This window comes from Triticum aestivum, chromosome 3A (assembly GCF_018294505.1).
Source record: "Triticum aestivum cultivar Chinese Spring chromosome 3A, IWGSC CS RefSeq v2.1, whole genome shotgun sequence".
Taxonomy (NCBI): Eukaryota; Viridiplantae; Streptophyta; class Magnoliopsida; order Poales; family Poaceae; genus Triticum; species Triticum aestivum.
Window position 1 is genome coordinate 372123973 of NC_057800.1, and position 72089 is coordinate 372196061.

The following is a 72089-nucleotide window of genomic DNA, read 5'->3' on the forward strand; positions in this document are numbered from 1 at the left end:
CTCTCTATCATGAAGATCATGGTGCTACTTTGAAGCACAAGTGTGGTAAAAGGATAGTAGCATTGCCCCTTCTCTCTTTTTTCTCATTTTTATTTGGGCCTTTTATCCTTTTTATGGCCTCTTTTTTTATTTATTTGGGCTTTTTCTCTTTTTTATGGCCTCTTTTTTTAGTCCGGATTCTCATCCCGACTTGTGGGGGAATCATAGTCTCCATCATCCTTTCCTCAGTGGGACAATGCTCTAATAATGATGATCATCACACTTTTATTTACTTACAACTCAAGAATTACAACTTGATACTTAGAACAAGATATGACTCTATATGAATGCCTCCGGCAGTGTACCGGGATGTGCAATGATGCATGAGTGACATGTATGAAAGAATTATGAACAGTGGCTTTGCCACAAATACAATGTCAACTACATGATCATGCAAAGCAATATAACAATGATGGAGCGTGTCATAGTAAACGGAATGGTGGAAAGTTGCATGGCAATATATCTCGGAATGGTTATGGAAATACCATAATACGTAGGTATGGTCGCTGTTTTGAGGAAGGTATATGGTGGGTTTATGGTACCGGCGAAAGTTGCGCGGTACTAGAGAGGCTAGCAATGGTGGAAAGGTGAGAGTGCGTATAATCCATGGACTCAACATTAGTCATAAAGAACTCACATACTTATTGCAAAAATCTATTAGTTATCGAAACAAAGTACTACACGCATGCTCCTAGGGGGATAGATTGGTAGGAAAAGACCATCGCTCGTTTCTGACCGCCACTCATAAGGAAGACAATCAATAAATAAATCATGCTTCGACTTCATCACATAACGGTTCACCATACGTGCATGCTACGGGAATCACAAACTTTAACACAAGTATTTATCAAATTCACAACTACTCAACTAGAATGACTCTACTATCACCATCTTCATATCTCAAAACAATCATCAAGTATCAAACTTCTCATAGTATTCAATGCACTTTATATGAAAGTTTTTATTATACCCATCTTGGATGCCTATCATATTAGGACTAGATTCATAACCAAAGCAAACTACCATGATGTTCTAAATACTCTCAAAATAATATAAGTGAAGCACAAGAGTTCATCTATTTCTTGAAAATAAAACCACCGCCGTGCTCTAAAAGGATATAAGTGAAGCATTAGAGCAACGACAAACTACCCCGAAAGATATAAGTGAAGATCAATGAGTAGTTGAATAATTATGCAACTATGTGAAGACTCTACCATTTAATAATTTCAGATCTTGATATTCTATTCAAACAGCAAGCAAAACAAAATAAAAATAAAATGACGCTCCAAGCAAAACACATATCATGTGGTGAATAAAAATATAGCTCCAAGTAAAGTTACCGATGAATGAAGACGAAAGAGGGGATGCCTTCCGAGGCATCCCCAAGCTTAGTCTCTTGGTTTCCCTTTAATATTACCTTGGGGTGCCTTGGGCATCCCCAATCTTAGGTTCTTTCCACTCCTTATTCCATAGTCCATCGAATCTTTACCCAAAACTTGAAAACTTCACAACACAAAACTTAACAGAAAACTCGTGAGCTCCGTTAGCAAAAGAAAACAAACCACCACTTCAAGGTACTATAATGAACTCATTATTTATTTATATTGGTGTTAAACCTACTGTATTACAACTTCTCTATGGTTTATAAACTATTTTACTAGCCATAGATTCATCAAAATAAGCGAACAACACACGAAAAACAGAATCTGTCAATAACAGAACAGTCTGTAGATATCTATAGCTAACCCAAACTTCTGGAACCCCAAAAATTCTATAATAACTTTCTGGACGTGAGGAATTTATCTATTAATTATCTGCAAAAATAATTAACTAAATATCACTTTCCAAATAAAAATCGAAGCAATTCTCGTGAGTGCTAAAGTTCCTGTTTTTTACAGCAAGATCGCAAAGACTTTCCCCAAGTCTTCCCAAAGGTTCTACTTGGCACAAACACTCATTAAGACATAAAACCACATCTAAACAGAGGCTAGATAAAGTATTTATTACTAAACAGGAGCAAAAATCAAGGAACAAAAATAAAATTGGGTTGCCTCCCAACAAGCGCTATCGTTTAACGCCCCTAGCTAGGCATGATGATTCCAATGATGCTCACATAAAGGATAAGAATTGAAACATAAAGAGAGCATCATGAAGAATATGACTAGCAAATTTAAGTGTAACCCACTTCCTATGCATAGGGATTTTGTGAGCAAACAACTTATGGGAACAACAATCAACTAGCATAGGAAGGCAAAACAAGCATAACTTCAGAACTTTAAGCACATAGAGAGGAAACTTGATATTATTGCAATTCCTACAAGCATATATTCCTCCCTCATAATAATTTTCAGTAGCATCATGAATGAATTCAACAATATAACCATCACATAGAGCATTCTTTTCATGATCTACAAGCATATAAATTTTATTACTCTCCACACAAGCAAAATTCTTCTCATGAATAATAGTGGGAGCAAACTCAACAAAATAATTATCATGTGAGGCATAATCCAATTGAAAACTAAAATCATGATGACAAGTTTCATGGATATCATTATTCTTTATAGCATACAAGTCATCACAATAATCATCATAGATAGCAGCTTTTTTCTCATAATCAATTGGAACCTCTTCCGAAATAGTGGATTCATCAAAAAATAAAGTTATGACCTCTCCAAATCCACTTTCATCAATATAATCATCATAAATAGGAGGCATGCTTTCATCATAATAAATTTGTTCATCAAAACTTGGGGGACAAAAGTATCATCTTCATCAAACATAGAATCCCCAAGCTTGTGGCTTTGCATATCATTAGCATCATGGATATTCAAGGAATTCATACTAACAACATTGCAATCATGCTCATCATTCAAATATTTAGTGCCAAACATTCTAATGCATTCTTCTTCTAGCACTTGAGCACAATTATCGGAATCCTTATTTTCATGGTAGATATTAAAAAGATGAAGCATATGAGGTACCCTTAATTCCATATTTGTTTTTGAAATTTTCATTTATAAACTAAACTAGTGCTAAAACAAGAAACAAAAAGATTACACTGCAAGATCTAAAGATATACCTTCAAGCGCTAACCTCCCCGGCAACGGCGCCAGAAAAGAGCTTGATATCTACTACACAACATTCTTCTTGTAGACGTTGTTGGGCCTCCAAGTGCAGAGGTTTGTAGGACAGTAGCAGATTTCCCTCAAGTGGATGACCTAAGTATTATCAATCCATGGGATGCGTAGGATGAAGATGGTCTCTCTCAAGCAACCCTGCAACCAAATAACAAAGAGTCTCTTGTGTCCCCAACACACCCAATACAATGGTAAATTGTATAGGTGCACTAGTTCGGCGAAGAGATGGTGATACAAGTGCAATATGGATGGTAGATATAGGTTTTTGTAATCTGAAAATATAAAAACAGCAAGGTAACTAATGATAAAAGTGAGCACAAACGGTATTGCAATGCTAGGAAACAAGGCCTAGGGTTCATACTTTCACTAGTGCAAGTTCCCTCAACAATAATAACATAATTGGATCATATAACTATCCCTCAACATGCAACAAAGAGTCACTCCAAAGTCACTAATAGCGGAGAACAAATGAAGAGATTATGGTAGGGTACGAAACCACCTCAAAGTTATCCTTTCTGATTGATCTATTCAAGAGTCTGTAGTAAAATAACACGAAGCTATTCTTTCCATTCAATATATCATATAGTTCGTACTAGAATAACACCTCAAGACACAAATCAACCAAAACCCTAATGTCACCTAGATACTCCAATGTCACCTCAAGTATCCGTGGGTATGATTATACGATATGCATCACACAATCTCAGATTCATCTATTCAACCAACACAAAGAACTTCAAAGAGTGCCCCAAAGTTCCTACCGCAGACTCAAGACGAAAACGTGTGCCAACACCTATGCATAGGTTCATGGGCGGAACCCGCAAGTTGATCACCAAAACATACATCAAGTGGATCAATAGAATACCCCATTGTCACCACGGGTATCCCACGCAAGACATACATCAAGTGTTCTCAAATTCTTAAAGACTCAATCCGATAAGATAACTTCAAAGGGAAAAATCAATCCATTACAAGAGAGTAGAGGTGGAGAAACATCATAAGATCCAACTATAATAGCAAGGCTCGCGATACATCAAGATCGTACCACCTCAAGAACCTGAGAGAGAGAGATCAAACACATTGCTACCGGTACATACCCTCAGCCCCGAGGGTGAACTACTCCCTCCTCGTCATGGAGAGCGCCGGGATGATGAAGATGGCCATCAGAGAGGGATTCCCCCTCCGGCAGGGTGTCGAAACGGGTCTAGATTGGTTTTCGGTGGCTACGGGGGCTTCTGGCAGCGGAACTCTCGATCTATTGTGCTCCCCGAAGTTTTTAGGGTATATGGATATATATAGGAGGAAGAAGTACGTCGGTGGATCTCGAGGCTGTCCATGAGGCAGGGGGGCGCGCCCAGGGGGTGGGTGCGCCCCCACCCTCGTGGGCAGCCCGGGACTCTCCTGGTCCATCTCCAATACTCAATGGGCTTCTTTTGGTCAAAAAATAAGTTTCGTGAAGTTTCAGGTCAATTGGACTCCGTTTGATTTTCTTTTCTGCGATACTCTAAAACAAGGAAAAAACAGAAACTGGCACTTGGCTCCGGGTTAATAGGTTAGTCCCAAAAATAATATAAAAGTGTATAATAAAGCCCATAAACATCCAAAACAGATAATATAATAGCATGGAACAATCAAAAATTATAGATACGTTGGAGACGTTTCACCAATCAAATAGTTCATTTCCACCAAATTCCTTATTCTTGAAACTGGAGCTAGATGGAATCCGAACATTCTCTTTGGTAGTGGTACAACTTCTTGATGAAACTGCTTCAAAGTGAATTTAGTGGAGTGAAACTGATTTTGATGAAGCAAAGCAGTTCCAAACAGGCCCTAAGTATTAAGTACTCTTACTGTATGAAAATTATTCGTGCGTTGCAACAAGAGATACATGTTAAAATGCTATTATGTCAGCGAAAATACTGACAAACAGACAAAGAAAGAATATGAAAGGATTATTTGTGTTTTATTGTAACATCCAAAATTTTCAATTTGGAATGTTATACATAGGTCATCATATGCATATTATTTTTTTATTTGCATTTTGGTTTTGTGATCCTAAAAATCCTAAGCAACTCAAAGACCCACGGAGAGAGTTGGGGATTATATTATTTTCATATTTGAATTTTCTCAAAAATTGAAAAGTGGATCACTTTGGTTTTAATTATTTTTCTCTCCAATTAATATTTAAAGTATTAAAAACAAATGAGAGGAGATAATATGACTTCTCTAAGATAAAAGAAATATTGGAGGAAAATTATTAAAATCAAATAAGTAATTTTATTTGGATTTTATTGCTATTTTATTTGAAGTAGAAAAAGATGCATTTTTCTAAAATTGCATTTTAGGCCAAGAAAATGTTCACTAAGTTCTAAATATTTTATATAGATGGTGAAAATTATTTTTGGCATTTTTATAAAAAAATTATATTTATTTAGGATTTTCTTTTGGTGGAATTTTATTTAAAAAAAATGTTCCGGACCGACTGGGCCGAAGCCCAGCAGGCCCACTCCCGCGTCGCCCTCGTCGTCGTGCTCGCGACGGACTCGGGGAGTCCGGCCCCGAGCCGCCGGCGTCGCCCCCTCCCGCACGCCACCGCACCCCCCGGGCCTTTAAAAGCCTAGGTCGCCGCTGCCTCGACCCCCAAACCGCCCTGCCCCACCACCCAGCGCTACCGCAGCCGCCGCCCGCTGCCGCAGTCACCGAGCCGCCGCTGCAGCTCCGCCGCAGCCGCGCTGCCACCCCGCCGCCCGAGCCGCGCCGGAGCCGCCGCCGCACGTCGCCCGCCCGACGGATCTCGCCGGATGTCGCTGGTTTCCACCACCGTTTTTTGGTTTTTAGGTAAAAGCTGCCTGTTTTCTTAAAACTCTAGGTTCGGTTTTTTTATTTTCTTAGATCGGTTTTCGCCAGTTTACTTTTTCAACGGACGTTCCTCCGTTCGTTCGTTTTAACGAACGTTGTTCGCTGGTTAGGTTCAGACAGCGAATGTTCGTTCGTTAGTCTTTTATTTTTATTTTCAGCCAGGGACCTATCCGCAATTTCTTTTATCGCAGATTAGCCCCTGATCTTCAAACCCTCGCTGTTTCTTAACCATTTGTCCAAATCCAATGAAACCAATGCCAAAATATTCGTCTCAAACCCCTCTTTCTGTTTAATCAACTTGAACAAAGTTTTGACAATTTAAAATTTGGTTTCAAGAAGATTTGTTTACAAAGTTCTTTTGACCGTAGTTTTAATTTCGTAGCTCTGATTCGATTGATTCTTTTTGCAAATCGAAGCTCTTTAGTTGAAGTTTCAGTTTGGATCTTCTTATTTAAGTTTTACCTGTGCTACTTTGCTTGAGTGCTTATGTATGCTATTGTTTGTTTGCGATAGAATTCCTGGAGTGCGCAGCATGCTACTACGAGTCACTAGGTTTTGCGGATCATCAGCAAGGCAAGTAACACTTTGATCATACTGTTTTCTTACCCAGTTTTTATGCATTAGTCATAACCCTCAAACATGGCATGAGTAGGATCTCTTAACATGTGGGTTTTGGGAAGTAGATGACGAGGTAGAACCTATAGCCCTTTTATTATCAAACCATGGGAGTTACTTCTACGTTTTGCTTATACTGCCATGCTATGCTCGTAGACGTGGATTGGGTTTGAGTGTATCCATGACAGATGTGAGATTTTTAATAATGGTTAACTTAAGGTGGCTACTTAAATACACATCTGGGTGGATTGGTTGCGGGCACCTTGAGAATCCAGTGTTGTCCTAGGATATCCCGGAGTACTTGTGTGATTATCTTATGGTTCGCCACCCAGGCTTAAAGGGATCATAAGGTTATTCATGCTAGAAACTTCCGTGTATAGCCACAAGCTATTATGGGCTCTAGCATAGTGGAGTAAGTTGCATGACCTCTTCCAGTGGTAGGCTAGCAGATGTAGGGGATGTAGGTTTGTACGGTCTACCCGGGGTTAGAGTTAATGCTTCTAAAAGACTATGTCTCGGTCATCCGTTTCTCAAACACCATGTAGTGCAAGACATCCAACGGAGGAGATCGAGTCTTGTGGGGAAAAGTGCGCAAAACTCTGCAGAGTGTACAAACTAATCATGGTTAGCCGTGTCCCCGGTTATGGACATCTTGAGTATCTGGATCTTGGATTATCATGTTGATCTCATCACTCCGTTAATTCAATTTGGTTGGGTTATTAATAATGTTTAATTGGGATTGAGTTGGAGGAACCTTCTCAATGTTTAACAACTGCCATGACAGTTAAATAAAATATATTCCTTTGTTGTAGGGAAAAATTGGCTTTTCACAAAACATTATAACCGTAGAGCCTCCACCAGCCTCATATGCATGTAGTGATAGTCTTTACTTGTTCATTGCTCTACTGTGTTATCTTGCCAGCATATTCCATGTGCTGACCCGTTTCGGGCTGCAACATATCATGTTGCAGACTTTTCAAACGAAGAGTAAGGTGCGCTAGGTCGTTGTCGTGCACTCAGCTATGCCGTTGGAGTTGATGGACTCACTTTATCTTCCAAGCCTTCCGCTGTTATCTTATTTAGATGGCCTTAAGCCATATTTATTGTAATGAGTTCTCTTTTGAGACTATCGATGTAATAAGTGTGTGATTGCTACTCTGTTATAAATCCTTCGAAGTACTGTGTGTGTCAGCATTACCGATCCAGGGATGACACTTATGCACATAGATTCGACCGTTTGAGGTTGGATCGCTACAAGATGGTATCAGAGGACACGCTGAATGTAGGACATGACCACTAAGATGAGCCGTAGGTCACTCTTCTCTACTCATTTATGACTTCTCTCCATCTTCTACTCTATAGGATGGCGGACACAAGGAACAAGTTTGCACAGGCGGATGAAGACACACCTTTTGGACGACACTTAAAGGAAGTCACTAGGTACCTGAACATTGGAATACCAAACTTCACCGGGACCTACACCGCCACTTTATCAGAAGAGGAGCATTGGATGATTCGAGTTCAAGTTCCAGGAAGGACATTCACGCCAGTAACTGAGCCCATAAAGTTTTCCTTTGATGCACCAACATGGAGTCTAGGGAAGAGCATGGCAGCCCACATCGCCATAGGACGCATCAGCAAAGTTTATCACAAGGATCTTAAGGAGACTATCTACTAGATATGTGGGCGCCGAGATGAGAAATGGGAGATGATCAGCACCAGGAAGGACAAGTCCATTGCAGCTTACATCCAGGAGTTAAACCAGCGCATTCATCACCAGGAGAACCAAATGTGCGCAAGCATGATAGATCTAAAGAAGTTGATGACTAGGAACATGGAGCTTGAAGAGGAACTCAAGTCTACACGCGATGGATACGAGGAGGAAATCACCATACTAGTGGAGATGAATGACAACCTGACAAGGAAGCTAGGAGTATTCATGGGAGACCCTGCGCCAGGAGGAGATGACGACCATCCCAAGGACTACATCATCATCGACGACACCGACTCCGACCCCGACAGTAGTGATGATGATTATGAAGACGAAGCTGGAGCAGATATCATGGAGTCTTCTACCGATCAAAATTTTTAGTAGACCACCATATTATTAGTAGTGTTTTTCCCCATGTATATACTACTAGTCCGAGCACTGTAATGATAGTTAGATCAATTGTATGCCCTTGCTTGAAACTGTTTTGGTGTGATATGTTTGTGTTTGTCTCATGTGCATATGGGTAGTGCTTTCTCATTGGACCTCATTCTATTCTAATTCTCTCCCCTCTAAACCCATCAGATGCCTCCGAGATGTGACCCCGAATTTGTCTTCCCACCGGAGCTCACTCAGTTGATCCAACAGCAGAATACACTGATGCATTTGCTAGCTCAGAATCAAGGCAACAACAACAACAACAACAACAACCCACCGCCACCACCTCCAGTTGACAACTTAGCCCATTTTCTGAGGTTACAACTGCCGGTGTTTTCCAGTAGCACCGAGCCCATAGTTGCTGATGACTGGCTACGCAGGATTGGAAGGGAGTTGACCACCACAGGTTGCACAGATGCTGAGAAGGTGCATTTTACCGCACACCAATTGGATGGACCTGCAGCCTCATGGTGGGAGAATTAGACAACCACTTCCTCTATAGCCAATGTTACTTGGGAGCAGTTTCAGCAAGCATTCCGTGAAGTAAATATGCCCTAGAGGCAATAATAAAGTTGTTATTTATATTTCCTTATATCATGATAAATGTTTATTATTCATGCTAGAATTCTATTAATAGGAAACTTAGTACATGTGTGAATACATAGACAAAAAGAGTGTCACTAGTTTGCCTCTACTTGACTAGCTCGTTGAATCAATGATGGTTATGTTTCCTAACCATAGACATGAGTTGTCATTTGATTAACGGGATCACATCATTAGAGAATGATGTGATTGACTTGACCCATCCGTTAGCTTAGCACGATGATTGTTTAGTTTGTTGCTATTGCTTTCTTCATGACTTATACATGTTCCTATGACTATGAGATTATGTAACTCCCAAGTATTGGAGGAACACTTTTTGTGCTACCAAACATCACAACGTAACTGGGTGATTATAAAGGAGCTCTATAGGTGTCTCTGATGGTGCTTGTTGAGTTGGCATAGATCGAGATTAGGATTTGTCACTCCGATTGTCGGAGAGGTATCTCTCGGCCCTCTCGGTAATGCACATCACAATAAGCCTTACAAGCAATGTGACTAATGGGTTAGTTCCGGGATGATGCATTACAGAATGAGTAAAGAGACTTGCTGGTAACAAGATTGAACTAGGTATTGAGATACCGACGATCGAATCTCGGGCAAGTAACATACCGATGATAATGGGAACAACGTATGTTGTTATGCGGTTTGACCGATAAAGATCTTCGTAGAATATGTAGGAGCCAATATGAGCATCCAGGTTCCGCTATTGGTTATCGACCGGAGACGAGTCTTGGTCATGTCTACATAGTTCTCGAACCCGTAGGGTCCGCACACTTAAAGTTCGGTGACGATTGGTAATGTGGGTTTATGTGTTTTGATGTACCGAAGGTAGTTCGGAGTCCCGGATATGATCACGGACATGACGAGGAGTCTCGAAATGGTCGAGACATAAAGATTGATATATTGGAAGCCTATATTTGGACATCGGAATAGTTCCGGGTGAAATCGGAATTTTACCGGAGTGCTGGGGGGTTACGGGAACCCCCTGGGGGTTAATAGGGCTTGTTGGGCCCTAGTGGAGAGAGAGAGGGGGCGGCCAGGGCAGGCCGCGTGCCCCCTCCCCTTGAGTCTGAATAGGACAAGGAAGGGGGGGCGCCCCCCTTGCCATTCCCCTCTCCAACTCCTTCCTTCCCCCTCCTAGTGGGACTAGGAAAGGGGAGTCCTACTGCCACTAGGAGGACTCCTCCTCCTCTTGGCGTGCCCTGCTAGGGCCGGCCGGCCTCCCCCCTTGATCCTTTATATACAGGGGCAGGGGGGCACCCCAAGATACAGAAGTTGATCAGTTGATCTTTTAGCCGTGTGCGGTGCCCCCTCCACCATAATCCACCTCGGTCATATCGTAGCAGTGCTTAGGCGAAGCCCTGCGTCGGTAGCATCATCATCACCGTCATCATGCCGTCGTGCTGGCAGAACTCTCCCTTGAAGCTCTGCTGGATCGGAGTTCGTGGGATGTCGCCGAGCTGAACGTGTGTTGAACTCGGAGGTGCCGTACGTTCGATACTTGGATCGGTCGGATCATGAAGATGTACGACTACATCAACCGCATTCTCATAACGCTTCCTCTTACGGTCTACGAGGGTACGTGGACGACACTCTCCCCTCTCGTTGCTATGCATCACCATGATCTTGCGTGTGCGTAGGATTTTTTTTGAAATTACTGCGTTCCCCAACAGTGGCATCCGAGCCAGGTTTATGCGTAGATGTTATATGCACGAGTAGAACACAAAGGAGTTGTGGGCGTGGGTATATACATATTGCTTGCCATCACTAGTTGATTCTTGATTTAGCGACATTGTTGGATGAAGTAGCCCAGACCGACATTATGCGTACGCTTACGCCAGACTGGTTCTACCGACGTGCTTCGCACACAGGTGGCTGGTGGGTGTCTGTTTCTCCAGCTTTAGTTGAATCAGATTCAATGAACAGGGTTCTTTCTGAATATCAAAAAGCAATCACTATACCGCGTTGTAGTTTTTGATGAGTAGGTAAGAACGGTTCTTGCTCAGCCCGTAGCAGCCACGTAAAACTTGCAACAACAAAGTAGAGGACGTCTAACTTGTTTTTGCAGGGCATGTTGTGATGTGATATGGTCAAGACATGATGCTAAATTTTATTGTATGAGATGATCATGTTTTGTAACATAGTTATCAGCAACTCGCGGGAGCCATATGGTTGTCGCTTTATTGTACAAAATGCAATCACCCTGTAATTGTTTTACTTTATCACTAAGCGGTAGCAATAGTTGTGGAGGCAATAGTTGGCGTGACAAAAATGATGCTTCGATGGAGATCAAGGTGTCAAGCCGGTGACGATGGTGATCATGACGGTGCTTGGAGGTGGAGATCACAGGCACAAGATGATGATGGCCATATCATATCACTTATATTGATTGCATGTGATGTTTATCTTTTATGCATCTTATTTTGCTTAGATCGATGGTAGCATTATAAGATGATCTTTCACTAAATTTCAAGGTATAATTGTTCTCGCTGAGTATGCACCATTGCGAAAGTTCATCGTGCCAAGACACCACGTGATGATTGGGTGTGATAAGCTCTACTTCTCATACAACGGGTGCAAGCTATTTTTGCACACACAGAATACTCGGATTAAACTTGACGAGCCTAGCATATGCAGATATGGCCTCGGAACACTGAGACCGAAAGGTCGAGCATGAATCATATAGTAGATATGATCAACATAGTGATGTTAACCATTGAAAACTACTCCATCTCACGTGATGATCGGACATGGTTTAGTTGATATGGATCACGTGATCACTTAGATGATTAGAGGGATGTCTGTCTAAGTGGGAGTTCTTAAGTAATATGATTAATTGAACTTTAATTTATCATGAACTTAGTACTTGATAGTATTTTGCATATCTATGTTGTTGTAGATAGATGGCCCGTGTTGTTGTTCCGTTGAATTTTAATGCGTTCCCTTAGAAAGCAAAGTTGAAAGATGATGGTAGCAATTACACAGACTGGGTCCGTAACTTGAGGATTATCCTCATTGCTGCATAGAAGAATTACGTCTTGGAAGCACTGCTAGGTGCTAAACCTGCTGCAGGAGCAACGCCAGATGTTATGAACGTCTGGCAGAGCAAAGCTGATGACTACTCGATAGTTCAGTGTGCCATGCTTTACGACTTAGAACCGGGACTTCAACGACGTTTTGAATGTCATGGAGCATATGAGATGTTCCAAGAGTTGAGGCTAATATTTCAAGCAAATGCCCGGATTGAGAGATATGAAGTCTCCAATAAGTTCTATAGCTGCAAGATGGAAGAGAATAGTTCTGTCAGTGAGCATATACTCAAAATGTCTGGGTATAACAATCACTTGATTCAACTGGGAGTTAATCTTCCGGATGATAGTGTCATTGACATAATTCTTCAATCACCGCCACCAAGCTACAAGAGCTTCGTGATGAACTATAATATGCAAGGGATGGATAAGACAATTCCCAATCTCTTCACAATGCTAAAGGCTGCAGAGGTAGAAATCAAGAAGGAGCTTCAAGTGTTGATGGTCAACAAGACCACCAATTTCAAGAAAAAGGGTAAAGGGAAGAAGGGGAACTTCAAGAAGAACGGCAAGCAAGTTGCTGCTCAAGTGAAGAAGCCCAAGTCTGGACCTAAACTTGAGACCGAGTGCTTCAACTGCAAAGGGACTGATCACTGGAAGCGGAACTGCCCCTAGTATTTGGCGGATAAGAAGGATGGCAAGGTGAACAAAGGTATATGTGATATACATGTTATTGATGTGTACCTTACTAATGCTCGTAGTAGCACCTGGGTATTTGATACTAGTTCTGTTGATAATATTTGCAACTCGAAACAGGGACTACAGATTAAGCGAAGATTGGCTAAGGACGAGGTGACGATGCGCGTGGGAAATGGTTCCAAAGTCGATGTGATCGCGGTCGACACGCTACCTCTACATCTACCTTCAGGATTAATTTTAGACCTGAATAATTGTTATTTGGTGCCAGCGTTGAGCATGAACATTATATTTGGATCTTGTTTGATGCGAGATGGTTATTCATTTAAATATGGGAATAATGCTTGTTCTATTTATATGAGTAATATCTTTTATGTTCATGCACCCTTGAAGAGTGGTCTATTTTTGATAATCTCGATAGTAGTGATACACATATTCATAATATTGAAGCTAAAAGATGCAGAGTTGATAATGATAGTGCAACTTATTTGTGGCGCTGCCGTTTAGGTCATATTGGTGTAAAGCGCATGAAGAAACTCCATTCTGATGGACTTTTGGAATCGCTTGATTACGAATCACTTGGTACTTGCGAACCATGCCTCATGGGCTAGATGACTAAAACGCCGTTCTCTGGAACTATGGAGCGAGCAACAGATTTATTGGAAATCATACATACTAATGTGTGTGGTCCGATGAATGTTGAGGCTCACGGTGGTTATCGTTATTTTCTCACCTTCACAGATGATTTGAGCAGATATGGGTATATCTACTTGATGAAACATAAGTCTTAAACATTTGAAAAGTTCAAAGAATTTCAGAGTGAAGTGGAAAATCATCGTAACAAGAAAATAAAGTTTCTACGATCTGATCGTGGAGGAGAATATTTGAGTTACGAGTTTGGTCTTCATTTGAAACAATGCGAAATAGTTTTGCAACTCACGCCACCCGGAACACCAGAGCGTAATGGTGTGTCTGAACGTCGTAATCATACTTTACTAGATATGGTGCGATCTATGATGTCTCTTACTGATTTACCACTATTGTTTTGGGGTTCTGCTTTAGAGACGGCTACATTCTCGTTAAATAGGGCACCATCTAAATCCGTTGAGACGACGCCTTATGACCTGTGGTTTGGCAAGAAACCAAAGTTGTAGTTTCTTAATGTTTGGGGCTGCGATGCTTATGTGAAAAAGCTTCAACCTTATAAGCTCGAACCCAAATAGGACAAATGTGTCTTCATAGGATACCCAAAGGAGACTGTTGGGTACACCTTCTATCATAGATCCGAAGGCAAGACATTCGTTGCTAAGAATGGATCCTTTCTAGAGAAGGAGTTTCTCTCAAAAGAAGTGAGTGTGAGGAAAGTAGAACTTGATGAGGTAACTGTACCTGCTCCCTTATTGGAAAGTAGTTCATCACAGAAATCTATTCCTGTGACTCCTACACCAATTAGTGAGGAAGCTAATGATGATGATCATGTGACTTCAGATCAAGCTACTACTGAACCTCGTAGGTCAACCAGAGTAAGATCTGCACCAGAGTGGTATGGTAATCCTGTTATGGAGGTTATGTTACTAGACCATGACGAACCTACGAACTATGAGGAAGTGATGATGAGCCTAGATTCCGCAAAATGGCTTGAGTCCATGAAATCTGAGATGGGATCCATGTATGAGAACAAAGTATGGACTTTGGTTGACTTGCCCGATGATCGGCAAGCCATCGAGAATAAATGGATTTTCAAGAAGAAGACTGACGCTGACGGTAATATTACTGTCTACAAAGCTCAACTTGTTGCGAAAGGTTTTTGACAAGTTCAAGGAGTTGACTACGTTGGGAGTTTCTCACCCGTAGCGATGCTTAAGTCCGTCCGTATCATGTTCGCAATTGCCGCATTTCATGATTATGAAATTTGGCAAATGGATGTAAAGACTGTGTTCCTGAATGGATTTCTGGAAGAAGAGTTGTATATGATGCAACCTAAAGGTTTTATCGATCCAAAGGATGCTAACAAAGTGTGACATCTCCAACGATCCATCTATGGACTGGTGCAAGCATCTCGGAGTTGGAATAAATGTTTTGATAGTGTGATCAAAGCATATGGTTTTATACAGACTTTTGGAGAAGCCTATATTTACAAGAAAGTGAGTGGGAGCTCTGTAGCATTTCTAATATTATATGTGGATGACATATTGTTGATTGGAAATGATATATAATTTCTGGATAGCGTAAAAGGATACTTGAAGAAGAGTTTTTCAATGAAAGACCTCGGTGAAGCTGCTTATATATTGGGCATCAAGATCTATAGAGATAGATTAAGACGCCTAATTGGACTTTCACAAAGCACATAACTTGATAAAGTGTTAAAGAAGTTCAAAATGCCCGACCACTGCAGAAGATAGAGAGAAAATGAAAGATGTTCCCTATGCTTCAGCCATAGGCTCTATCATGTATGTAATGCTGTGTACCAGACCTGATGTGTGCCTTGCTATTAGTTTAGCAGGGAGGTACCAAAGTATTCCAGGAGTGGCTCACTGGACAGCGGTCAAGAACATCCTGAAATACCTAAAAAGGTCTAAGGATATGTTTCTGGTTTATGGAGGTGACAAAGAGCTCGTCGTAAATGGTTACGTCGATGCAAGCTTTGACACTGATCCGGATGACTCTAAGTCACAAACCGGATACGTATTTATATTGAATGGTGGAGCTGTTAGTTGGTGCAGTTCTAAGCAAAGCGTCAAGGCGGGATCTACGTGTGAAGCGGAGTACATAGCTACTTCAGAAGCAGCAAATGAAGGAGTTCATATCCGATCTAGGTGTCATACCTAGTGCATCGGGTCCAATGAAAATCTTTTGTGACAATACTGGTGCAATTGCCTTGGCAAAGGAATCCAGATTTCACAAGAGAACCAAGCACATCAAGAGACACTTCAATTCCATCTGCGACCAAGTCAAGGAGGGAGACATAGAGATTTGCAAGATACATACGGATCTGAATGTTGTAGACCCATTGACTAAGCCTCTCTCACGAGCAAAACATGATCAACACCAATACTCCATGGGTGTTAGAATCATGTAACGCCCGGATAATTAGGCTACAGTAAAACTCTCCTAATAATGCCATGTCGTCTCTGTTACTGTTACTTATCAAGTGTTAGTTCAAAACATTTCAAATTCAAAAATGAATTAGTGACAAGCACCCAAAGTTTTCAAAAGTTGAAACAAAAATGTTCGGTCAGTGCCAAATATGGCATAGGTAATTATGGTGTAGAAGACACAATTTTATAAAATACTTAAATGCCCTAAACTAAATAAAACAAAAAGGGGAAATAAATAAAAGAAAAAAAAACACAAAAAAACAGAAAACAAAACTAACAAAAAAGGGGGAAAAGAACCACCCCGGGCTCCGGCCCAGTAGCCCCCCGCCCAACTAGGCCATGTCCCAGATAGACCGGCCCACCCCGGCGCCCTACTAGGTCGCCCCCGACCCCCTGGTCAAACCCTAACCCCCCTCACTCACCCCCTCGCTCTCCCCTCCCCCCTGATCCAGATTGGATCGGGGCACAAACCGTCCGACGCCACGCCTCCTTGGATCCACGCCGCCGCCGAACGCCGTCGCCACCTCGCCGGCCTGCACCTCGTCACCGCGTAGCCGTCGTCTCCGTTCCCCCCGCTGCGCCCAGCGCATGCATGTCCGCGCTCCTGCGCGCCCGCGGCCCGCGTTTACCTTGCCTGCCGCGCTCCCACACGCCCGCGGCCCGCGCTCACCTCGCTTGCCATGCTCCCACGCGCCCGCGGCCAACGCACACCTGCGCCTCGTGCACGCCAGTCGCCGCGTCGTCCCACTACTCCCCCGTTCGGCCCACGCCTCGTCCTCTGCGTGCTTCTGCCCTGCCTCCCTGCGTCACCGGCGCCCCGCCGCGCCTCTTCTTCCCCCCCGCGCTCTCTGTTGCGTGCTGCGGCTGCGCTGTGCCTGCTATCGCCGGTAGCTCGTCCCGGTCGTGCCGTGCCTCGCCCCTGTTTCCTCCCTCACCACACTCCGCCCGCCCCCGCAGCCGTCCTGCTCGCCGGCGCTCCCGCGCGGGCGTAGCCATGCCTGGCGCTTGCGCCCATCGGGCGCCCTGTGCCCGTTCGCCCGCAACGCCCGACCCGTTATGGCCCTAGGGCCAATGACGTGTGAGACCCCGCCCACAAAACGTTTTATAAAAATAATTTAAAAATAAACAAATAATAATTAAATTAATTAACTAAAGAATTAATTAAGTTAATTAATCATAATTAGATTAATCTAATCACTAATTAACCTAATTAACTGTTAGTTAATTAATTAGTCTATGACCAGTGGGACCCACACGTCAGTTTGACCAGTCAACACCTCTGTTGACTGCTGATGTCATGCTGACGTCATTATGACATCAGCAAACACTATTCTGGATAATGTTGTATTATAATAATTAAATAAATGCTAAAAATGACTTAAATCTTTTAAAATTAATATAAAATAAACCGTAGCTCGGATGGAAAAACTTTGTACATGAAAGTTGCTTAGAACGACGAGACGAATCCGGATACGCAGCCCGTTCGTCCGCCACACATCCCTAGCATAGCAAACACGCAACTTTCCCCCTCCGATTCATCTATCCGAAAACGCGAAACACCGAGGATACTTTCTCGGATGTTTTCCCCCGTCGCCGGTATCATCTCATACTGCGTTAGAGCACACCTAGCACCGTTACTTGTCATGTCATGCATCGATATGCATCTGTTTGCATTGTATTTATTGTTTGTTCCCCCTCTTCTCTCCGGTAGACTACGAGACCGACGCCGCTGCTGGTGCCCCGACCGACTACGTTATTGACGACCCCTACTTGTCAGAGCAACTATGCAAGCCCCCTTGATCACCAGATATCACGTATTCTTATCTCTACTGCTTGCATTAGAGTAGTGTAGCATGTTACTGCTTTCCGTTAATCCTATCCTGCTGCATAGCCTGTCATTGTTGCTACAGTTATTGATACCTTACATGCAATCCTAATTGCTTAGTATAGGATGCTAGTTTATCATCAGTGGCCCTACACTCTTGTTTGTCTGCCACACTGTACTATCGGGCCATGATCACTCGGGAGGTGATCACGGGTATATACTTATATGTCATATATGATACTTGTGGTGAATAAAGACGGGTCGGCTCGTAGAGTACCCGCGAGTGATTCACGGATTGGGTCTGAAAGGACGTTTGTCCCGACGGCCCTCTGAGTGGATCTTTGTGGCGGAGCGACATGGTAGGTTGAGACCACCTAGGAGAGAGGTGGGCCTAGCCCTGGTCGGCGTCCGCAGATATTTCAAAATAACACGCTTAATGAGATCTTGGCATTTGATCTGAGTCTGGCCACTGGCCTATACGCACTAACCAACTACGCGGGAACAATTATGGGCACTCGACATCGTGGTATCAGCCGAAGCCTTTGCGATGTCAGCGACTGAGCGGCGCGCGCCGGATTGGACCGTAAGCCTGCTCTTGTATTAAGGGGGCTAGGTCTGCTTCCGGCCGGCCACGCAACGTGCAGGTGTGCAATGGGCGATGGGCCCAGACCCCTGCGCCATAGGATTTAGACCGACGTGCTGACCTCTCTGTTGTGCCTAGGTAGGCTGCGACGTGTTGATCTTTCGAGGCAGGGCATGACCCAGGAAAGTGTGTCCGGCCAAAGGGGATCGAGCGTGTTGGGAAATGTGGTGCACCCCTGCAAGGAAGTTTATCTATTCGAATAGTCGTGTCCCTCGGGAAAAGGACGACCCAGAGTTGTACCTCGACCTTATGACAACTAGAACCGGATACTTAATAAAACACACCCTTCCAAGTGCCAGATACAACCGGTGATCGCTCTCTCACAGGGCGACGAGGGGAGGATCACCAGGTAGGATTATGCTATGCGATGATACTTGGTTAACTTACCATCTAATCTCTTCTTCTACTGCAAGATGGAGGCTGCCAGAAGCGTAGTCTTCGACAGGACTAGCTATCCCCCTCTTATTCCGGCATTCTGCAGTTCAGTCCACATATGCTACCCCTTTTCCATTTGATACCAATGCATACATATGTAGTGTAGCTCCTTGCTTGCGAGTACTTTGGATGAGTGCTCACGATTGCTTTGGTCCCCCTTTTTCACCTTTATATACCCATTTGTTGCGACCAGACGACGGAGGCCAGGAGCCAGACGCCACCGTCGACGACGACTCCTACTACACTGGAGGTGCCGCCTACTACTACGTGCAGGCCGCTAACGACGACCAGGAGTAGTTTAGGAGGATCCCAGGCAGGAGGCATGCGCCTATTTCGATATGTATCCCTAGTTTGTGCTAGCCTTCTTAAGGCAAACTTGTTTACCTATGTCTGTACTCAGATATTGTTGCTTCCGCTGACTCGTCTATGATCGAGCTCTTGTATTCGAGCCCTCGAGGCCCCTGGCTTGTAATATGATGCTTGCATGACTTTTTTTAATTGTAGAGTTGTGTTGTGATGTCTTCCCGTCAGTCCCTAATCTTGATCGTACACATTTGCGTGTATGATTAGTGTATGGTTGAATTGGGGGCGTCACAAGTTGGTATCAGAGCCGACTGCCTGTAGGAATCCCCTTCCACACTCCTTGGCCGAAGTCGAGTCTAGACATTACAAAACTTTTTACTAACATGGCTGTGTGTCTTACGGGCCCATGTCGCCATTTGGGTGGTATTAGGATCTTTTACTCCTCGATCCTTACTCTGGGACTCTGAGCTCTCTCCTACTCGGGTTAAACGAATTTACTAACTCTAACATTAGGATCCCGTGACCACATTCACCCCAAAGTTGGATAAGCCCTAGCTATTCCTTAGAGTAGTATATTGAACATTATCCACACTGTCATTTGACTCCTTTGAAAGATCTGTGTTTTCAGATGGAATCCACGAGGCAGGTCGCGCGCCACACGACGACCATTGGTGCCTCAGGATCACCTATTGTGTTGGTTGAGATGATGACCTATCTGGGTTATCGCTGGCACCCTGAGTACACCGTCTATGAGGAGTATCAGGACTTTCACCAGGAACAGTACCGTGCCATCGTCCACCTCTACTGTCGGGAGTATGACTCCACTACCATGCTGCACACTGCTCATGGTGTTGGAGTGACTATCGACATGGCAGTCCACGATGCTGCTTATGCTGCTCTGACACATCTTCGTGGAGAGCATCGGGAGTTAGACACCTCCCCTTTTAGGCACATTGCTATCACATCTGATGTTGGTGCAGAGGGGTACTACACTGATGCCTACTCCACTGTCACTCGAGAGCCCTTCTACCATCAAAACCTGGTTCTGCATGCTGATGGGCTGTGAGGGAGTCCTGGATTAGGGGGTCTCCGGACAGCCGGACTATATCCTTTGGCCGGACTGTTGGACTATGAAGATACAAGATTGAAGACTTCGTCTTGTGTCCGGATAGGACTCTACTTGGCGTGGAAGGCAAGCTAGGCAATACAGATATGTATATCTCCTCCTTTGTAACCGACCTTGTGTAACCCTAGCCCCCTCCGGTGTCTATATAAATTGGAGGGTTTTAGTCCGTAGGACAACATACAATCATACCATAGGCTAGCTTCTAGGGTTTAGCCTCTCCGATCTCGTGGTAGATCAACTCTTGTAATACTCATATCATCAAGAATAAATCAAGCAGGACGTAGGGTTTTACCTCCATCAAGAGGGCCCGAACCTAGGCAAAACATTGTGTTCCCTGCCTCCTGTTACCATCCGCCTTAGACGCATTGTTCGGGACCCCCTACTCTTGTAATACTCATATCATCAAGAATAAATCAAGCCGGATCTCGGGTAGGGGGTCCCGAACAGTGCGTCTAAGGCGGATGGTAACAGGAGGCAGGGAACACGATGTTTTACCCAGGTTCGGGCCCTCTTACCCAAGATCTGCCGGTTTTGATGCCGACATTGGTGCTTTCATTGAGAGTTCCTCTGTGTCGTCGCCGTTAGGCTTGATGGCTCTTACTATCATCGATAGCGATGCAGTCCAGGGTGAGACTTTTCTCCCCGGACAGATCTTTGTGTTTGGCGGCTTCACACTGCGGGCCAACTCGCTTGGCCATCTGGAGCAGATCGAAAGTTGTGCCCCTGGCCACCAGGTTAGGTTTGGAAGCTTAAATTACACGGCCGATATCTGCGGAGACTTGATCTTCGACGGATTCGAGCCCCTGCCATGTGCACCACGCGGTCACGATGAGTACGATTTAGCTCTACCATCGGACCGTATTCAGGAGATCGCACCGACAGCCGCTCCGAGCCTCAATTCGGAGCCAGTTGCGCCATCCATGGACGTGTGGATAGACCCCGTCACGGAGGCCGTATCCTCAGTGACAATCGAGCCAAATATCGACCTTACCCTTCACGAGAGCCGTGTTGCCAAACTGCCGGATCCTTCTCCGGCCACGGACTCCGAACCGCCTGCACCCATTCCTATCGAATCCGATTGGGCGCCGATCATGGAGTTTACCTCCACAGATATTTTTCAGCACTCACCCTTCAGCGACATACTGAACTCATTAAGGTCTCTCTCCTTGTCAGGAGGATCCTGGCCAAACTATGTTCGGCAGGATTGGGATGCGGATGACGAAGAAATTCGCCGCCCACCCACCACCCACTTAGTAGCCACTTTCGATGACTTAACCGACATGCTCGACTTCGACTCCGAAGACATCGACGGTATGGACGACGATGCGGGAGACAAAGAGGAACCACTGCCCACAGGGCACTGGACAGCCACCTCATCATACGATATATACATGGTGGACACACCCAAAGAAGGCAATGGCGACGAGACAACGGAGGATGACCCCTCGAAGAAGCAACCCAAGCGCCGGCATCAGCGGCGCCGTTCTAAGTCCTGCCAAGGCAAAAGTGGTGATACCGGCACAGGAGATAATAGCACTCCGGACAGTGCCGAAGACGGCAACAATACCCTCCAGCAAGATTTAGGGCAGGAGGATGGAGAAGCCAGCCCTCCAGAGAGAGCGGCAGATGGAGAGGCGGAGGATGATAATTATATGCCTCCCTTCGAAGACGAGGCAAGCCTCGACGATGACGAATTCGTCGTGCCTGAGGATCCCCTCGAACAAGAGCGCTTCAAGCGCCGGCTTATAGCCACGGCAAATAGCCTTAAGAAAAAGCAACAACAGCTTCAAGCTGATCAAGATCTGCTAGCCGACAGATGGTCCGAAGTCCTTGCAGCCGAGGAATATAAACTCGAACGCCCCTCCAAGAATTACCCAAAGTGCAGGTTGCTACCCCAACTGGAGGAGGAAGCACTGAAACCTAAATCCCCGACATATGACGCGGCTGACCGGCCACCTCGTGGCCGCGACAGAGAGGTATTCTAGCCAAAATCTCAGCCCGCACCCTGACGCCATTCAAATAAAAAGGCATGGGGAAATACGCCAGACCTGTGAGACGTATTGGAGGACAAAGCAAAACATGCAAGATTGATCTACGGATCATGAGGGCGCGCCACTATGCGAGACGATAATCGTCACGTCGGATACAATAAAAGTAAGTCCGGCCGGGCCGAACACAGCGGGCAAGACTCATTTGAGCTGCATCGCGATATAGCCCAGTATAGAGGCACTGCACACCCCTTATGCTTCACAGACGAAGTAATGGATCATCAAATCTCAGAGGGTTTCAAACCCGTAAATATAGAATCATACGACAGCACAACAGATCCTGCGGTATGGATTGAGGATTTCCTCTTGCACATCCACATGGCCCACGATGATGACCTACACGCCATCAAATACCTCCCACTCAAACTCAAAGGACCAGCTCGGCATTGGCTCAACAGCTTGCCAACAGAGTCCATTGGCTGTTGGGAAGATCTGGAAGCCGCATTCCTCGACAACTTTCAGGGCACTTATGTGCGACCACCAGATGCCGATGACTTGAGCCACATAATTCAGCAGCCAAAGGAATCGGCCAGGCAATTCTGGGCACGGTTCCTAACAAAGAAATATCAAATCGTCGACTGTCCAGATGCAGAGGCCCTAGCAGCTTTCAAGCACAACATCCGCGACGAATGGCTCGCCCGACACCTTGGCCAGGAAAAGTCAAAATCTATGACAGCCCTCACGACACTCATGACCCGCTTCTGTGCGGGAGAGGGCAGTTGGTTGGCTCGCAGCAATAACATATCAAAGAACCATGGTACTTCGGATACCAAGGACAGCAATGGCAGGTCATGTCACAACAAACATAAGCGCCACATTAACAGCGACAATACCGAGGATACGGCAGTCAATGCCGGATTCAAAGGCTCTAAACCCGGTCAGTGGAAAAAGCCATTCAAAAGAAGCACTCGGGGCCCGTCCAGTTTGGACTGTATACTCGATCGCTCATGCCAAATACACGGCACCCCCGACAAGCCAGCCAACCACACCAACAGGGATTGTTGGGTGTTCAAGCAGGCCGGCAAGATAAATTTCGAAAAGAAAGATAAGGGGTCACATAGCGATGACGAGGAGGAGCCCCGGTAGCCGAACACCGGAGGACAAAAGAGGTTCCCCCCACAAGTGCGAACGGTGAACATGATATACACAACCCACATCCCCAAGAGGGAGCGGAAGCGTGCGCTGAGGGACGTATATGCGTTGGAGCCAGTCGCCCCAAAGTTCAACCCATGGTCTTCCTGCCCGTTCACCTTCGACCGCAGGGACCACCCCACTAGCGGATTCGCCGCATTGGTACTAGACCCAATCATTGATGGATTTCACCTCACTCGAGTCCTTATGGATGGCGGCAGCAGCCTGAACCTGCTTTATCATGACACAGTGCGCAAAATGGGTATAGACCCCTCAAGGATCAAACCCACAAAAACGACCTTTAAAGGCGTCATACCAAGTGTAGAGGCCCATTGCACAGGCTCAGTAACACTGGAAGTGGTCTTCGGATCTCCGGATAACTTCCGAAGCGAAGAGTTAATCTTCGACATAGTCCCGTTCCGCAATGGCTACCATGCACTGCTCGGGCGAACCACATTTGCGAGATTCAATGTGGTACCGCATTACGCATATCTCAGGCTCAAGATGCCAGGACCTCGGGGGTCATCACAGTCAATGGAAACACAAAGTGCTCTCTCCGCACGAAGGAGCACACTGCGGCCCTCGCAGCAGAAGCGCAAAGCAGCCTCTTAAGGCAATCCACTAGTTCGGCGATTAAGGACCCGGACACCTTCAAGCGCGCCCGGAGTAATCGGCAACATGACCTCCTGGCACGTTCTGAGCTTGCATAGCAATGCGGCCCCCACCCCGGTCCCAGCCAAACGGCGAAATCCGTGCCACGCGTACATAATTACGCATTAAAAATACCATGGGCACTGGCGGGGAGGGGGGCACGGCTGCAGCACGCTCCAAGTCGCGGCTTAAACCGCACTAGGGGTTTCCCGCTTTGTTATTTTTCTCTTTCAGGACTTTAATCTCTGGAAACCCTGTCCGGCAGCATGATTGCCGAACACATGATGGAGCAACTTAGGAGGCAGAAAGATACGTCACACCACGGAACTCCCAGGTGGATTACGATAACGAGTGAAATATTTGCTTCAATACTATTCCTCAGCTTGCCCTTGGAAGGGACATGTCAAACAATCCTACTTTTTGCTTATCGCACTACTTGTATCATTCTGCTTTAACGCACCTTTTTGAATAAACAATGCATAGCATTAAGACTATTATTGCATTCTTCCTTTCTATATATATATGTTCATTCATGACATCTAGCACCCGTACACTCTGGTAAGGCCAATACGCTAGGGGCTTAAACATACCCCATAATACGGCGTGAGAAGTCCGAACACTTTCGACAGTGTGGCACCCCGAACTTATAGCATTATATGCATCAGCTCCAAATCATGTCTTGGGTCAATAGTTGGGTATGCCCGGCTCCCATGTTTTGGTACCTTACGTTCCGCTATATCGGCTAAGGTAGCACTGGGAGAACTACTGCGATTGTGCCCCGATTCTGCTGGGCTAAGCACCTCAGTAGAGAAAGCTAAAACTGACTGTCATGATAAGGCGAGAGACTGGTCGCTATTCGAGAGGTTTCAAGTCCCTAAAGACTTATGCCGCTTAGAGCGAGGAGTCGGCCCTGTCTGGCTTAAGGCATGTATTGTGCCCCGAATTCGACCTTCCAAATACTAGGGGCTTCGCGGAAATTTAAAATTATAGAATTCTATGGCTAAGTGAGAGTGATAACGCATTATAGTCCGATTGCCTTATTCGTTGTGCTGAGCACCTCCCTCGAAGGACCCAAAAATGGGAACAAGAGTGCTCAGGTTTATCCCGAACACCCCAGCACTCGTGGCGTGGGGGCAGAAGCCGACGACTAGCCATCTCTCAGATTTGATAAACAGCCGAACAAAAGGTAATATTTTAAATTCAGACAAGCGTTGCATAGCGCATATGAACAAGTTTTCATAATACAGGATTACACAAGCAAGTTTATTCAAATATTACATCTTTCGCACACTCATCCGCTACAAGACGGGCACCCTTCAGGACACCCTCATAGTACATCTCGGGGTGGCGATGTTCCTTGCCCTGCGGCGGCCCCTCCTTCACCAGCTTCACGGCATCCATCTTAGCCCAGTGCACCTTCGCACGGGCGAAAGCCCGGCGTGCACCTTCGATGCAGACGGACCGCTTGATGACTTCCAGCCATGGGCAGGCATCCACAAGCCGCCTCACCAGGCCGAAGTAGCTATTGGGAAGGGCGTTGCCAGGCCACATCCGGACTATAAAGCCCTTCATGGCCTGTTCGGCCGCCTTGTGCAGCTCGACCAGTTGCTTCAGCTGGTCGCTCAGAGGCATCGGGTGTTCGGTCCCAGTATACTGAGACCAGAACAACTTCTCCGTTGAGCTTCCCTCCTCGGCCTGGTAAAACTGTGCGGCATCCGGCACGCTGCGGGGCAAATCTGCGAATGGTCCTGGAGAGCTCTGGACTCGGGTAAGTAACAAGTAATTTACTTTCACATGCTTGCTTTGCATATTGAATGCCTTACCCGCCGCTATCTTCTTCATCGCATCAATCTCCTGGAGGGCCTTTTGGGCCTCAGCCTTGGTATTCTTTGCGCTCTCGAGGGCCGCGGCAAGCTCGGACTCTCGCGTCTTCAAGTCAAGCTCCAACGCCTCATGCTTCATCACGAGAGCGTGGAGCTCTTGCTGCACCTCGCCCACCCGTGCCTCCTGCCTTTCCCGCTCGGTGCGCTCCTTGGCCGCTTTGTTTTCGGCCTCGGATAGTGCTTGCTTCAGGGTCGCCACCTCGTCGTGGCCCCTGGCAAATTTACGATGATCCTGTCATTTTGCAATCGCATTCTTTTTATATATATCCATAGACTAGGTACTACTTACCTTTGTTCTCCTCGAGCTGCCTCTTGGCAAGGCCGAGCTCTTTCTTGGACCCTTCGAGGTCCTGCTTCAGTACGGCGACCTCCGCAGTCAGTGCGGCAGAGGTCAACAGCGAAGCCTGCATACGCATATAGACATACTTATATTAGACTCCTGCAGATATTAGTTGATCCTCTATTCGACTTTTCTTTTTGAACACCAAACAGAGCATCAGGGGCTACTGTCTATGCGGTAATATTTTTCCTATATTTCAAATACTTACCTCAAAGGCTGTTAGAAGGCTGGCACAGGCTTCAGTCAGTCTGCTCTTGGCGGACTGAACCTTCTGGATCACCGCACTCATAATAGTGCGGCGCTCTTCGTCGATGGAAGCGCTGTGAAGCGCTCCCAGCAGATTGTCCGGTGCCTCTGGATGGACAGAGGTCACCGGCACAGGCATCTTGCCCCTTTTGGAAGGAGGCCGCCTGCCTGAGTCCGGAACCACTGGAGGTTCCGGCGCGGTGTTCGGCTGAAGGCCGAACTCGGAGCCCTCGGGAGCCTCCCTCCCTCTGCTCCTGGAGTCCGGAAGGTCGCCTTGAGGCACCTCTGGGGTTGTCTCCCCTCGACCCGATGCCTCTTGAGACAATACCTCGGCATTGTCCGTAGGGTAAGGGGAGGTGGCGGTCAGAAGTGGATCGCTATCCATATCCGATGAGTCCAAGGAGCCGCCCGACGAAGATACGCCGATACGGGCTTGGGGCGGTCTGCATAATCATATTCGGTGTTAGGGGAAGCAGTGCGACAAAGGTATGCTATGAGTTACTCTAGTATCCGAATACTTACGACTTCGCCAGGGGCTTGGCCCTGAGCAGCCACTCGTCTTCGCCTTCGGCGGCGGTGGTGGAGTAGTCCGGAAGGAGGGTCCTCCCCTTCTTGGACCCTTCGGCCCCCACGGTCGGGGCGACCTTCCTTTTCTTGTCTCCCCCGACTGAAGGGGGAGCATCTTCATCTTCCTCCTCGTCTTCGAGTGAGGAGTGCGTCGCGGAGTTATCGGACGATGAGTCCGATACCACCTGGCGCCGGGAACTCTTTCGGGTTCCCTTGGCCTTCTTGGTCTTCTCCGGCACCTTGTAAGGAGCCGGAGTCAGCATCTCCGTCAGGAGAGCGTCCGCAGTGTATTCGGGCATTGGGGCCGGACAGTTAATCTGCCCCGACATCTCCACCCAGTCCTGTCAAAGGCATGGAGCTCAGACCCCGCACATGGTTAAGCTAGGGGAAATAAATACCCTACCGGATGTATAGAACTCACCGAATGCGCTAGGCGCTTAGCCCGCGGTCCTCGGTAAGAGAAGGAGGGACCTCGGCGCCCTTGAACAGCACCCTCCATACATCCTTGTGCGTCGTGTTGAAGAGCTCGCTTAGAGTCTGGTGCCGGGCAGGGTCGAACTCCCATAAGTTAAAATCCCATTGTTGACACGGGAGGATCCGGCGGAAGAGCATGACCTGGACTATGTTGACAAGCTTGCGATTCTTGCTTGCCATATTCCGGATACATTTCTAGAGTCCGTCCAGCTCCACCGATGAACCCCAGGACAGGCCCTTCTCTTTCCAGGAGGTGAGCCGCGTGGGGATTCCGGATCGAAACTCGGGACCACCACCCAGTTGGTGTCGCGCGGCTCGGTGATGTAGAACCACGCCAATTGCCATCCCTTTATGGTCTCCACGAAGGAGTCTCCGAGCCATATAACATTGGGCATCTTGCCCACCATGGCTCCACCGCATTCCGCTTGTTGGCCTCCCACCACCTTCGGCTTGATATTGAAGGTCTTCAGCCATAGGCTGAAGTGGGGCCGGATGCAGAGGAAAGCCTCACACACGACGATGAACGCCAAAATGTTGAGGATGAAGTTCGGGGCCAGATCATGAAATTCCAGCCCGTAGTAGAACATGAGACTGCAAACGAATGGATGGAGGGGAAACCCCAGTCCGTGGAGGAAGTGGTGGAGGAAGACTACCCTCTCGTGAGGTTCCGGGGTGGGGACGACCTGCCCCACAGCGGGCAGCCGATGCGCGATATTCGCGGATAAGTATCTGGCTCCGCACAACTTTTTGATGTGTCCCTCCGTGACGGAGGAAGCCATTCACTTGCCTCCCGCTCCGGACATGTTTGGAGAAGGTTGAGGAGAAGGATGTGGACTTGGGTGTTGGAGCTCGAGTGTGCAAGAATGGATGAGCAAGGAGGAAGAAGGCGTGGTTAGAAAAAGGATAAACCTTATCCCTTTATAAGGGCGGACGAAACTATGCGCCCCCACTAGCCTGGTAAAACTTGCTTATCCTCCAAAGCACTATAGTTGATGGCGCGGTTGGGTTACCCATGCCCGTATTGATGAGAATCCCGTAATCAGGGGGACATGATCTCTGCTTTGACAAGACGTGTCAAGAAACTACCTCGCTTTATGTGCGGGGCTAGTTAAAAGAAACGGTTCGAATAATCACCGGGCCACGGCATGATGTCATGTTGTCGAAACATATCAGCAGATTAGATTTGTGGAAATATTATTCTCTCTACGGTGGTATGTGGAACTTATTTTGCAGGGTCAGACACTATCCTTGTATTCAAATTCTTCCCTGGTGTATTCGGAGGAGGAACCCGCCTTGCAATGCCGAAGACAACACTGCGCGCCGGACTCATCATCATTGAAGCCTGGTTCAGGGGCTACTGAGGGAGTCCTGGATTAGGGGGTCTCCAGACAGCCGGACTATATCCTTTGGCCGGACTGTTGGACTATGAAGATACAAGATTGAAGACTTCGTCTCATGTCCGGATAGGACTCTACTTGGCATGGAAGGCAAGCTAGGCAATACGGATATGTATATCTCCTTTGTAACCGACCTTGTGTAACCCTAGCCCCCTCCGGTGTCTATATAAACTGGAGGGTTTTAGTCCATAGGACAACATACAATCATACCATAGGCTAGCTTCTAGGGTTTAGCCTCTCCGATCTCGTGGTAGATCAACTCTTGTAATACTCATATCATCAAGAATAAATCAAGCAGGACGTAGGGTTTTACCTCCATCAAGAGGGCTCGAACCTGGGTAAAACATCGTGTCCCCTGCCTCCTGTTACCATCCGCCTTAGACGCACAGTTCAGGACCCCCTACCCGAGATCCGCCGGTTTTGACACTGACAGGCTGGATAGAGCTAACCGAGCTCTTCGCCACGAGTTGTACACCACCCGTCAGCGCCTGTACCGTGCTCTGACACTGTTGCACCCCCTTGTCCGATCTGGTGATCTGTCGCATTCTGTGATCTACCCTGCCAGGACCGTGATGCCCCAGGATGTCGGCTGGCCAGATGTGGGAGGCTACTCTCCCGCACTTGGTCCTCTTCTGCCGCCTGCGCGTCGGGTTCTGCACCAGAGTATCCGTGGACCCCAGGCTACTGACGTGGAGGACTTCCCGTCGCGTCACTACCAGCTGTCCGGCTACACCTACCTCCACAGTTCCTCCTGGGATTGACGTAGGCTTGCTTGTTAGTGTTAGATGCATTCGCCGTGTGCCTGCGTGCCGCCTATGATGTTCTTAGTCTGTGTGCCGAACTCCATGTACCGAACTCTATGCATGATCCCTTTTGTAAGGTATGCCAACTACTATGTAGTATCTATCGTGTTCCTTTCATTATGCATGTTTCATCATGAATGATTCTTGTCCTTGCAAATTTCTCAATGCTGAACTACCCCTGTCATATATTAGCAGGATGGTTAGACCAAGTGGTTGTGGTGGCCATGCCCCACCACCGCCTGAGTACGTCGCTGGTATGATCCAACAGTTCGAGCTGAACCGCCAGTTCATGGAGAATATGATGGCTCAGTTTCCTCATCCCAATATGAACCAGCAGCCAGCCCAAGTGACTCTGCAGGATTTCATGCGCCTCAACCCAACTGTGTACCGCAGCTCAACTCAGCCTCTGGATGCTGATGACTGGCTCCGTGACATCACCTATGAGATGGAGTCTGCTGATGTAGCCCCTGCTAGCTATGTCACCTTTGCTTCCTTATTCCTGAAAGGACCCACTGCTCAATGGTGGGATAGCCACGGGTGTAATCTGTCGGTTGAAACAATCATCACCTGGCCAGACTTCGAAGCTGCTTTCCGTGCCCGCTTTATTCCTCAGGGAGTCATGGACCAGAAGAAGCGCAAGTTCCGCAACCTCACCCAAGGCAACAAAACTGTGGAAGCTTATCAACAAGAGTTTCTGGATTTATCTCGCTATGCTGAAGAGGACATTGCAACTGATGCACGCAGAAAGGAGAAGTTCCGTGATGGCCTTCAAGCTGACATCAAGCTCGCACTTCTAGTGCATGACTTTGCTGATTTCACCACCTTGGTGAACAAGGCCATCAATGTCAAAACTGGTCTGTAGGAACACCAGAGCTCTCACAGGTGCAACCGTGACACGGGCTCATCTTTGGGCCCGTCCTTGCAGAAGCGTAGGATATGGATTCCCAATAGCATGTACCAGCCAACTGCACCTGCTCCAAGGCAGTCCTATGCTACACCGCGTTTGCCTCCCCCACCAACTAGGCAGCCAAGACTTCCAGCTCCACCACCCCGAGCTCGTGTTCCCACTCCCAATAATGGTCTCTGCTACAAGTGTGGTCAACCAGGTCACCGTGCCAGAGACTGCCATCAGAATCAGAATCAACTGGCCCTTCCCGCAGCTGGCCGTGGAAGCAACCAGCCTCGCAACAACAATGCCAGGTCTTATGGTTGTGTTCATGTCAACCACGTTGATCTTAATGAAGCTCAAGACCAGCCTGCTACCGTGATGGGTACACTCCTCGTAAATTCAGTACCGGCATCTGTTTTATTTGATACAGGTGCATCGCATTCATTCATATCAGAAGATTTTGCATGCTTGCACGACATTAAATGTGAGGACATGAACACTTCGCTATTAGTACACACTCCCGCGGGCCAATGTCAGACCTCCATGATTTGCAATGATGTCCCCGTTGAAATCGAAGGACTAGAATTCCTTGTCTCTCCCATCGTACTGAAGTCCTGTAGCATTGGTCTCATTTTGGGAATGGATTGGTTGAAAGCGCATACTGCTTCTATAGTTTGCGCCACTAAGACCGTCCATCTGCTACACCCTTCTGATGAAATAATTACTTACCAGGCTCATCTGGTTCAGAATGCCGAGGCACGGCTTTATGCCTTGACTGCATTGAACGCTACACCACTCGAGGGCATTGAAAACATTCCCGTCGTTCGCGAATTCCAAGACGTCTTTCCTGAAGAACTTCCAGGGATCCCCCCTGCTAGAGCTGTCAAATTCGTCATCGACTTGAAACCAGACACCACTCCTATAGCCAAACGACCCTACAAAATGCCGCCGCATGAACTCATTGAGCTTAAGGAGGAAATCGACAAATCTCTTCGCAAAGGTTTCATTCGCCCTAGTTGCTCTGCTTGGGGAGCACCTTCTCTCTTTGTTAAGAAGAAGGATGGGACAAACCGATTGGTCCAAGATTATTGACCTATTAACCAGCCCACCATTCAGAACAAATATCCCCTCCCCCAAATCAATGATCTGTATGATCAACTGGCTAGATCATCAGTGTTCGCCAAACTCGACTTGAGGTTGGGTTACCACCAGATCTGTGTTCATGAAGAGGATATCCCAATTGACTGCCTTCGTGACTCGGTATGGATCATACGAGTACACCGTCATGTCATTTGGCTTAACGAATGCTCCAGCCACCTTCTCTCGTCTGATGAACTACATATTCATGGATTACCTCGAAAAGTTCGCCGTGGTTTATCTGGATGATATCCTTGTATTTTCCAAGAACAAAGAAGAACATGTTGAACATCTTCGTCTTGTGCTGGAAAAGCTTTGAGAGCATCAACTCTATGCTAAGTATTCCAAGTGTGAATTCTAGCTCCCCAAAGTAACCTATCTTGGGCATGTCATCTCCAAGGATGGTATTGCCGTCAACCCTGAACGAGTCCAGGCTATTCTCGATTGGACTCCCCCGAAGAATGTCAAGCAAGTCCGAAGTTTTCTCGGTCTCGCCAGCTATTGTCGTCGATTCATCGAGAACTTCTCCAAGATCGCCAGGCCTCTAACTAACCTGTTGCATAAGGGTGTCAAGTTCCAATGGACAGACAAGTGTCAGGAAAGTTTCCAGGCGCTCAAAGACAAGTTGACTTTTTCCCCAGTGCTTGCTCCACCTGATACTAAGAAGGACTTCATCATTTACTGTGACGCTTCCCATCAAGGATTAGGCTGTGTCCTAATGCAAGAGCGCAGAGTGATTGCTTATGCCTCTCGTCAACTATGCCCTCACAAAGAAAACTACCCAGTTCACGACCTCAAGCTTGCTGCTGTCATTCATGCTCTAAAGCAGTGGTGACATTACCTTCTCGGTAATCGTTGTGAGATAATCACCAACCACCAAAGTCTGAAGTATCTGTTTACTCAGCCAGACCTGAACCTCCGTCAGTAGAGATGGATGGAGAATGTTGCAGACTTTGACGTGGGTATATCCTATACCCCAGGCAAGGCTAACGTAATGGATGATGCCTTGGGCCGCAAGTCTTACTGCAACCACCTCCAGGTTCACAAAGTTCCGCCCTCGCTTGTTGAAGAATTCAGAAAGCTGAACCTCCATATAGTTCCTCCGGGTGAACTCGCTTCCCCTCCTCCCGAGTGCCGCAAGATGAACCTCCATGTTGTTACCTAGGGTTCTCTCAATACCCTTGTTGCTATACCAAATCTTGTGAACAACGTTAAAACGATACAGAAGTATGACTCTCAAGCCCACAAGATCAAGTGCTACCTCGCAGAAGGAAAGCCCTCATTCTTCACTATTGCTGATGATGACACCTTGTACTTCAAGGGCCGCCTAGTGGTGCCATGTTCAGAGGAAAGCCAGGATATGAGACAGGAGGTTATGCAAGAAGCTCATGATACGCCTTTGTCTATTCACCCCGGTAGTACAAAGATGTACCAAGACATCCGTCAGAGATTCTGGTGGTCTAATATGAAGCAAGACATTGCTCGATATGTTGCCCAATGTGATGTTTGCCATCGTATCAAAGCTGAATATCAAAGGCCTGCTGGAACTTTGCAGCCTATCTCTATTCCTGAATGGAAATGGGACCATGTTGAAATGGACTTCGTCATTGGATTTCCCAAATCGCAGAAAGGTAATGATGCTATTCTTTTCGTCATTGACCGGTTTTCTAAAGTTGCACATTTTCTGGCGGTCAAAGAAACAATCACTGCTAGTCAACTTGCAACTCTCTACATGTCCAGAATTGTTTCACTTCACGGTATTCCACTAGTTATCAATTCAGACCGTGGCAGCTTGTTCAGTTCAAGATTGTGGGCAAGTTTCCAAGAAGCTATGGGAACTCATTTGTCGTTCAGTACTGCGTTTCATCCTCAGTTGCAAGGGCAAGTTGAACGTGTCAACCAAGTTCTTGAAGACATGCTTCGAGCTTGTGTAATTTCCTTCGGCAATAAATGGGAGGAATCTCTTCCATATGGCGAGTTCTCTTATAATAATAGCTATCAAGCTAGTCTAAAGATGGTCCCCTTCGAAGTGTTATATGGACGAAAGTGTCGGACCCCTCTGAACTGGTCAGAAACTGGGGAACGTCCACTCTTTGGTTCAGATATTATCCAACATGCCGAAGAACAAGTCCGCATTATTCATGAGAATCTCAAGACTGCTCAATCACGTCAGAAGAGTCAGTATGACCGTCATCATAAAGACATGGTCTATCAACCCGGCGAAAAGGCTTATCTTTGAGTTACACCAATGAAGGGTGCTCACCGCTTCGGGGTCAAGGGCAAGCTAGCTCCTCGCTATATCAGTCCCTTCACTATTCTAGAAAGGCGTGGAAAAGTGGCATATCAACTGGAGCTTCCGCCGAACCTTTCTCAGGTTCACGATGTGTTCCACGTGTCACAGCTCCGCCGCTGCTTCAAGGACCCAATCCGAGCAGTGGATCATGAAGTGCTCGAATTGCAACAGGACCTCTCCTATAAAGATCATCCGGTCTGCATTCTCGACCAAGCTGAACGCCGCACACGTCAGAAAGCGATCAAGTTCCTCAAGGTCCGGTGGTCGCATCACTCTGAAGATGAAGCCACTTGGGAACGTGAGGAGCGCCTGCGTGATGAATACCCCGCACTGTTTCCTTCTACCTCCAAAATTCGGGACGAGATTTCTTGTAGTGGAGGAGATTTGTAACGCCCGGATTATTAGGCTATAGTAAAACTCGCCTAATAATGCCATGTCATCTCTGTTACTGTTGCTAATCAAGTGTTAGTTCAAAACATTTCAAATTCAAAAATGAATTAGTGACAAACACCCAAAGTTTTCAAAAGTTGAAACAAAAATGTTCGGTCAGTGCCAAATATGGCATAGGTAATTATGGTGTAGAAGACACAATTTTATAAAATACTTAAATGCCCTAAACTAAATAAAACAGAAAGGGAAAATAAATAAAAGAAAAGAAAACACAAAGAAAACAAAAAAACCAACAAAAGGGGGAAAAGAACCCCCCGGGCTCCGGCCCAGCAGCCCTCGACCCAACTGGGCCATGTCCCAGCCAGGCCGGCCCACCCCGACGCCCTACTAGGTTGCCCCGACCCCCTGGTCAAACCCTAACCCCCCTCACTCACCCCCTCGCTCTCCCCTCCTCCCTGATCCAGATTGGATCGAGGCACGAACCGTCTGGCGCTGCGCCTCCTTGGATCCATGTCGCCGCTGAACGCCGTCGCCACCTCGCCGGCCTGCACCTCGTCATCGCGTCGCCGTCGTCTCCGTCTCCTCCCCGCGCCCCACTGCCACGATCCCTACTCCCTGCCGTGAGCTGCCGCCTTCTCCCTACCCCATTTCGTCGCCGGTCCCCCCCGCCGTGCCCAGCGCATGCGTGTCCACGCTCCCGCGTACCCGCGGCCCGCGCTCACCTTGCCTGCCGCGCTCCCATGCGCCCGCGGCCCACGCTCACCTCGCCTGCCGCGCTCCCACGCGCCCGCGGCCACCGCACGCGTGCGCCTGTCGCCGTGTAGTCCCACTACTTCCTCGTCCGGCCCGCGCCTCGCCCTCTGCCCGCTGCTGCCCTGCCTCCCTACGTCACCCGCGCCCCGCTGCGCCTCTTCTCCCCCCGCGCTCTTTGCTTTGTGCCGCGGCTGCTGCTGCGCTGCGCCTGCTGTCGCCGGCAGCTCGTCCCGGCCGTGCCGCGCCTCGCCCCCGCTTCCTCCCTCGCCGCACTCCGCCTGGCCCCGCAGCCGCCCGGCCCCGCAGCCACCCTGTTCACCGGCGCTCCCGCGCGGGCGACGTCGCGCCTGGCGCTCACGCCCATCAGGCGCCCTGTGCCCGTTCGCCCGCAACGCCCGACCCGCTATGTGAGGCCCCGCCCACAAAACGTTTTATAAAAAATTAATTAAAAAAATAAACAAATAATAATTAAAATAATTAATTAATTAAGTTAATTAATCATAATTAGATTAATCTAATCACTAATATATTCTATACCTATTAATAAAGGGGCTATTGCTTCTTACCATCGTAATTTCGTACGTTTTTGGTCCGCTCACCTCACCCATATCATATTTTATTATATGCAAGGTGGTACTATTCTAACCTGCGTGTATGTTATTAAACATGATAGATGTTTCACTCCTGGACTTGGGCCTCGCATGACCGTCGGCTCACCTACACTGGGAGTTGCAAAGATATTGGAGCGTGCTGTGTCCTGTACTAAGAATCGAACTCACGACCTTACCATGTAATCCATAAGGCTACGACCAACTGAGCAAGTTTCTGTTTGTGTTTTAGTACCACCTCGCTACAATAGATTCAATAGTACCAGTTTAAATACGTGCGTGCAACTTGTACCAACGTGGAAGCTGGGGATTTGTGGTTAAGCTTGATTGTAATTAAAGGAAGAGGAAGTTGTGGTCTGGTCATTAAAGGAAGAGGAAATTGTGTGCTGCTCATTAAAAGGAAGAGGAAATTGTGTGGGGGCACGCTGGATGATAAAAACAATGTTCGTGGGCTCTTCTTTATAATTGGAAGAGGAGATTGTGGGCTGCATAGAGAAGCTGGCCGGACCGAGCTCCCTTGGCCGAGCGGGGAGGATAAGGTTGAGACGGGGCAGAGGACCCCGAGTCAACGTCGGGCAACATTCTCGTGGCTGGAACAATACCGTTCGTGCCCGGGATAGAGGACCGGCGTCGGGGGCGGCGACACCTTCTCATGCATGCGGCCTGAAGATTGGCAAACAACATGCCGGCCTCACACGCTCCACCACCTGCTGCGCTCTTCTCATATCGCAAAGATAAAAAGGTCTCTTCTCATATCACAAAGATAAAAAGGTCAGCCTATTTATAGCTAGAGCCGGAGCTGGCAGAGGTGAGCAAGAGGATAGAGGAAAGAGGATGATGATGGGATACCAGGTGGGGTTCATGTTTTTTGACTGTACTTTGGCCGAGCTATTAGTTTTGACGTGGCATTCCAAACAAGCTTGCAATTTTCTTCTTCTTTTTCTGTCGTATATGTTTTCTACATATCGTTTCCTTTCTTTCTCTAATTTCTTTCTATTCATGCATTTTAAAGGGGACTTACGTGGGTATTATTGTATTAGTGTAAACATTAGCGTGTAAGATAAGATATAGACATCATGATTTTCTGACCGACCAACATCACACTCGATCTGTGCTCCGATTTGCCACCCTGGATTGACCGGGGATTCAGTCGGTTGGAACTTTTTGCCGGCATGATGTGTTTTTGGAGAACACGAGGTGATGGAGAATCGGTGAATTGGACAGTTCACTTGAGTTTTGATCTGAGGGTCCCAAAACTCGAGGTTGACGAAAGGTATATGTTGCACCATTTTATGTTTATTTTCTAAATATATATTCATCTACGTCTCTAAAGCGGAATCCCAAAGAATCATGGACAGACGAAGCAGCAGATGTCCGTGCTATTGGGCAGAGGGGTATGTGAATTTTGTATCCCGTTGCAACGCACGGGCAATTTTCCTAGTTAAACTAATTAAATGTTAGTTAATTAATCAGTCTATGACCAGTGGGACCCACACGTCAGTTTGACCAGTCAACACCTTTGTTGACTGCTGACGTCATGCTGACATCATGATGACGTCAGCAAACACTATTCTGGATAATGTTGTTTTATAATAATTAAATAAATGCTAAAAATGACTTAAATCTTTTAAAATTAATATAAAATAAACGGTAGCTCGGATGGAAAAACTTTGTACATGAAAGTTGCTTAGAACGACGAGACGAATCCGGATACGCAACCCGTTCGTCCGCCATACATCCCTAGCATAGCAAACACGCAACTTTCCCCCTCCGATTCATCTGTCCGAAAACGCAAAACACCGAGGATACTTTCCCGGATGTTTTCCCCCTTCGCCGGTATCACCTCATACTGCGTTAGGGCACACCTAGCACCGTTACTTGTCATGTCATGCATCGATATGCATCTGTTTGCATTGTATTCATTGTTTCTTTCCCCTCTTCTCTCCGGTAGACTACGAGACCGACGCCGCTGCTGGTGCCCCGACCGACTACGTTGTTGACGACCCCTACTTGCCAGAGCAACCAGGCATGCCCCCCTTGATCACCAGATATCACCTATTCTTATCTCTACTGCTTGCATTAGAGTAATGTAGCATGTTACTGCTTTCCGTTAATCCTATCCTGCTGCATAGCCTATCATTGTTGCTACAGTTATTGATACCTTACCTGCAATCCTAAATGCTTAGTATAGGATGCTAGTTTATCATCAGTGACCCTACATTATTGTTTGTCTACCATGATATACTATCGGGCCATGATCACTCGGGAGGTGATCACGGGTATATACTTATACATAATATATGATACTTATGGTGACTAAAGACGGGTCGGCTCGTAGAGTACCCGCGAGTGATTCACGGATTGGGTTCGAAAGGACGTTTGTCCCGACGACCCTTTGAGTGGATCTTTGTGGCGGAGCGACAGGGTAGGTTGAGACCACCTAGGAGAGAGGTGGGCCTATCCCTGGTCGGCGTCCATGGATATTTCAAAATAACACGCTTAACGAGATCTTGGTATTTGATGTGAGTCTGGCCATTGGCCTATATGCACTAACCAACTACCCGGGAACAGTTATGGGCACTCGACGTCATGGTATCAGCCGAAGCCTTCTCGACGTCAATGACTGAGCGGCGCGCGCCAGATTGGACCGTAAGCCTGCTCTTGTATTAAGGGGGCTAGGTCTGCTTCTGGCCGCCCACGCAACATGCAGGTGTGCAATGGGCGATGGGCCCAGACCCCTGCGCCATAGGATTTAGACCGGCGTGCTGACCTCTTTGTTGTGTAGGTAGGGCTGCAACGTGTTGATCTTCCGAGGTAGGGCATGACCCAGGAAAGTGTGTCCGGCCAAAGGGGATCGAGCGTTTTGGGAAATGTGGTGCACCCCTACAAGGAAGTTTATCTATTCGAATAGTCGTGCCCTCGGGAAAAGGACGACCCAGAGTTGTACCTCGACCTTATGACAACTAGAACCGGATACTTAATAAAACACACCCTTCCAAGTGCCAGATACAACCGGTGATCGCTCTCTCACAGGGCGACGAGGGGAGGATCACCAGGTAGGATTATGCTATGCGATGATACTTGGTTAACTTACCATCTAATCTCTTCTTCTGCTGCAAGATGGAGGCTGCCAGAAGCGTAGTCTTCGACAGGACTAGCTATCCCCCTCTTATTCCGGCATTTTGCAGTTCAGTCCACATATGCTACCCCTTTTCCATTTGATACCAATGCATACATATGTAGTGTAGCTCCTTGCTTGCGAGTACTTTGGATGAGTGCTCACGATTGCTTTGGTCCCCCTTTTTCACCTTTATATACCCATTTGTTGCGACCAGACGACGGAGTCCAGGAGCCAGACGCCACCGTCGACGACGACTCCTACTACACTGGAGGTGCCGCCTACTACTACGTGCAGGCCGCTAACGATGACCAGGAGTAGTTTAGGAGGATCCCAGGCAGGAGGCATGCGCCTATTTCGATCTGTATCCCTAGTTAGTGCTAGCCTTCTTAAGGCAAACTTGTTTACCTATGTCTGTACTCAGATATTGTTGCTTCCGCTGACTCGTCTATGATTGAGCTCTTGTATTCGAGCCCTCGAGGCCCCTGGCTTGTAATATGATGCTTGTATGACTTTTTTTAATTGTAGAGTTGTGTTGTGATATCTTCCCGTCTGTCCCTGATCTTGATCGTACACGTTTGCGTGTATGATTAGTGTACGATTGAATCGGGGGTGTCACAAATCATTACTGCGTAATCTAGATTATTGACTCTAGTGCAAGTGGGAGACTGAAGGAAATATGCCCTAGAGGCAATAATAAAGTTGTTATTTATATTTCCTTATATCATGATAAATGTTTATTATTCATGCTAGAATTCTATTAACAGGAAACTTAGTACATGTGTGAATACATAGACAAACAGAGTGTCACTAGTTTGCTTCTACTTGACTAGCTTGTTGAATCAATGATGGTTATGTTTCCTAACCATAGACATGAGTTGTCATTTCATTAACAAGATCACATCATTAGAGAATGATGTGATTGACTTGACCCATCCGTTAGCTTAGCACGATGATCATTTAGTTTGTTGCTATTGCTTTCTTCATGACTTATACATATTCCTATGACTATGAGATTATGTAACTCCCGAGTACCGGAGGAACACTTTGTGTGATACCAAACGTCACAACATAACTGGGTGATTATAAAGGTGCTCTACAGGTGTCTCTGATGGTTCTTGTTGAGTTTGCATAGATCGAGATTAGGATTTGTCACTCCGATTGTCAGTGAGGTATCTCTGGGCCCTCTCGGTAATGCACATCACAATAAGCCTTGCAAGAAATGTGACTAATGGGTTAGTTGCGGGATTATGCATTATGGAAGGAGTAAATAGACTTGCCGGTAATGAGATTGAACTAGGTATTGAGATACCGATGATCGAATCTCGGGCAAGTAACATACCGATGACAAAGGGAACAACGTATGTTGTTATGCAGTTTGACCGATAAAGATCTTCGTAGAATATGTAGGAGCCAATATGAGCATCCAGGTTCCGCTATTGGTTATTGACTGGAGACGAGTCTCGGTCATGTCTACATAGTTCTCAAACCCGTAGGGTCTGCACGCTTAAATTTCGCTAACGATCGGTAATATGAGTTTATGTGTTTTGATGTACTGAAGGTAGTTCGGAGTCCCGGATATGATCACAGACATGACGAGGAGTATTGAAATGGTCGACAAATAAAGATTGATATATTGGAAGCCTATATTTGGACATCGGAATAGTTCCGGGTGAAATCGGGATTTTACCGGAGTGCGGGGGGGGGGGGGGGGGGGGGGGGTTACCGGAACCCCCTGGGGGTTAATGGGCCTTGTTGGGCCCTAGTGGAGGGAGAGGGGCCGGCCAGGGAAGGCCGCGCGCCCCCTCCCCTTGAGTCCGAATAGGACAAGGAAGGGGGAGGGGCGACGCCCCCTTGCCTTTCCCTTCTCCCACTCCTTCCTTCCCCCTCCTAGTGGGACTAGGAAAGGGGAGTCCTACTCCCACTAGGAGGAGGACTCCTCCTCTTGGCGCGCCCTGCTAGGGCCGGCCGGCCTCCCCCCTTGCTCCTTTATATACGGGGGCAGGGGGGCACCCCAAGATACACAAGTTGATCAGTTGATCTTTTAGCCGTGTGCGGTGCCCCCCTCCACCATAATCCACTTGGGTCATATCGTAGCAGTGCTTAGGCGAAGCCCTGTGTCGGTAGCATCATCATCACAATCATCACGCCGTCGTGCTGACAGAACTCTCCCTCGAAGCTCTGCTGGATCAGAGTTTGTGGGACGTTGCCGAGCTGAACGTGTGCTGAACTCGGAGGTGCCGTATGTTCAGTGTTCGGTAGTTGGATCGGTCGGACCGTGAAGACGTACGACTACATCAACCGTGTTCTCATAACGCTTCCGCTTACAGCCTACGAGGGTACGTGGACGTCACTATCCCCTCTCGTTGCTATGCATCACCATGATCTTGCGTGTGCGTAGGATTTTTTTGAAATTACTGCGTTCCCCAACATTCCGCACTGCTCATGTCTCAACTAGAGCTATGAGCATGAAGAAGCGTGAATTTCACAACTTACGCCAGGGCAACCATACTGTGGGGCAGTACGTGGATGAGTTTAGCAGGCTAGCTCGTTATGCCCCAGATGATGTGGCCATAGATGCCACGAAACATGAGAAGTTTATGGAAGGGCTGAATGATGAGATGAGTATGTCGTTAATGGTGGCAACATTTAGCAACTACCAGGAGTTGGTAGATAAGGCTCTTATGATTGAAGGGAAGCAACAGCAGATTGAGAGCCGCAAGAGGAAGAATGGACAAGGGAAGTACAATTCAGGAGCTTAGCAGAAACCTCGTTTCACCCCGAACTCGGGAGGATATACCCATAACCATGGAGGACATACCCACAATGGAGGAAGTTCGCATAACCACAGTGGCCCCAAGAATGGAAATGGGAATGGAGCAGGCAGTAATCAGAACCGTTCTAACCCAGCCAAACCTGCCAAGAGGGATCTAAGTCACGTTACTTGTTTCAAGTGCGGGAAGACTGGACATTACACCACCGAATGTCCTGAAGCAAAGAATGGAAATGGCAATGGAAGCTCTGAGAAGAAGCCCAACCCTTTCAACAAGGGACAAGTGAACCACGTGAACGTGGAGGAGGTTGAAGAGCAGCCAAATGCAGTTATTGGTAAGTTTTTGGTTAAGTCATTTACCGCTCTCGTTCTTTTTGATATTGGTGCATCACATTCATACATTTCAAGGGGATTTATGGACAAGTTTAAGTTACCCACCTTAGCCCTTAGGACACCCTTGCTAGTAAGTTCACCAGGTGCAGAGTATATGGCCAGCCGATGGTGCGAACGGTTACCCTTAACCATTGGCAGCCATGTTTTCCCCTCAGACCTAATAATTCTGGAGTCACAAGGATTGGACGTGATACTGGGTATGGATTGGCTATCGAAGTATGGGGGAAACATTAATTGTGCTAGTAGGTCAATTCTGCTCACCACCCCGAAGGGAAAAAGGATTAAGTATGTATCCAGGCATACACCAAACAGGACTCACGTAAATGCCCTCATGGGAGTTGTTCAGGAGGAAGTGCCTGTAGTGAGGGATTATCCGGATGTATTTCCAAAGGAGCTACCAGGCATGCCACTGGATCGAGACATTGAGTTTTTGATAGAGCTATTGCCAGGCACCGGACCAATATCGAAGAGACCATACCAGATGCCCGCATATGATCTGGAGGAGATTAAGAAACATAATAAGGAGTTATTGGAGAAAGTTTACATTCGCCGAAGTTCGTCACCATGGGGAGCCCCAGTGCTCTTGGTTGAGAAGAAATATAAGTCTTCGAGAATGGTAGTTGATTATCATGCATTGAATGAAGTGACGATCAAGAAGAAGTAACCACTGTCGATGATCAATGATTTGTTTGACCAGTTGCAAGGAGCTAAAGTATTTTCCAAGATTGATCTTCAATCAGGATACCACCAGCTAAAGATCCGAGAACAGGATATACCTAAGACAGCCTTCACCACAAGGTACTGGCTATATGAGTACACGGTTATGTCATTTGGATTGACTAACGCCCCAGCCTATTTCATGAGTATGATGAATAAGGTGTTCATGGAGTTCTTGGACAAATTTGTCGTGGTGTTCATTGATGACATTTTGGTATACTCGAAGAATGAAGAGGAACACAAGGAGCATTTGCGTTTAGTTCTCGAGAAGCTCACGGAACATCAGTTATACGCCAAGTTCAGCAAATGTGAGTTTTGGTTGAAGGAAGTTGGATTTCTTGGACATGTTATATTAGGAGAAGGTATAGCAGTGGACCCTACCAAGGTTCAATCTGTCACAGAGTGGTTGGCACCCACCTCAGTTGGAGAGATCCGCAGTTTTCTGGCACTCGCAGGATATTACCGAAGATTCATCAAGAATTTCTCTAAGATTGCGAACCCTATGACGGAGTTGTTGAAAAAGGACACCAAGTTAAAATGGACAAATGAATGTGAGGCAAGTTTCCAGGAGTTGAAGAAACGTTTGGTTACAACCCCAGTGCTGATTCTGCCAGATATTGATACGTCTCCAACGTATCTATAATTTTTTATTGTTCCATGCTATTATATTATCTGTTTTGGATGTTAATGGGCTTATTTATACAATTCTATATTATTTTTGGGACTAACCTACTAACCCAAGGCCCAATGCAAATTGTTGTTTTTTTGCCTATTTCAGTGTTTCGCAGAAAAGGAATATCAAACAGAATCCAAACAGAATGAAACCTTCGGGAGAGTTATGTTTGGAACAAACGTGATCCAGGGGACTTGGAGTGGACGTCAAGAAATCAACAAGGAGGCGACGAGGTAGGGAGGCGCGCCTGCCCCCTGGGCGCGCCCCCACCCTCGTGGCTCCACCGACCTACTTCTTCCTCCTATATATATCCATATACCCCGAAAACATCCAGGAGCACCACAAAACCCTATTTCCACCGCCACAACCTTCTGTACCCAAGAGATCCCATCTTGGGGCCTTTTCCGGAGCTCCACCGGAGGGGGAATCGATCACGGAGGGCTTCTACATCAACACCATAGCCTCTCCGATGATGTGTGAGTAGTTTATCTCAGACCTTCGGGTCCATAGTTATTAGCTAGATGGCTTCTTCTCTCTCTTTGGATCTCAATACAATGTTCTCCTCGATCTTCTTGGAGATCTATTCGATGTAACTCTTTTTGCGGTGTGTTTGTCGAGATCTGATGAATTGTGGGTTTATGATCAAGTTTATCTATGAACAATTTTTGATTCTTCTATGAAATCTTTTATGTATGATTGGTTATCTTTGCAAGTCTCTTCGAATTATCAGTTTGGTTTGGCCTACTAGATTGATCTTTCTTGCAATGGGAGAAGTGCTTAGCTTTGGGTTCAATCTTGCGGTGTCCTTTCCTAGTGACAGCAGGGGCAGCAGGGCATGTATTGTATTGTTGCCATCGAGGATAAAAAGATGGGGTTTATATCATATTGCTTGAGTTTATCCCTCTACATAACGTCATCTTGCTTAATGCGTTACTCTGTTCTTATGAACTTAATACTCTAGATGCATGTTGGATAGCAGTCGATGTGTGGAGTAATAGTAGTAGATGCAGAATCATTTCGGTCTACTTTTCACGGACGTGATGCCTATATTAATAATCATGCCTAGATATTCTCATAATTATGCACTTTTCTATCAATTGCTCGATAGTAATTTGTTCACCCACCGTAATACTTATGCTATCTTGAGAGAAGCCACTAGTGAAACCTATGGCCCCCGGGTCTATTCTCTCCCGTCAACTAGCTATTTCTGGCACCGTTTATTTTGCAATCTTTATATTCCAATCTATATCATAAAAATACCAAAAACATTTATCTTTTTATTATTATCTCGATCAGATCTCACTCTCGTAAGTGACTGTGAAGGGATTGACAACCCCTTTATCACGTTGGTTGCGAGGTTCTTATTTGTTTGTGTAGGTACGAGGGACTTGCGTGTAGTCTCCTACTGGATTGATACCCTGGTTCTCAAAAACTAAGGGAAATACTTACGCTACTTTGCTGCATCACCCTTTCCTCTTCAAGGGAAAACCAACGCAGTGCTCAAGAAGTAGCAAGAAGGATTTCTGGCGCCGTTGCCTGGGAGATCTACACACAAGTCAAGACATACCAAGTACCCATCACAAACTCTTATCCCTCGCATTACATTATTTGCCATTTGCCTCTCATTTTCCTCTCCCCCACTTTACCCTTGTCGTTTTATTCGCCCTCTTTTTCCGTTCCCCTTCTCTTTTCTAGTTCATCTCTTTTCGCTTGCTTCTTGTGTGCTTGTGTGTTGGATTGTTTGTCACGATGGATCAAGATAATACTAAATTGTGTGACTTTTCTAATACCAACAATAATGATTTTATTGGCACTTAGATTGCTCCTCTTACCGATGTTGAATCTTGTGAAATTAATACTGCTTTGCTGAATCTTGTCATGAAAGATTCGTTTTCCGGCCTTACTAGTGAAGATGCCGCTACCCATCTAAACAACTTTGTTGATTTGTGTGATATGCAAAAGATGAAAGATGTGGATAATGATGTTGTTAAATTGAAGCTATTCCCGTTTTCGCTTAGAGATCATGCTAAAACTTGGTTTTCGTCTTTGCCTAAAAATAGTATCGATTCATGGAATAAGTGCAAAGATGCTTTTATCTCTAAGTATTTTCCTCCCGCTAAGATCATCTCTCTTAGAAACAATATTATGAATTTTAAGCAACTTGATCATGAACATGTTGCACAAGCTTGGGAGAGGATGAAATTAATGATACGTAATTGCCCTACACATGGTTTGAATCTTTGGATGATTATACAAAAAATTTATGCCGGATTGAATTTTGCTTCTAGAAATCTTTTAGATTCGGCCACGGGAGGCACTTTTATGGAAATCACTTTAGGAGAAGCTACTAAACTCCTAGATAATATTATGGTCAATTATTCTCAATGGCACACTAAAAGATCTACTAGTGAAAAGGTGCATGCAATAGAAGAAATTAATGTTTTGAGTGGAAAGATGGATGAACTTATGAAATTGTTTGCTAATAAGAGTGTTTCTTCTGATCCTAATGATATGCCTTTGTCTACTTTGATTGAGAATAATAATGAATATATGGATGTGAATTTTGTTGGTAGGAACAATTTTGGTAATAACGCGTATAGAGGTAATTTTAATCCTAGGCCTTTTCCTAGTAATTCCTCTAATAATTATGGTAATTCCTACAACCATTCTTATGGAAATTATAATAAGAGATGCCCACTTATTTTGAATCTAGTATTAAAGAATTTATTAGTTTGCAAAAGAGTTTCGATGCTTTGATTGAAGAAAAACTGTCTAAGATTGATGAGTTGGCTAGGAACGTGGATAGAATTTCTCTTGATGTTGATTCTTTGAAACTTATATCTATTCCACCTAAGCATGATATCAATGAGTCTCTCAAAGCTATGAGAATTTCCATTGGTGAGTGCAAAGAAAGAACCGCTAGGATGCGTGCTAAAAAAGATTGCTTTGTGAAAGCGCGTTCTTCTAGTTTTCATGATAATAAGGATGAAGATCTAAAAGTGATTGATGTGTCCCCTATTAAATCTTTGTTTTGCAATATGAATCTTGATAATGATGGGACTGGAGATGAGTCAACTTTAGTTAAAAGGTGTCCCAATGATTCGGAGTTTTTATATCTTGATGCTAAAATTGGTAAAAGTGGGATTGGAGAGGTCAAAACTTTACATAGCAATGAACCCACTATTTTCGATTTCAAGGAATTTAATTATGATAATTGTTCTTTAATAGATTGTATTTCCTTGTTGCAATCCATGCTAAATTCTCCGCATGCTTATAATCAAAATAAAGCTTTTACTAAACATATCGTTGATGCTTTAATGCAATCTTGTGAAGAAAAGCTTGAATTGGAAGTTTCTATCCCTAGAAAACTTTATGATGAGTGGGAACCTACTATTAAAATTAAAATTAAAGATCATGAATGCTATGCTTTATGTGATTTGTGTGCTAGCGTTTCCACGGTTCCAAAAACTTTGTGTGATGTGTTAGGTTTCCGTGAATTTGATGATTTTTCTTTAAATTTGCACCTCGCGGATTCCACTATTAAGAAACCTATGGGAAGGATTAATGATGTTCTTATTGTTGCAAATAGGAATTATGTGCCCGTAGATTTCATTGTTCTTGATATAGATTGCAATCCTACATGTCCCATTATTCTTGGTAGGCCTTTCCTTAGAACGATTGGTGCAATTATTGATATGAAAGAAGGGAATATTAGATTCCAATTTCCATTAAGGAAATGCATGTGTCAGTGTCAAAACCGGCGGATCTCGGGTAGGGGGTCCTGAACTGTGCATCTAGGATCGATGGTAACAGGAGGCAGGGGACATGATGTTTACCCAGGTTCGGGCCCTCTTGATGGAGGTAAAACCCTACATCCTGCTCTTGTTTATATTGATGAGTATAGGGGTTACAAGAGTTGATCTACCACGACATCGTAGAGGCTAAACCCTAGAAGCTAGCCTATGGTATGATTGTTCTATATGATCTATCGACTAGCCTGGCCTCGGTTTATATAATGCACCAGAGGCCTAGGATAACAAGAGTCCTAGCCGAATTCGCCGGTGGGGAGGAGTCCTTGTCTTGATCACCAAGTCTTGTGGAATCTTCCATGTATGCGGTAGCTGTCCGAACTGGCCCATGAGTATACGACCATGGGGGTCCTCAGCCCAATCTAACAGATCGGGAGACGACGTGGTGAGTACCCCCTAGTCCAGGACACCGTCAGTAGCCCCCTGAACCGGTCTTCAAGTTAGGGACACTTCTCGATTCTTCTGAAATGTTCTTCATCTTCGGTTGTCGGTCTTGAAAACTGGTTCAACAAATCTTCTTATCTTCGATCTTGAGGATCGCCGAAATGCATTCGACGAGTTTACATGTCGGGTATCCGAGGAGCCCCTTTAAGTTTCCGGCCTTTATCAATGCCTTGTTATTTTTATGCCACACCTCGGGTTTGAAGTTGTTCCCGGGAGGCAGTGTCCTCTTGCGTCCGAGCTCTACGCCGGACTGCATTCGAGGTATCTTTTGCAGCCGAGCACCAATGTCAGACTGCTTCCGAGCTCCAACGCCAAAATGTATCCGAGCTCCAACGCCGGACTGTGTCCAAGCTCCAATGTCGGACTGTGTCCAAGCTCCAACGCCGGACTATATCCAAGATGTCATAGATCATCTTGGTCCAAAAAAGTTGAGGGAGTTTAGCCGAGCTTAATGCTGGAAATGCCCTCTATGGAGCCAGCCACTAGCGCCCGAGCTTTATGCCGGACTGCTTCCGAGGTGGTGCACCACCCCGACTGTGGTCCAAATTTTTGTCAATATTTTTGATTGGTGCAATTTATTCTCTGCCGAGATATATAGCCAGTAACCCTCAACGTGTGTATCGGTTTAAAACCCGAGATGCACTTGAAGGATGATGTAAGACCATTGATCCCAGTAGCCGCTGAGACTCAGGTTGATTTGCAAAATCGGCCTGAGGATCAAGTCCTAGCTCGGCAGAATACTCCGGGATACAAAAAGTGGCATGCTCAGTCCTCGAGACTCAGGTTGGGTGCGGCCGACCAACCTGAGGATCATAATCTCCTCGGAAACTATATTGCACTTAAAATTTTCTGCATTGGACAGGCAATGCAGTAGCCCCCGAGACACTGGTCGGGTGGCAACACCAGATCAGGGGATTGATGTGCCCCTTTAATATTTGTAAATAGTAAGCCCGAAGCCCAGTAGCCCCCGAGCCTTAATGCGGGCATGGGTGGCCGAATTAAGGATCGATATCCATAGTAAAATCACAAATTATGTGTAATGACTCTATGTATCCAAGTACTTTACATCCTTAGTGCTCGGATCCGCATTGTACAAAACTTTGTTGACTGACCATCGACTTCCACCTCCTCGGCTAGTAGCCGAGGAGTGTTTGTCCTACTTTATAAAGCCTTTATGAGGGCAAAGATTTACAACAAACAAGGCAATCTGGCCATACGGTTTTATAAACAAAGGTACGCAGAGAGATATGTTATATTACTATTTAACATAAGAAATGTCTTCCAAAGAAAATAGTCCTGCTATCGGTTCCTTTCTTTGGGTTGTCATGCTAAGCATGATCATGAAACCTCAGCTCTAATGTAAGAGCAAAATATCGAGGATTTAGTTTGGGAGGCCAGTTAATAGCCCCTGGTAGTGTTCGGCGACAGTCGAGGTCAAGCCGTAAACACTTCAACCATTGTTATGAACGGCCCGTCATTTAACAACGTCATCGATTCACTAACCAGTTTACGCTTATTGTGACAGTCATTTTTCGGCTTTCTCCACTTATGTGCTTAACCATGTGAGTTGGAATCACAATCACAGTGGTTCTCCCTTTGCACACCTAGCCGAACAAAGTGGAACATAGGAGGCAAGCGTAGGAGCCGGGAAACCCAACTATTGACCAAAGACACAATTTGAAACCAATGCATATATAGTGAGATCCGAGAATGTTTTCTCCGAATCTATAAAGGTGTCCGGCACTGCACTGTGAGACTTGTGCTGGAAACACACAAATAGTTTAAAAGTGCCAAAAATCTTGGAAAACCAAAAAACATCAGTAAAAACATGACGTCCGAACAAGATCAAGTGTTCGGTGCCAATCCAAAAATTGGAAGAGAAAGAAAAAAATGTGCTTCTGTCGTGTTTTGACAACGACCAAGAAGAAAACACATTTACAGCTCATATATAAATTTTAAGAGCCCCCAAGTGACTTGGGTAAGAATTTTATGTATAATGATTGTATGTACCGAAGTACTTATATCATATTTGTGTTCACCCGAACTTTAAACGAGTCTTAACTGACCGTCGGCTTCTCCCTCTTCGGCCAAGGGCCGAAAAGTGTCATGTACTCCGCCTGTCGAGAGTATCGACGGTGTTTCCGATGACCAGGCAATCAGGCCATAAGGCTATAATAGACAAAGCGCGCTCAGGTAACTTATGCTATATTACTAACAAAGTGTAAGAAGCATCTTCGAAGAAAATAGTACCCCCACCGATACCTTTCTTCGGTGCTCATTATTACTATGAGACTTGTGCAATAGATTTTTTGTACTCATGAGTTCCGTTGTGTGCCGACCATGATTGAAAACAATAAGAGCGCTAGCTTTCGGCTTCACCCAGTCTGAGGTCAGAGCTCGGATGACCCGGTCGTGACAATCGCAGAGGTGCTCCCTTTACTCCCTAGCCGAACAATCGGGAACGTAGGGGTAAGCACAGGAGCCAGGCAACCCAGCTTGCAAATCGCTTAGGTCAATATGGTGCATATTGTGGCGTAATACACGAACAAGGAATGAAGCCGTACAAGTATAATCATATGCAAGAGGAAAAGCTCCATCAAGGGAGCCCCCAAGTAAACGGGGTATTTGAATTTGTGTGTCACAAACAAAGTTTTGACAAGGAGATTCTCTACAAGCAACTTTTTTTCAAAAAGGTATAATGCTTGGTCGAACCGAACACAAGTTAAAAATTTAAAACTTTGAGCATGAAGGCAACTTAGCTGGTTAATGTGTTCGGTATTGATGACGCGGCCCGAGCTTGATGCGGGACAAGGTTCCATCCCCCAAGCCAGTCCCAAGGTGGCGGAGCAAAGAGCTCGGCACTCCAAAGTGGTGACATAGCACGGTCAATGCGGGCCGACAGAGTGATGCCGAAGTCCTTGGCATGGGGTAATGAAGTGTTGACGAAGCCCCCCGTCCAGCCAAGGTGACGTGGTATGTCAGTACGCCGAGTTGACGATACTGCCCAACCCAGATCATTTTCCTGTTCACAAAAAATAGTGCAAACCGGATATAATAGTAATAATAATAATTAAAAAAATCATTGCATAATAAATAATTTATGCAAAGTGAGTAATAAAAGAAATATGGCCTGGCACCAAAGTCAATGTCGATGCAGGGCGTCGGCATGATGCGGTAAAGGCGTGGCAAAGCCTGAATTCACAGGTCGGTCCGAGTTCCAGATGCGGCGTTCGCCGGACCATGTACAGAAACTGACCGAACCACCATGCGACCTCGTTAATGTGGCCATCATTTGATGGACCTGTGTACATATGATGAACAAACTAGAGTAATAATTCCTTGGAAAAAATGAACCTGAACAAGCAAAAAAATACTAGGATTAATAGCACTTGGTTTATTTGTTGTAGCAATCTGAAGAAAGGTGATTCCGAAAATTGGGACTCGATCCGCACACCCATTGCCTGATGGGCGATAAAGCGACGGTATGGCGATGCTGGCAAAGGTTGGCTCGCTGAGGCAAAGCCCTCAGTCCAGCTAATGTGACGGAGCTGGTCGGCTAGTGACACCGAAGTCTGCAGAGTAGGTTGATGAAGAGATGGTGAAGCCCCCGGTCCAGCCGAGATGTCGAAGCCTCGATGTCAGCCGATGAGTCGAAGTAGGTCGGCGTGATGGACACCGGCTTGAAGAAGCAATAGTGCGGCCCTGCCGATGCAGGTCGTGACGTGGTCGATGCCGTCTTGATGAAGTAACCGTGCAGCGAAGCCGGTATGCCCGCTCCGTGTAATCCGTGGGGCGATGATGTTGGTGATGATTTATCCTTCGCGATGCCAGACTCTTGTTCGGCTTGCCGAGATGATGATCCGAAGAAGTTGAGCTTGGCTCAACAAAGTGACGACGTGTCTAGCGCAGGTCGGCAGCCTTGGAGCAATGTTGCCGGACTGGTTTGACACCAGCATGATGATGAAGATGACCTCAGGGGAGGCTTAAAAATTTACGGGCACGTGTTTAAAAACAATGCGCAATACCCTAGAGAGAATTCCTCTAAAAAGGTTGTCCAATATCACGTTCATAAAGAAACATGAATTCAGGTCGGATCCGTATTCGTGTAGAAAACGGATCTGAAAATTGGTCCACTCATCGGAAGGTTCCTGGAGTTTGAACTGTAGGATCGAGCTGAAAATTGGAGGGGTGGTACATATGGGAATTCCGCAGTAGATGAACGGTTGGATCTTCCAAAGGACCTCCGAGATGGGCTCTGGAGACCACGCCCTAAACTCATCCAGATTCCCATCCAGATTTGACAGGGCTCCGGTATATCGTAGATTGTCGGAGATTCCTCCATTGGAACTCGACGGAATTTTGCATGGCTGTTGTAGACGTAATTCCGCACTATTCCACCAAAGCAATCGTCAAACTGACGCTCGAGGAGGTGGTGACGGCGAATACAAGTTCGCTGTCCATAAAAACAGCACGGCCGCCCGAGGGCAATGTTGACGTTGAGCCCTCGAGCTCCATGGATGACTCCTCTATGATCATGATAGAGATCGGAGTTGATGTTGAAGAAGGCCCTCGTCCGAACATGACGATTGGAGATGGAGCACGGTCCTCGGTCGAGCCAAGGTGACCAGTCGAGCCAGCGACGAAGATGCCGACGTCGCAGTTGACCTGCGGGCGAGCCATTGATCCTTTTGCCGATCACACAGCGGAACTCTCAATGAAAGCACCAATGTCGGTGTCAAAATCGGAGGATCTCAGGTAGGCGGTCCCGAAATGTGCGTCTAGGATCGATGGTAACAGGAGGCAGGGGACACCATGTTTACCCAGGTTCGGGTCCTCTTGATGGAGGTAAAACCCTAGGTCCTGCTCTTGTTTATATTGATGTGTATAGGGGTTACAAGAGTTGATCTACCACAAGATCATAGAGGCTAAACCCTAGAAGCTAGCCTATGGTATGATTGTTGTATATGATCTATCGACTAGCCTGGCCTTGGTTTATATAATGCACCAGAGGCCTAGGATAACAAGAGTCCTAGCCGAATACGCCGGTGGGGAGGAGTCCTTGTCTTGATCACCAAGTCTTGTGGAATCTTTCATGTATGCGGCAGCTGTCCGAACTGGCCCATAAGTATACGGCCATGGGGGTCCTCGGCCCAATCTAACAGATCAGGAGACGATGTGGTGAGTACCCCTAGTCCAGGACACTGTCAGCATGGAACACTTCCCTAGAAAGAAAATTAAATTAGCTTATGAATCTATTATGAGAGCCACTTATGGATTGCATACCAAAGATGATAATACATAGATCTATTCTTGCTTTTATGCCTAGCTAGGGGCGTTAAACGATAGCGCTTGTTGGGAGGCAACCCAATTTTATTCTTGTTTCTTGCTTTTTGGTTCTGTTTAGTAATAAATAATTCATCTAAACTCTGTTTATATGTGGTTTTATGCTTTTAATTAGTGTTTGTGCCAAGTAGAACCTTTGGGAAGACTTGGGGAAAGTTTTTGCGATCTTGCTGTAAAAAACCAAAAACTTTAGCGCTCACGAGATTTGCTGCCATTTTTTACTAGAGAGTGCGATTAGGTTGATTCTTATTTGCAGATGATTAATAGATAAATTCCTCACGTCCAGCAATTTATTTTAGAATTTTTTGGGTTACATAAGTATTCTAAACCTACAGATTACTACAGACTATTCTGTTTTTGATAGATTCTGTTTTTCGCGTGTTGTTTGCTTATTTTGATGAATCTATGGCTAGTATCGGAGGTTATGAACCATAGAGAAGTTGGAATACAGTAGGTTTAACACCAGAATAAATAAAGAATGATTTCATTACAGTACCTTAAGTGGTGGTTTTTTTCCTTATACTAACGGAGCTCATGAGATTTTCTGTTTAAGTTTTGTGTTGTGAAGTTTTCAAGTTTTGGGTAAACATTTGATGGACTATGGAATAAGGAGTGGCAAGAGCCTAAGCTTGGGGATGCCCAAGGCACCCCAAGGTAAAATTCAGGGACAACCAAAAGCCTAAGCTTGGGGATGCCTCGGATGGCATCCCCTCTTTCGTCTTCTTCTATCGGTAACTTTACTTGAGGCTATATTTTTATTCACCACATGATATGTGTTTTGCTTGGAGCCTCTTGTATGATTTGAGTCTTTGCCTTTTAGTTTACCACAATCATCCTTGCTGTACTCACCTTTTGGGAGAGACACACATGTACTGGAATTTATTAGAATACTCTATGTGCTTCACTTATATCTTTTCAGCTAGATAATCTTGCTCTAGTGCATCACTTATATCTTTTAGAGCACGGTAGTGGTTTTATTTTATAGAAATTATTGATCTCTCATGCTTCACTTATATCATTTTGAGAGTCCTTTAGAACAGCATGGTGATTTGCTTTGGTTATGAAACTAGTCCTAATATGATAGGCATCCAAGATGGGTATAATAAAAAATATCATAGAAAGTGCATTGAATATTATGAGAAGTTTGATAGTTGATAATTGTTTTGAGATATAAAGGTGGTGATATTAAAGTTGTGCTAGTTGAGTAGTTGTGAATTTGAGAAATACTTGTGTTGAAGATTGCAAGTCCCGTAGCATGCACGTATGGTAACCGTTGTGTAACAAATTTGAAACATGAGGTGTTCTTTGATTGTCTTCCTTATGAGTGGCGGTCGGGGACGAGCGACGGTCTTTTCCTACCAATCTACCCCCCTAGGAGCATGCGCAGTGCTTGGTTTTTGATGACTTGTAGATTTTTGCAATAAGTATGTGAGTTCTTTATGACTAATGTTGAGTCCATGGATTATACACACTCTCACCTTCCATCATTGCTATACTCTTCGGTACCGAGCATTGCCCTTTCTCACCTTGGGAGTTGGTGCAAACTTCACCAGTGCATCCAAACCCCATGATATGATACGCTCTATCACACATAAACCTCCTTACATCTTCCTCAAAATAGCCACCATAACTACCTATTATGGCATTTCCATAGCCATTCCGAGATATATTGCCATGCAACTTTCCACCATTTCATTCATGACACGCTTCATCATTGTCATATTGCTTTGAATGATCATGTAGTTCACATCGTATTTGTGGCAAAGCCACCATGCATAATTTATCATACATGTCACTCTTGATTCATTACCCTTCCCGGTACACCGCCGGAGGCATTCATATAGAGTCACATTTTGTTCTAGTATCGAGTTGTAATCACTGAGTTGTAAATAAATAGAAGTGTGATGATCATCATTAATAGAGCATTGCCCCCCCCCCCCAAAAAAAAGAGAAAGGCCAAAAAAAGGAAAGGCCCAAAAAAAGGAAAAGAAAAAAGGGGCTACTATCCTTTTTTCCACACTTGTGCTTCAAGGTAGCACCATGATCTTTATGATGGAGAGTCTCTTGTTTTGTCACTTTCATATACTAGTGGGAATTTTTCATTATAGAACTTGGCTTGTATATTCCAACAATGGGCTTCCTCAAATGCCCTAGGTCTTCGTGAGCAAGCAAGTTGGATGCACACCCACTTGTTTCTTTTGTTGAGCTTTCATACATTTATAGCTCTAGTGCATCTGTTGCATGGCAATCCCTACTCCTTGCATTGACATCAATTGATGGGCATCTCCCTAGCCCGTTGATTAGCCGCGTCGATATGAGACTTTCTCCTTTTTTGTCTTCTCCACATAACCCCCTACCATAATTCTATTCCACCCATAGTGCTATATCCATGGCTCACGCTCATGTATTGCATGAAAGTTGAAAAAGTTTGAGATTACTAAGGCCCTTTATGTTCACTAAATAATGTACATATTGTTCAACCGCACTGTGTGTGCCGCTTGGCCTCGCCACCTGTTGTAATATAAACTATGATCCGCTAGCATCAATAAAGCGGTTACTTTCTGTACCAAGATGTTGTGTGTTGCCAGAAGACATGGTCTCTGGGCTGGCAATGCATGGTAAACCGGTTGCTCTGACTCGGGGTGCCACAACGCTTGGTATCAGAGCCGCGCTGACTGTAGGCCATGCTAGACTACGACGTGTTAACCTGACGTTAGTTACGAGTTTAAGTTGGGTGCCGGTAGCATTTGTAGCTGGTTGTTGCATTGTATGCACTCGTTTTATATTTATGCTAACCTGCTAATGGTTGTGAGTGTAGATGGCTCTAGTGATGTATCCGTGCCAGTTTCAGCTGATGCCGTACACATCGCCGCATCTCCTTCGTAACGTGTGGTTTCGGCTGTACCCCCTCGGCGACGACCCCGTCTATCGTGTGTACCAGGAGCGTCTAGCAGACTCAGTGTATGAGTATCACACAATGGTTACTCTGTGCACCAGTTCCGATTCCAGCACTTACACTCGTACCTCCCGGAGAGGTTTTGCTTCTACCGCTTCTCAGGCTGTCCAGTTTGCTGCATTCGAGGTCCTTGTCGAGCTTCATTATAACGAGGTCCGGATCCAAAACCACCCAGGTTTCTACTACTATCCCTCTCTGCACGACAATGGTCGTGTTCGTTTCCCTATCATTGATCCGGAGTCTGATAGTGTTGCTAGCCACCTTTCGCGTTATATCACTGCTAGCTATCTTATGATCCACGAGCTGGCTCGGGAGCTGACTCGTGCTCATACTACTTTAGCCTCTACTAGATCTGTCACTGCTCCATCCTCTATAGGATTTACTCCTTATATTCCATCTAGTTCTAGTTCCCCTATTTCACCGGTTACTCCTCCGAGTAGCTTGGGCACCTCGACCGTCAATCCTCTCAGTGCTCCTGTTGAGTGGGTCTCACTTCTCACTACTCCTGTAGCCCTGATGCTTCACCCTGCACCTGCCCCGGAGGGAGAGCCCTCAAGGTAGCGTCGTCGTGTTACCTTTAACTCAGAGGTTTCAGTTAACCTCACCAGTTTAGGATCCGAGTCCGCTTCAGGAGAGGACCCCGCAGCACCAATAGAGGAGTAGAGCTTCTGAGTATCTGCAGTTGTCAGGATGATGTACGGATGTAGTCGTACGAGTCATGATGTTCCATTTCTTGTAAGAGAGTAGTTGAACCTGGCATGATGTTTATCTTTCATGTATGAGTCTATGTATAATTATGTTGGAACTCTATTTTATTCGTCGTATTTTCTTCGTTATTTCATTTTCCCTCGGGATTTGTTGCTGGCTTTTCCCCAATTTATTTTTGGATGTTTCTCATCTCGGTTACGTTGCCTTGGGAAAAATCCACAATAGGATGACGCGGGGAGGCAGCAGTAGCGACGCTCATGAGGATACTCTTGTTCGTCGTTCCACACGACAGGCAGGAGACTCCCCCGAGCCGTACGTTCCACCACCGCCTCCACCGCCAAATATGCCTTCCATAGAGCAAATTATGCGTATGTTTGAGGAAAGAAGGAATAATGATCTGATTGAAATATTAAGGAGTGTGCAAGTTGTGGTTGGACAAAATAGAAATCAGAACGGTCATCACTCCAAGCTATCAGTTTTTCAGAGAACCAACCCTCCCAATTTCAGTCTGGTTATTGATCCCTTGGATGTAGATGATTGGTTGTGAACCATTGAGAGGAAGCTTGAGATTGCTCGTACTGAAGAAGATGATAAAGTTCTATTTGCAACCCATTATCTTGAAGGCGCTGCTGCCATATGGTGGGAAAACGGAAAAGCCATCTGGCCTGCTGATGAAGAAATCACCTGGGCAAAATTCAAGGATCAGTTCCGGAAATATCATATTCCTACTAGGATTATGAAGGTTTAGCTACGTGAATTTCTCGCGCTCTGTCAAGGAAATCAGTCTATGGGTGAATATTTGCAAAAGTTCAATCATTTGTCCCATTATTCTTGCTTCAGTTGTGGGCAAACCAGACATTATGCCAGACAGTGTCCCAAGAACGGCAAGGCAAATGCCCTATTCAGGACACAAGTCAACTTTATGGAGTCATGCCCTACCCAGCAAAACATCACTGGGCACGTCCATCACCTCTCCGCAGATGAAGCCCAACAGAACCCCGAAGTCGTCATTGGTATGTTTTTGTTAATAACATACCTGCCGTAATTTTATTTGACTCTGGGGCTTCCCACTCTTTTATTTCGCGGAGTTTGGTTGCCCAAAACAAATTTCCTTGTTCGCTTTTGGGGAAGAATATGCTGGTACAATCCCCGGGATCCTTAATCAGGAGTAATCTGGTCTGCCGTAATCTGGAAATCAATATCAACGGAGCCTGTTTTCCAACTTCCTTGATAATCATTAAGTTTGTAAAGTTGGATGTTATCTTGGGTATGAATTGGTTGACCCAATATCAAGTATGCATAAACTGTGCGACCCGAGAAGTCACTTTGACTAGTCAAGAGGGGCAAACTACCAAATTCTATGCTCGCAGAAGCATACCCAAGAAAGAAATGGTTTTCACTGCTATGGCTGGTGAGTTGGAATTAATTCCTGTGGTCATCGAGTTTCCTAATGTATTCCCAGAAGAACTGCCAGGCATGCCACCCGATCGAGAGCTTGAGTTTGCAATTGATCTTGAGCCCGGGACCGCACCGTTATACAAGAAGTATTACCGGATGCCCTCATCAGAATTAGTGGAGCTAAAGAAACAGCTTGATGATATGCTCCAGAAAGGATATATCCGTCCCAGCTCTTCACCATGGGGATCACCTGCTATCTTCATGGATAAGAAGGATGGAAGCCTCCGCATGTGTGTGGATTACCGTCAGCTGAATGATGTCACCATAAAAAATAAATATCCACTGCCCAGGATTGATGACTTCTATGATCAGCTCAGTGGGGCCAAGGTATTCTCCAAGATTGATTTAAGGACATGATATCATAAACTCAAGATTAAAAAGGAAGATATTCCTAAGTCCGCATTCACTACTCGGTACGGTCTTTATGAATATACAGTTATGTCCTTTGGTCTCACCAATGCCCATGCCTTCTTCATGCATATGATGAACAAAGTATTCATGGACTTCCTCGATAAATTCATGGTAGTCTTTATCTGTAGCGACTCGACCTCAAACGGTCAAATCTCTATGCTTCAGTGTCATCCCTGGATCGGTAATGCTGACACACACAGTACTCAAGGATTTATAACAGAGTAGAAATCACACACTTATTACATCGAATGTCTCAAAAGAGAACTTATTACAATATATATGGCTTAAGGCCATCTAATACGATAACCGCGGAAGGCTTGGAAGATAAAGTGAGTCCATCAACTCCAACGGCATAGCTGAGCTGCACAGCAACGACCTAATGAACCTTACTCCTCGTCTGAAAAGTCTGGAACATAATACATTGCAGCTCGAAAATGGGTCAGCACATGGAATATGCTGGCAAAGTAACACAGTAGAGCAAGAACAGAATAATACTATCACTACATGCATATTTGGCTGGTGGAAAGCTCTATGGTTATAGTTTTTGCGAAAAGCCAATTTTCCCTACAACAACGGAATAGATTTTATTTAAATATCATGGTAGTTGAAACATCATTGAGAAGGTTCCTCCAACTCAATCCCTTAAAGTAATTAACAACCCAAGAATATTAGTTTAGAGTGATGAGATACTTATGATACTCCAAGTACTAGATACTCAAGATGTCCATAATCGGGGACACGGCTAACCATGATTAGTTTATACACTCTGTAGAGGTTAGCACACTTTTCCCCACAAGACCCGATCTCCTCCGTTGGATTTCTCGCACTTCATGGTGTTTGAGAAACGGATGACCGAGACAAAGTGTTTCAGAAGCATTAACCCCTTACTCCGGGCAGACCATACCAACCTACATCCCTCTACCTGCTGATCCACCTCTTCGGGAGCTTCACGCAACTTACTCAACTATGCCAGAGCCCACACTAGCTTGTGGCTGCACACGGAAGTTTCTAGCATGAAAATATCTCAGTTCCCTTTGAGCCTAGGTGGTGGACCATAGGATTATCACATGGGTACTCCGGGATATCCTAGGACAAGACTGGATTCCCCAGGTGCCCAACAAACAATCCACCCAGATGTGTATTCAAGTTGCCACCTTAAGTTGAACCATTAATTTATCAATCTCACATCGGTCAAGGATTTCACTCACCCAAACCACGTCTACGAGCATAGCATAGCAATATAAGCAATTCGTAGAAGTAACTCCCAAGGGTTTGATAATAACAGGGCAATAGGTTCTACCTCATCAACTACTTCCCAACCCACATGTTAATCACAACCTAACCATGCAATGTTTGAGGATTGGAACTAATGCATAAAAACTGGGTGATAAAGGGGTATGATCAAAGTGTTACTTGCCTTGCTGGTGATCCGCAAAACCTAGGGATTCGTAGTAGCACGCTTCGCACTCCGGGTGTTCTATCACCAACAAACAATAGCATGCATAAGAAATCAAGCAAAGAAACACGGGTAAATCTCAAATAAGAAGATCTAACCAGAAAGTTCAACTTAAGAACTCCGGTTTGTGAAAAGAATCAAATTGAACGGAGCAACGAAACTCAAACTACGAAAGAAACAAGATCCGTTTACTAATCTGGACTAAGGTCAAATTTTACAGTAGCAAAAACTTGTTCAAGTTGGTCAAACAGAAAGAGGGTTTCGTGACGAAGATCTAGGCGCTTGAATCGCCTGATTCCGACAAACGGGCGAAAAGATAAACAAAAACGAAAATCGGTTCAGAAATCACGATTGAAAATAATCGCGGAAAATCCGAGAAAAAGAAAACTGACGAATAGGCTAACGAACAAGAATTCGTTGTCTGCGGCCAACGAGTGAACTCCGTTTGTTAAAATGAACGTACGGACGAACATCCGCAAAGTAACTAAACCAAAAAAACCGGCTAACCAATCTATCCAAAAAACTAGGGTTTCTAAAAAAACAAAATCGGGTTTTATAAAAAACCGAACGACGCTATACCTCCGGCGAGGTCCGGCGCGCGGCAGGGCGGCGCAGTGCAATGGTGGCGCGGGGCGGCGGCAGGGCAGCGGCAGCGGCAAGTGGTGGCGCGGTGCAGCGGCGGCAGCGGCAAACGGCAGCGGCGGCGGGTGGCGCGGGCAGGCGGCGGGCGGCTCGGGCTCCAAAGGGGGGTGGCGAGGCGCGGCTTATAAGGAGGGGGGATGGGGCGGCGACTTGGGGGGGCAAGGCGCGGGAGTCCCGGCCGGACTCCGCTTCGCGGCAGCGGCGGCGCTCTCGGTCTCCCGAGCGGAGACGAGGCGCGGGCGGCTGGGCTTCGGCCCAGTCGGGCGCTAGAACTTTTTTTAAATAATTCCGCCAAAACTAAAAAAATCCTAGAAAACAAAATAAAAATCCAAAAATTCCAAAACAAATTTTCATCATCTAAATAAAATATTTAGAACATGATGAACATTTTCTTGGCCCTAAAATGCAACATTGAAAACGTACGATTTTTCTAATTCAAATAAAATAGCAATAAACTCCGAATAAAATCAAATATTTGATTTTAATATTTTCCCTCCAATATTTTATTTATTTTGGAGAAGTCATATTACCTCCTCTCATATATTTTAACATGAAATATTTTTGGAGAGAAAAATAATTAAAACCAGAAATCCTCGTTTCAATATTTGATAAAGCCCAAATATGAAAATAGGGAAATCCCCAACTCTCTCCGAGGGTCCTTGAGTTGCTTAGGATTTTGAGGATCGCAAAACAAAGTGCAGTAAAATATGTTATGCATGGATGATCTATGTATAACATTCCAAACTGAAAATTTGGGATGTTACAAACCTACCCCCCTTAAGATGAATCTCGCCCTCAAGATTCGGGTTGGCTAGAGAATAGGTGTGGGTGGTCTTTGCGAAGATCATCCTTTTGTCCCCAGGTGGCTTCATCCTCGGTATGGTGGCTCCACTGAACTTTGCAAAACTTGATAACCTTACTGCGGGTGACTCGACTGGCAAATTCGAGAATCCTGGCTGGCTTTTCCTGATAGGTCAAATCACTGTCCAACTGAATCGCCTCTAAGGGTACTGTATCTCTTAACGGTGTATCGGCCATCTTAGCATGACACTTCTTCATTTGTGAAACATGAAATACATCATGGACTCCTGATAGTCCTTCAGGTAACTCCAACTTGTAGGCAACTTCTCCCATACGTTCCAAAATTTGATACGGTCCTACAAATCTCGGAGCTAACTTTCCCTTAACTCCAAAACGTTTCACTCCTCGCAGGGGTGACACTCGCAGATATGCTCTATCTCCAATTTCATAGGTTATTTCCTTGCGTTTCGAATCTGCATAACTCTTCTGCCTGGACTGAGCTATCTTTAGTCTATCTCGGATTAACTTAACTTTCTCTTCAGACTCTTTGATCAAATCTGGTCCAAACAACTGTTGGTCTCCGACTTCATCCCACATCAACGGTGTTCTGCACCTTCGTCCATACAAGGCTTCGAACGATGCCATTTTCAAACTGGCTTGGTAGCTATTGTTGTATGAGAACTCCACGTAGGGCAAATTGTCATCCCAACTAGATCCATAATCTAGCGCGCAGGCCCTCAACATATCCTCCAGAATCTGGTTGACTCTCTCGGTCTGTCCATCTGTCTGCGGGTGGAATGATGTACTGAACTCCAACCTTGTCCCCAAAGTTTGGTGCAGCTAATGCCAAAACTTTGAAGTAAACTGTGTCCCTCTATCCGATACGATGGTCCTCGGAACTCCATGCAGACATACGATCTTGGTCATATATATCTTGGCCAACTTTGCACTTGTATAGGTGGTTTTCACTGGGATAAAATGAGCCACTTTGGTCAAGCGATCAACTACTACCCATATAGAATCATATCCTGATTTGGTCCTGGGAAATCTGGTGATGAAATCCATGCCAAGTTTATCCCACTTCCATTCTGGTATCGGCATAGGCTGTAACAATCCTGCTGGCTTTTGATGCTCAGCTTTCACTCTCTGACATACATCACATACGGCTACATACTCGGCAATATCCTTCTTCATACCAGTCCACCAGAAATGCTCCTTCAAATCCAAATACATCTTGGTGTTTCCAGGGTGTATCGAGTATGGTGAGTCATGAGCCTCTTGTAGTATTAACTTCCTGATCTCTGTGTTATTAGGCACATAAACACGACCCTCGAACCATAAGGTGTCGTGCTCATCCTCACGAAAACCTTTGGCCTTTCCTTCGCTCATTCTCTCTTTTATCTCGACAACCTCTTTGTCATCCTTCTGAGCTTCTCGAATCTTTCCTAACAATGTAGACTGTACCTCCATTGTTTCCACAAAACCTCTAGGAACAATCTCCAATCAAGGTTCCCTGAGATCCTCTGCTAACTCCTTCGGCAATCCCGTGCTCACTAGGGTATTACATAACTCTTCCGGCTCAAGGCATCTTCTACGACATTGGCCTTGCCTGGATGATAGTGAAGCTCCATGTCATAATCCTTTATAAGATCCAACCATCTCCTCTGCCTAAGGTTCAGCCCCTTCTGCGTGAAAATGTACTTCAAACTCTTATGATCCGTGTACACATCACAACGATTTCCAATAAGGTAATGCCTCCAGGTCTTCAACGCATGCACTACGGCAGACAACTCCAAATCATGTGTGGCATAATTCAACTCGTGCGGTTTTAGTTGTCGCGAGGCATACCGAAAAACCCTTCCGTCCTACATAAGCACACTTCCAAGTCCTAGGCGAGAGGCATCACAATACACTTGAAACTCCTTGCGTATATCCGGCAGAATCAACACTGGGGCTGTAGTCAAACATTTATTTAACTCCTGAAAACTTGCTTCACATTCTTCTGTCCATTTAAATTTTGTATCCTTCTTCAATAACTCCGTCATTGGCTTCACAATCTTGGAAAAATTCTCAATGAATCTTCGATAGTATCCTGCGAGTCCAAGAAAACTGCAGATCTCGCTAACCGAAGTGGGTGCCAACCATTCAGTGACTGACTAAACCTTGGTAGGATCTACTGCTACACCTTCTCCTGATATAACATGTCCAAGGAATCCAACTTCCTTCAGCCAAAACTCACATTTGCTGAACTTGGCATATAACTGATGTTCCCTGAGTTTCTCGAGAACTAAGTGCAAATGCTCTTCGTGCTCCTCCTCGTTCTTCGAGTATACAATTATATCATCAATGAACACCACAACGAACTTATCCAAATATTCCATGAACACTTTGTTCATCATGCTCATGTAGTAGGTAGGGGCATTAGTCAGTCCAAACGACATGACCGTATATTCATACAACCCGTACCGTGTGGTGAATGCTGTCTTTGGTATGTCCTTCTCTCGTATCTTTAGCTGGTGATATTCATATCGCAGATCGATCTTTGAAAACACCTTGGCTCCTTGCCGCTGGTCAAACAAATCATTGATCATCGGCAGTGGGTATTTGTTCTTGATCGTCACCTCATTTAACACACGATAGTCAACAACCATTCTTAAAGACTTATTCTTCTTCTCAACCAAAAGCACTGGGGCTCCCCATGGTGATGACCTCCATCGAATGTAACCTTTCTCCAATAACTCCTTGATCTGTTTCTTAATCTCCTCCAGATCATTTGCGGGCATCCGATATGGTCTCTTTGATATAGGCCCGGTGCCTGGCAATAACTCTATCAAAAACTCGATGTCTCGATTCAGTGGCATGCCTGGTAACTCTTCTGGAAAAACATCCGGGTAATCCTTGACTAATTCACTTCCTCCATTATGGGTGTGGCCTCCATGGTTATGAACAAGTCCTCCCGAGTTCGGGGTTAGGCGAGGCTTCTGCTGAGCTCCTGAATTATACCTTCCTTGTCCATACTTCCTCCTACGGCTCTCAATCTGCTGCTACTTCCCTTCAATCATCAGAGCCTTATCTACCAACTCCTGGTAGTTGTTGAATGTTGCCACCATCAACTGCATGCTCATGTCATCATTCAGACCTTCCATAAACTTCTCCTGCTTTGCGGCATCTGTGGCCACATCATCAGGGGCATAACGGGATAACTTGCTAAACTCATCCGCATACTGAGCCACAATACGGTTCCCCTGGTGTCGTGGGTTTGTCACGGCAGATGTCCTCATGAAAGGACTTAGTCGTGGAGCCATCGCAACGGGTTAGCTTAAAGGGGTTAAACCGGACAAGGGGACACAGGAGTTTATACTAGTTCGGCCCCTTCGATGAAGGTAAAAGCCTATGTCTAGTTGTGATTAGTATTGCTAGGGTTTCGCAGGCCATGGAGCGAATCCGCTTTGTCTGGCTGTCGAGTTGTTGTCCTCAAACCGCTGCCGGGTCATCCCTTTATATACATAGGTTGACGCCCGCCGGTTTACAGAGTCCCGAGCCGGATCATAAACGTATCCAGTTCGGTCTCTATCCTTCCTATCCTACAATACAAGTTACATGACTAAGCCGGTTTACATTTACAGGCTTTAACCCGCCTTTGGGCCTTGGGCCTCCATGAAGCGCCATCATCCTTGCATCTTTATGGGCTTCTAATCTTCAAGGAGTCAATCCGGCTACCTAAGGTCGGTTTACCTCCAGTAGTAATATCCCCAACATTAGGCCCCAGATTGGTTTGAATTTTTTCATGTCAATCTTCCACACTTAGCAAAAAATCTTCTCCTATCTTTCACCTTTGATCTTGTAAACCACCGTGACGTCATACTTCAAAATTATGATAAACCGCCCTAATGTCATCCATTCGTTGATGTCGGAGATTACCTTCATTTAATATATATCCAGTCATCGAGGCGACACCTTTATTAACTTATCCATTTTTTCCTTTGGGCTCCTCGATTCCCGTGCTTGCCGTTTTATTGCTTCGCTTTATAAATAGGACCGAGGGGTCATTTTCACCTTTCCCCCCCTCCATGCCTCTTCGCGTCGTCTTCCTCGCGCCGCTCAGCCTCTGGAGCTCCGCCGCCACCGTCGACCATTGCGTCTGCTCCAACCCTGGCAGCTGCATCATCCTGAACGCACCAGAATACCACGGCGCCTTTCCGCTTCCTCACCAGCTCCGGTAAGCTCTCCACCTTTTTTCGCCACAGATCTATTCTAGGGTTTCGACGTTCTTCGCAGTTCTTCCGATGTTCATCAGTGTTGTTCTTCCCTTTCTTCCTTTAGTACGTAGATGGATACTTCATGCTTGACACATATCTTGCCGTAGCTAATCTACCATGGCACCACAAATCCTTATGTGTAAAGAACTGATCTAGTCTGTTATAAATTGCTTTAGTTCTGCATCCCTTCAAGATCCAATTATTTTTGCTTTTCTGTCTTATCTTAGATCCGAAAGTTTTATATATCACTGTGAGATCTGTTTCTCCTCGCACTAATATAGGAAGTTTGACCTTGTATAAACAGTCTATGCCATTAGCCCTCTGATAAACCGGAGGAGCATTTTACCTTTATAATTATGCTCTGGTTTAACAGTGTCTGAGCACTCCTGTGCTAGTATACCTTTTTCTCTTATTGCAGTAGTCTCCGGGTTGTACCATTTCACATATTAGTATGTTTCTTACTCCCCTGTCTCTTGTATATAATCATACATAATTTATAAACCGACCTTTCATTTTCAGTTTGTTTGCTTTGCAGTGGCCAAACAATTCACTGCCTGCAATTGGGCTCGTTCCCGGGTTACTGAGGCTCAGTTGAATGAGATTGTTAGCATCGGCTCTCTGCGTAAGAAAACTGAGATCAAATGGCGAGTACCAGGAACAGAAAATCCTCCAACCCCAAGGTAGGGCGAGGTGGTGGTCTTTGTTGACCATATAGGCCATGGTTTCAAACCGCCAGGGTCAAAGTTTTATCGAGATGTGCTTGCCAGATTCCAACTGCATCCACAAGATATTGGTCCCAACTCAGTTTCCAACTTATGCAACTTCCAGGTCTTCTGTGAAGTATATTTACAAGAAGAACCAACTGCAGAACTGTTCCATGATTTCTTTCACTTAAACCGGCGCATAGAGTTTGTAAATGGCTTGAACACAGAACTTGGTGGTGTCTCGATTCAGAAGCGGAAAGAAGTGGAATTTCCTCATGCCAAACATCATAGTCACCCAAAGGAATGGAACCAAACATGGTTTTATTGCAGAGACACTTCGCCTGAGGATGAAAATCCCCTCCCCGGCTTTCGTGATCACAGACTATCCAATGCTCACCCAATGCCACAACGCCTGAGTTCTTCAGAAAGGGCGAAATACGCTCCTCAAATCGCCAAGCTCCGGGCCTTTATGGCAAACGGTTTAACAGGCGTGGATTTTGTGCGCTGTTGGATATCTTGGAGTATCTTGCCGCTAAGCCGGCGTCCTGATTTAATGTGCGAATATACTGGTGAAGTTGACGATCCTCAACACCACTCCAACATCCAATTATCTGAGGAAGAAGTTACTGAAGGTGTAAAGAAGATTCTGAATGAATCGGAACTGGTCTGTAGTCAAACCGGTCTGAGTCCTTTCTATGCAAAGAACAAACTGCCTGTTGTAAGCATTACACTTCCTCTTCATCTCTAATATCTTTAACTTATACAATCTGTAACCCTTCTTCTTTATATATATAGGGTGATGACCCCTTATGGAAACGGAAATCCATAGAGAAAGCGGCAAAGCCAAATGTAGACAAAGTGGTCAAGCTAACCCGCTCGAAGACCAAAGCCGTAAAACGGACGTCAAAGCGGAAAATGGCTGACCGGATTAATATGGAGCTTGATGATGATACTGATGACCCAGAAGTTGAGGTAGAACTTGACTCCCTTGGCTCTCTTTTTATGCATCTTGTTAACAATGATCTTCCTTAGGAGGAGGCAGAAGCTAGTCAGGCTAATGACGTAGAGGTAATTACCCTTTCCTCCGGTTCAGACTCTATGCCAACACAAAAAACTCACCAAGCAATCCGGAAAGTAAGTTTTTCTCATCCTCTTGCTCACTTGGATCCAACATTTATTTTGAAGACTCAACAGCATGAAGCTCGCCGGACAACCCAACACAGTGGCCAACAGGTCACCTCTGCCGGTTTACCTGATACTCCGGTTCGGAAGCGCCGGTCTGAGGTCTCCCCTACTTCTGACCATTCTTACCCCAAGGCAGGTTATTTCAGACAGCCTCTTAATCCGTCTGATTCAAATTATCAGGTGACACCACCTTCCTCTTCTGGTGAATCAACAGCAACTCAACTCCCCCCTTTGAAAACTGTGGCCGGGTGAGTTATGAAAAACCTTTCCTTTCAATGTGCCCTACATCTTTTGAACATGATGTTAATCCTTTTTTATTCTATTTGCAGGGCCAAAGCCAGACCCAGCAAGAAAGCTCGGGTCACCAATCCGCCAAAAGACCCTGTTGTCGAAGAAGAACCAAGAGGTGAACCGGAGCAGACTGGTGAACCGGAAGGCCTCCATCCTGAAACAACTTTTGGTGATCCGCCCCTTGACAGCCAACATACCGACGAACCAACAGATGCTGAGCCTGCCGCCCCTGATACTGAACCGGCAGAACCAAACCGGGCTAATCCAATGAAAGACAATGAAATTCCATCATCATCCACCAAAAATCCTAAAGGCCAAGGTGATGACGTTATTATTACTGGAATAGGCCACGACTCTCCTGGTCATCCCGTCATTTTGGCTCAGCATAGTGCCAAAGAAGAGCAAATTGACAGGGATAAAGGTAAATGGAGCAGGGACTTATCAAACTATGCTCATCTTAACGCTGATGAGCTTCATTCCGGCTTCTTGAACCGTCTGCACTCAAACCGGGATTATGAAGCCAGTTTGGTGAATTTGATGAAAGAACGATATGAGGTAAATGCTTCTCCCTTGTACATTGATTTATAGCTGAAATACTATTCCAAGTAGCCCCCAAGAACCATTTTATGATTGTTAATCATAAACCGGGTCTTTGTAACACTTCAAGCATCCCATCATTGATCCTTGCAAAGGCGTGTCCTCAATCATAGATAAGACTCATGTTTGAAAAAATTAGATAACTTTCTGCAGCATAGCCCCCAAAGGCCGGTTTAACTTGGCAAGTTAATCCGGTTTTTAACCCACACCACCGGTTTAGAACAAATGTACATTAGCCCCCAAGTGTCAAGGATAATGCTTGCATTGTTCTGGAGACTTGTATAGAGTGTAGTGTTTGAGAGCAAATAGGCATTAGCCCCCAAGTATGAAGTGGATAACTTGTTATATGCTTTATACTTAGTGCATAAATATGTTGTTTTGTTGAATATACCTTCAATGTTGCAGGCTGAACTGAGAAGCAAAGATGCCCAAAATTCTGACTTGCAAGAAAATGTGAAGTCTCAACAAGCCGAAGCTGCAAAAGCCAAAGAGGAGCTGACGCAGGCCCTGGCCGGAATGGAAAAGCTGAAAGAATCCTTCAACCAAGATCGTGCTGAATGGGAAACCGAAAAAGCCGGTTTAACCAAAAGAGTTGTAGACGCTGAGGAAGCCCTGAAACCAGTGGTTGAAGAACTAGCCGGTTTGAAGCGCCAAATCAATGCTATGACCTCTACTATCTTTGGTAAGTGTCTGCTTATGTATGTTGCACTAGTCAATGAATCTTAAAACTGACCAAACTGTTGATAAAATCTTTGGCAGGAACTCGGATTACTCATCTTGGTGCAGATATGCGGATGAAGCTCAAAGCGGCATATACATTGGTTGAGCAGCTATACTCTGGGTCTCAGCGAGCCATTAGTACGGCGGCTTATAACAAACCGGCGCCAATGTTGATTAAGGAGACCCTTGAGAAGCTGGGCATGTTACCGGCGCGTATTGTCGAGTTGAAGAGAGCCGCTGCGAGAGCAGGAGCATTAGCCGCCCTTATTCGAGCCAAGGCCTGGATTCCAGACATTGAAGCAGAGGATATCATTAAAGGGTATCTAGGCGTTAAAGAAGATGGTTCAAACTTTGACAATGATGATCTTTGGAGGCTGACCAAACAGAAGCAGCCAGCGGCCAGCAAATTGGCTCAGGACACCGATTTGTCCCATTTTCAACCGTTTTATGATGCAGAAGGGAAAAGACAACCGCCCGATATCCATGAAGTTGAAGAACTTGTGCCTCCGATTCGTAAGCACACTTACGCCCGTGATATTAACCCTTCTGATCTTATCCATGAGGAAGCAGTGTTCCAATCTTTAACCGGAATCGATTGGTCAACGGCTGATTTCCAGCGGCTGGGGAGGGATGAAGAAGTGCCTACACCAACTGATCCGCAACCGTCAAACCTTCATGATGAAGAGTCCTGATCCGGTCGCCGGTTTATATGGCTACTGTGAAAAACAATGGCACTGTTTGAGCAGCTTTGAAGCTTCATGTAATAGGATAGCTGAAACTTTGTTTATCTGCCATGCCATCGAGCATGTTTCATAACGCTTTGTGACAATCTGTGCCGCCCTTCAGGATATATTTTATGCATAGCCTATGATGATTTGCCTTCCTGGGTCCAAAAAAATTAAAGGTGTCTAGCGGTTTACCGCTAGACATGTCATAATATCCAAGAAGTATATAGTACTTTAGCTGAATAATCAAGTGTTTGTACAAAAAATAATGTACATAACATACCTCATTGATTGACCAAACGTGTATACAACAAGGTGTTTAACACCAACCCGATACGTTTGATAATTTCATCTTCATAATGCTGGTCTATCTATTAAAGTAGACTGGTATAACTACCGGATTTTCTTTATAACACTGGTGATTTAGTCAAACCAGACCGGGTCAATGACCACTGGTTTATAATTGATCATGTGTGAACAACTGGTGGTTGGAAAGCAAGCCGGGTCAAGGACGCCGGTTTATCAAAAATACTTATGATTGTCAACAAACTAAATTCAAATACGAAAATATGCGAGGCTTTTTACGAGCTGCCAGGCTCCAAATCGAGGCTTTTCATGGGCTGCCAGGCCTCTGAGTTAAACCATTTAACAAAGCCTTTTAAGATGGGCCTCCAATTAACCAATCATCGTTTTAACTGTGACAAGTTCAGGGTCTGTAAAAGATTGACTTGTCAAACGTTCGATGGGTCATGCCAGGATTACCTGGATAGGAGTGGCTTACTTGATGAAGGCAGGCTAACCCGGGGTTTTAGGTGAATACACCAGGCTTCCAAGCCATGGCTTGATATCCAATTATGAGGGTCCTTTCAAACTCTGTGTTGCTTTGCAAAAAAGAGCCCCCAAGTAACTTTGTGAGCGATGCTCAGCGTGTGCCTATGTTTGAGTTTGTACTGCGTACAATACTCTCTTTGGCTCCACAAATTTTTCCTTGTGTGGCTGAAATGCCTATCAAGAGGTGTAGCTGTGGTTCAAACATGACCAAGCCCCCTAGTGATTTTCTTTATCTTTATGCAGCTGCTAAAGCCGGTTTAACAAAGACTCCGCTTTGACCGTTAACTTGTAAAAGCACACATATGATATAAGAAAGAACAGATACCCCGCTTATAACGGAGGCTCCGATTTTATTTTATGGTAAATACACTGTCATAAATATGTACAGGTGAAGAGCCTATGGCTTCAAGTATAGTAAGGCCGAAGGAGAGCTATGTTCCATGGCCGCTTTGTCTCCTCCTCCGATTGACGTGAGTCTTCATGCTCTCGTACATCAATGAGGTAGTAGGATCCGTTGTGCAGATTTTTGCTGACCACAAAGGGTCCTTCCCAAGGGGGGATAACTTGTGCATATCAGTCTGATCCTGGATGAGCCGGAGCACCAAATCACCTTCTTGAAAGGTTCTAGTTTTAACCCGGCGGCTGTTATAACGTCGAAGATCTTGTTGATAAATCGCCAAACGTGCTGCTGCAAGATCCCGCTCTTCATCCAACAGGTCCAGAGAATCCTGACGTGCCTTCTCATTATCAGCTTCAACATAAGTTGCCACACGGGGCGAATCATGACGGATGTCACTAGGAAGAACCGCCTCCGCTCCATAAACCATGAAGAAAGGTGTGTAACCCATAGAACTATTGGGTGTGGTGTTGATGCTCCGTAACACAGAAGGTAGCTCCTCGACCCAACA